Source organism: Leptodactylus fuscus, chromosome 7, assembly GCF_031893055.1.
Source record: "Leptodactylus fuscus isolate aLepFus1 chromosome 7, aLepFus1.hap2, whole genome shotgun sequence".
Lineage (NCBI taxonomy): Eukaryota > Metazoa > Chordata > Amphibia > Anura > Leptodactylidae > Leptodactylus > Leptodactylus fuscus.
Genome location: NC_134271.1, coordinates 100,591,787 through 100,663,875, shown reverse-complemented (window position 1 = coordinate 100,663,875; position 72,089 = coordinate 100,591,787). Strand labels below are relative to the sequence as shown.

General features: G+C 44.8%; 1 protein-coding gene across 1 annotated transcript; it reads left to right on the top strand.

The window, feature by feature from the left end:
- The first annotated feature begins 38,152 nt into the window (after window positions 1–38,152).
- Window positions 38,153–60,986, top strand: LOC142214475 (uncharacterized). Its single transcript, XM_075283422.1, has 8 exons — window positions 38,153–38,562; window positions 47,322–47,418; window positions 48,786–48,887; window positions 50,354–50,454; window positions 54,544–54,639; window positions 60,116–60,242; window positions 60,380–60,481; window positions 60,963–60,986. The coding sequence occupies exons 1-8, from the start codon at window positions 38,153–38,155 to the stop codon at window positions 60,984–60,986; spliced, it is 1,059 nt and encodes a 352-aa protein (XP_075139523.1).
- The last annotated feature ends 11,103 nt before the right edge of the window (window positions 60,987–72,089 follow it).

Below are 72,089 nucleotides of genomic sequence, written 5' to 3'. Positions count from 1 at the left end.
CAGAGTCACCATATTGATACTGAACTTAGTGCGGACACCCGATCAACATAGCACAGAGTAGACCAGAACTCCTGGACTCAAGTGATCCAGCAAACTCAGTCTCCCAAGTAGCTGGGATTACAGACACACACCACTGCAACCGGCGAGAAAGAGAATATACTTTGTAATATAGGAATCTGTGTAATCTGTATGCAAGAAAAATACAGCCATCTAGTGACACCTACTGTCTGTTTTGTATCCCTACATCATAAACTGCTCTGAACCAAACAATCCCTGGATGCTTCTAACTAGAGATGAGCAAACATTGAAATATTCGATATTCGTTTCGAATAGCCCCTCAATATTCGACTATTTGAACGAATATCGAATCCATTATAGTCTATAGGGAAAAAATGCTCGTTTCAGGGGCAACCACTATTTGACTCAGGAGGGTCACCAAGTCTACTATGACACCTCAGCAAATGATGACAACACCTCTGGAATGCAACTGGGACAGCAGGGGAAGCATGTCTGGGGGCATCTAACAAGCCCAAGTCACAGTTTTACCCCAACATCACAGCCTATCAACTAGACACTTTCCACACTCCAAAAAACCTCTATGAAAGTGGAAAAATACCTGGAAACCTTCTTTCCTCCCCAATTGTATGGACTGAAACCCAAATTTTACACTAATGAAACCTTAACAAGCTTCCCTTTAAATCACGTTGCCCATGACAACCACAGATGGAATAGGCAATGGGAAATCCAACAGTACCCACCCTTAACTCTCATTGTGGATATGTGTGTGTGTGAGGAGTTCATCACAAGGCTGACAGACCCAACTCCAAATGCTGCAGCACAAGCAACCAGCAGTCAGCCTAAGATTGTCTCTTCTTCAAGTAAGACACAAGAGTCTTTGGAACCAGAACAGGAAAAGCCAGTGATTGCCATTGCAGCAGTGCCTAGGCCATCTTTCAGAGCAGTTCATTCAGAGATTGAATTGGAGAAAAATAAGAACATTTACTGTGATTGAGTCTTCATGCACATTAGTGGGCATGAACAACCTAACGTACAAGATCCCCATGCTGAGTTGGCCTCGTTACTGGATCAACCAGGATAATCAGGGCTGGAAACAGCCATCAGATCTTACCGAAAGGAATCACCCTCGGTTTGGAAAGAAGCCATCTAAACGTTGCACCTTTAATTGAGTTGAGCATTGCACCAGCAGACTGTTAGGCCCTTTGGGCCCCTGCACACGGAGTTTACGGGGTAAAACTGTGACTTGGGCTTGTTAGTTGCCCCCAGACATGCTTCTCTTGCTGTCCGAGTTGCATTCCAGAGGTGTTGTCATCATTTTCTGAGGTGTCATAGTGGACTTGGTGACCCTCCTGAGTCGAATAGTGGTTTTCCCTGAAAAGAGCATTTTTTCCCCATAGACTTTAATGGAATTCGATATTCGTTCGAATAGTCGACTATTGAGGGGCTATTTGAAACGATTATATCGAATATTTCACTGTTTGCTCATCTCTAGTTAGAAGCATCCAGATTGTTTGGTTCAGAGCCGTTTATGATGTAGGGATACAAAACAGACAGTAGGTGTCACTAGATGGCTGTATTATTCTTGCATACAGATTACACAGATTCCTATATTACAAAGTATATTCTCTTTCTCGCCGGGCGTGGTGGCGTGCGTCTGTAATCCCAGCTACTTGGGAGGCTGAGTTTGCTGGATCACTTGAGTCCAGGAGTTCTGGTCTACTCTGTGCTATGTCGATCGGGTGTCCGCACTAAGTTCGGTATCAATATGGTGACTCTGGGGGAGCTTGGAGCTACCAGGTTGTCTAAGGAGGGGTGAACCGGCCCAGGTCGGAAACGGAGCAGGTCAAAACCCCCATGCTGATCAGTAGTGGGTCCGCGCCTGTGAGTAGCCAGTGTAGAGCAGCCTGGACAACAAAGCGAGACACTGACTTTTTATATCCTATCCTATCCTTCCTACTAATATTATAAATGTGAACGTTTGTGTGTTTGTTACTCTTTGACGCAAAAGCGGCTGAACGGATTTGGATGAAATTTGGCACATAGCTAGTTTGTAATCTCAATTAACACATAGGCTACTTTTTATCCCAGTAAATGACATGGCTTCACGACTGTTATGAATTGATGTTCATATACTATTTTAAACTGCTTTTGCCAGCCAGCAGTTTGCTGATAAATCCTGGTCTGTTATCTCTTGATATAAACATACAGATAACCCTGAGTCTGTTCTGAACAAGTAATTGCATATTATCTGGTCTGCTTCAGGCAGTGCTGACACACTGGATGGAAAATCCCCTTTAATCCAAGCCGGAAGTCAGTGTCTTGCTGTGTTGTCCAGGCTGCTCTACACTGGCTATTCACAGGCACAGACCCACTACTGATCGGCATGGGGGTTTTGACTTGCTCTGTTTCCGACCTGGGCCGGTTCACCCCTCCTTAGACAACCTGGTAGCTCCGAGCTCCCCCAGAGTCACCATATTGATACCGAACTTAGTGCGGACACCTGATCGACATAGCACAGAGTAGACCAGAACTCCTGGACTCAAGTAATCCGACAGCCTCAGCCTCCCAAGTAGCTGGGATTACAGATGCACGCCACTGCAACCGGTGAGAAAGAGAAGAGTCGATAGTGGTTCCCCCTGAAAAGAGCATTTTTTCCCCATAGACTTTAATGGGATTCGATATTCGTTCGAATAGTCGACTATTGAGGGGCTATTCGAAACGAATATCGAATATTTCACTGTTTGCTCATCTCTAGTTAGAAGCATCCAGGGATTGTTTGGTTCAGAGAAGTTTATGATGTAGGTATACAAAGCAGACAGTAGGTGTCACTAGATGGCTGTATTTTTCTTGCATACAGATTACACAAATTCCTATATTACAAAGTATCTTCTCTTTCTCGCTGGTTGCAGTGGCGTGCATCTGTAATCCCAGCTACTTGGGAGGCTGAGTTTGCTGGATCACTTGAGTCCAGGAGTTCTGGTCTACTCTGTGCTATGTCGATCGGGTGTCCACACTAAGTTCGGTATCAATATGGTGACTCTGGAGGAGCTCGGAGTTACCAGGTTGTGTAAGGAGGGGTGAACCGGCCCAGGTCGGAAACGGAGCAGGTCAAAACCCCCATGCTGATCAGTAGTGGGTCCGCGCCTGTGAATAGTCAGTGTAGAGCAGCCTGGACAACACAGCGAGACACTGACTTTTTATATCCTATCCTACTAATCCTATCCTATCCTTCCTACGTCCTACTAATATTATAAATGTTAAAGTTTGTGTGTTTGTTACTCTTTGACGCAAAAGTGGCTGAACGGATTTGGATGAAATTTGGCACATAGATACAGGGCCGCCGATAGGCCAGTACTACTGCTACTGGTGTCAGGGGCCCGGCCAAATTGAAAAATTGGGGGGGGGGGCCCGGTTTTGGCCCACCACCGTGTGCCGGCCCCCTGGCGCCCGTAGCATTGTATGTCCTATTTCAACTCAGATCTGCATCCAGAGGACGCAGATCTGAGTTGAAGACATACACGGCTGAAGCGAGGAGCTGACACAGGTCAGCTCCTTGCTTTGCCGCTGCGCGCCTCTCTCGCTGACACATATGCGGCTGAAGCGAGGAGCTGACCTGTGTCAGCTCCTCGCTTCGCCGCTGCTACCGGCTTGTAGACACGATGTGATGACGTCACATCACATCTACAACTGTGCGCCAGTGAGAGAGAGGCGCGCAGAGAGCTGCGAGGGAACGAAGGAGAAGGTAAGTGTAATGTCGTGTACACTGAGGTGGAACGTGAAACTGGGGGCAGATGAAGGAGAGGACGGCATGACACTGGGGGCAGAGATGGAGAGGACGGCATGACACTGGGGGCAGAGATGAAGAGGACGGCATGACACTGGGGGCAGAGATGGAGAGGACGGCATGACACTGGGGGCAGAGATGGAGAGGACGGCATGACACTGGGGGCAGAGATGGAGAGGATGGCATGACACTGGGGGCAGAGATGGGGGGACATGAATCTGGGGGCAGAGATGTGGAGACATGAATCTGGGGGCAGAGATAGAGAGGACGGCATGACACTGGAGGCAGAGATGGAGGGACATGAATCTGGGGGAAGGGATGGAGGGGACATGAATCTGGGGGCAGAGATGGAGGGGACATGAATCTGGGGGCAGAGAAGGAGGGACATGAATCTGGGGGCAGAGATGGGGGGCATGAATCTGGGGGTAGAGATGGGGGACATGAAACTGGGGACAGAGATGGAGGGGACATGAAACTGGGGGCAGAGATGGAGGGGGGGACATGAAACTGGGGGCAGAAATGGATGGGCGGACATGAATCTGGGGGCAGAAATGGAGGGGGAGACATGAAACTGGGGGCAGATGAAGGGTGTATATGAAGCTGGGGGAGAGATAGAGGGGGGACATATAATTTACGGGTGACTGTAGGAGGATTATACTGTGTGGGAGCACATGAAAAATTAATGAGAATGGGCGGAGTCAACATAACAGTGGGTGGGGCTAAATTTGCCGCGGCGCGCAAAGCACATTTTGTCCCTCTTTTGGTTCTTCAAAAGTTGGGAGGTATGGGTACAGGGGGCAATGGAAAGATGTTAGAAGGTGGACGGGGAGGGGTGGATTGTTGGGGCATCGGGTGTGCGGCACTGCGGAGAGGGAACTGGGGCAATAATATATAATATATAAGTTTTTAGCTGGAGAACTAGGCCAGTTCTTCGTGCAGGGATAAGTTGACAGCTGATTCTGACTAGTTACCAACGTATCCCGGCAAGGGAGGCCAAAAACGCAATGTGAAAAAGCCCTGAGGATTTATTAAGAGGGCTCTTATAAATGGTGTTGGCTCTCTATAGGCGCTTTCACACGTAGTAGATTTTACCTGCAAATAGAATCTGATTAAGCCTTGTAATGCTGCTAAATAAAGGGAACTGTAATACAGAATTGGTATGTAGTAAAATAAGGTAGTTTTAAAATGGCGGCGGGGGGGGGGGGCAGACACAGGCTGTATGGGGCCCCAAAATTCCTGATGGCGGCCCTGCATAGATAGTTTGTAATCCCAATTCACACATAGGCTACTTTTTATCCCAGTAAATGACATGGCTTCACGACTGTTATGAATTTATATTCATATACTATTTTAAACTGCTTTTGCCAGCCAGCAGTTTGCTGATAAATCCTGGTCTGTTATCTCTTGATGTAAACATACAGATAACCCTGAGTCTGTTCTGAACAAGTAATTGCATATTATCTGGTCTGCTTGGCAGTGCTGACACACTGGATGGAAAAACCCCTTTAATCCAAATTGTCAGGTTGCCAATTTTAAACATGCTCAGAAAAAGAAAATCTAATTTGTCATAAAATTCTAAAACCGCAAAAGCTGTGAAGAAAGCCGGAAGTCACAGACTTCTCCTCAAGTGGAGCTCAGAAAGATAGAGCAAGCTAGGCGTCAAGGGCCATTTTAACACATAAGTGTGCCCCCTTATTACCACCAATTAGACATACCTGACCCCCCAAATTATAATGCCCCCTCAGTGGCTCCCACAAAGTATAACTCCACCTTAGTAGCCCCATACAGTATAATGCTCCTCTGTGGTCCATCACACAGTCAAATATCACTGCAGTGGCCCCATACAATATCACACATTAACCTGTTCACCCCCCTTCCCCTGGTGGCCCCTCAGACATTAACCTGTACACCCATGTGACTCTCCCTAGGTGGCGCCTTAGACATTAACCAGTACTGCCTAAGTGGTCCACCAGACATCATATTATATTTAAATCCCCCCCTCTAGTTGTGCCCACAGTATAATGTTCCCTTCAAGTTATCCCCCTCCAGTTACTCAAATATATAATATATATGATTATATAAGGGGTAATTGGTGGGTTGCATGTATTTATATGATATATTTTAAATATTGAATTAAGGTGGCACTTGAGCTTTATTAAAATGGCTTTCCAGATCATTATCAATGATGATAATCTATCCTTGGGATAAACCCCTCAATAAGAGATCAGTTAACCCCCCCCCCCCCCCCCCCGATCAGCTGATTGAAGGGGTCACGGCACCCGTTTACATTGTATTGTAATGTTCATTATAAGTCCGTTACCCATAGACTTTAATGTAAAAAAATAACGGTTGCTTGACATCCGTCGTGAAACCATTATTTTTCACGGACACAAAAAAGTCCTGAATGTCGGATTTTTTGTTTGTGAAAAATATGGCTATGTGATGGACTTGGTGCAACAGACACAAGATAAAATCTCATTGAGATGGGGGCAACGTGGTGGTTCAGTGGTTAGCACTGCAGCCTTGTGATGCTGGAGTCCTGGGTTTAAATCTCGACAGGAACAACATCTGTAAGGCGGTTATATGTTTGTGTGGATTTCCTCCCATATTCCAAAGACCTACTGATAGGGGAAAAAAAGTACATTGTGATCCCTATATGGGGCTCACACTCTACATCAAATAAAATCAAAATCTCATTGCGATAGAAAAATTTAATGGATTTTTTTTTTTAGTGAGCCCCACAATATACACTTTTCTCTATCAGTATCTCTTTGGAGTATGGGAGGAAATCCACGCAAACACAGGGAGAACATACAAACTCCTTACAGATGTTGTACTTGTAAGGATTTGAACCCAAGACGCCAGCTCTACAAGGCTGTAGTGTTAACCACTGAGCCACCATGTTGCCCCAATTTTAACAAATTTGTGACGGTACTACTAGTTTCTGTTGTGCTCCCCGTTGTTTCTGTGAAAAAATGTTTATTTTCAAACTTTCACATTTATAATATTAGTAGGAAGGATAGGATATAAAAAGTCAGTGTCTTGCTGTGTTGTCCAGGCTGCTCTACACTGGCTATTCACAGGCGCGGACCCACTACTTATCAGCATGGGGGTTTTGACCTGCTCTGTTTCTGACCTGGGCCGGTTCACCCCTCCTTAGACAACCTGGTAGCTCCAAGCTCCTCCAGAGTCACCATATTGATACCGAACTTAGTGCAGACACCCGATCGACATAGCACAGAGTAGACCAGAACTCCCGGACTCAAGTGATCCGACAGCCTCAGCCTCCCAAGTAGCTGGGATTACAGACACACACCACTGCAACCGGCAAGAAAGAGAAGATACTTTGTAATATAGGAATCTGTGTAATATGTATGCAAGAATAATACAGCCATCTAGTGACACCTACTGTCTGTTTTGTATCCCTACATCATAAACGGCTCTGAACCAAACAATCCCTGGATGCTTCTAACTAGAGATGAGCAAACATTGAAATATTCGATATTCGTTTCGAATAGCCCCTCAATATTCGACTATTCGAACAAATATCGAATCCCATTATAGTCTATGGGAAAAAATGCTCGTTTCAGGGGCAACCACTATTCGACTCAGGAGGGTCACCAAGTCTACTATGACACCTCAGCAAATGATGACAACACCTCTGCAATGCAACTGGGACAGCAAGAGAAGCATGTCTGGGAGCATCTAAGAAGCCCAAGTCACAGTTTTACCCCAACATCACAGCATATCAACTAGACACTTTCCACACTCCAAAAAAACCACCTAGAAACCTTCTTTCCTCCCCAATTGTATGGACTGAAACCCAAATTTTACACTAATGAAACCTTAAAGAGGACCTTTCATCATATCGGGCACAGGCAGTTCTATATACTGCTGGAAAGCTGACAGTGCGCTGAATTCAGCGCACTGTTGGCTTTCCCGATCTGTGCCCCGGATAAAGCGCTATCGGTCCCGGTACTGTAGTGCTTTACAGTCAGAAGGGCGTTTCTGACACTTAGCCAGGGACGCCCTTCTGCCCAGCAGCGCCAATCGCGCTGTACTGTGAAGCGGGGAGGAACTCCCCCCTCCCGCTCCTGATAATACTCGTCTATGGACGAGCTGTGTGAGTAGAGGAAGGGGGCGTTCCTCCCTGCTCACACTGTACAGCGCGATAGGCACTGCTGGGCAGAAGGGCGTCCCTGGCTAACTGTCAGAAATGCCCTTCTGACTGTAAAGCACTACGGTACCGGGACCGATAGCGCTTTACCCGGGGCACAGATCGGGAAAGCCGACAGTGCGCTGAATTCAGCGCACTGTCAGCTTTCCAGCAGTATATAGAACTGCCTGTGGCCAATCTGATGAAAGGTCCTCTTTAACAAGCTTCCCTTTAAATCACGTTGCCCATGACAACCACAGATGGAATAGGCAATGGGAAATCCAACAGTACCCACCCTGAACTGTCATTGTGTGTGTGTGTGTGTGTGTGTGGAGTTCATCACAAGGCTGACAGACCCAACTCCAAATGCTGCAGCACAAGCAACCAGCAGTCAGCCTAAGATTGTCTCTTCTTCAAGTAAGACACAAGAGTCTTTGGAACCAGAACAGGAAAAGCCAGTGATTGCCATTGCAGCAGTGCCTAGGCCATCTTTCAGAGCAGTTCATTCAGAGATTGAATTGGAGAAAAATAAGAACATTTACTGTGATTGAGTCTTCATGCACATTAGTGGGCATGAACAACCTAACGTACAAGATCCCCATGCTGAGTTGGCCTCATTACTGAACACGATCAACCAGGATAATCAGGGCTGGAAACAGCCATCAGATCTTACCGAAAGGAATCACCCTCGGTTTGGAAAGAAGCCATCTAAACGTTGCACCTTTAATTGAGTTGAGCATTGCACCAGCAGACTGTTAGGCCCTTTGGGCCCCTTCACACAGAGTTTACGGGGTAAAACTTTGACTTGGGCTTGTTAGATGCCCCCAGACATGCTTCTCTTGCTGTCCCAGTTGCATTCCAGAGGTGTTGTCATCATTTGCTGAGGTGTCGTAGTGGACTTGGTGACCCTCCTGAGTCGAATAGTGGTTCCCCCTGAAACGAGCATTTTTTTCCCCATAGACTTTAATGGGATTCGATATTCGTTCGAATATTGAGGGGCTATTTGAAACGATTATATCGAATATTTCACTGTTTGCTCATCTCTAGTTAGAAGCATCCAGGGTTTGTTTGGTTCAGAGCAGTTTATGATGTAGGGATACAAAACAGACAGTAGGTGTCACTAGATGGCTGTATTATTCTTGCATACAGATTACACAGATTCCTATATTACAAAGTATCTTCTCTTTCTTGCTGGTTGCAGTGGCGTGCGTCTGTAATCCCAGCTACTTGGGAGGCTGAGTTTGCTGGATCACTTGAGTCCGGGAGTTCTGGTCTACTCTGTGCTATGTTGATCGGGTGTCCGCACTAAGTTCGGTATCAATATGTTGACTCTGGGGGAGCTTGGAGTTACCAGGTTGTCTAAGGAGGGATGAACCGGCCCAGGTCGGAAACGGAGCAGGTCAAAACCCCCATGCTGATCAGTAGTGGGTCCGCGCCTGTGAGTAGCCAGTGTAGAGCAGCCTGGACAACACAGCGAGACACTGACTTTTTATATCCGATCCTTCCTACTAATATTATAAATGTGAAAGTTTGTGTGTTTGTTAGTCTTTGACGCAAAAGCGGTTGAACGGATTTGGATGAAATTTGGCACATAGCTAGTTTGTAATCTCAATGAACACATAGGCTACTTTTTATCCCAGTAAATGACATGGCTTCACGACTGTTATGAATTGATGTTCATATACTATTTTAAACTGCTTTTGCCAGCCAGCAGTTTGCTGATAAATCCTGGTCTGTTATCTCTTGATATAAACATACAGATAACCCTGAGTCTGTTCTGAACAAGTAATTGCATATTATCTGGTCTGCTTCAGGCAGTGCTGACACACTGGATGGAAAAACCCCTTTAATCCAAATTGGCAGTTTGCCAATTTTAAACATCCTCGGAAAAAGAAAATCTAATTTGTCACAAAATTCTAAAACCATGAAAGCTATGAAGAAAGCCGGAAGTCACAGACTTCTCCTCAAGTGGAGCTCAGAAAGATAGAGCAAGCAAGGCGTGTGCCCCCTTATTACCACCAATTAGACATACCTGACCCCCCAAATATAATGCCCCCTCAATGGCTCCCACATAGTATAACTCCTCCTTAGTGGCCCCATAGGGGGCATTCACACTACGTTTACTGAAGCTTATTCTGAACGTAAAACACGTTCAGAATAAGCGGCGTATAAAGCAGCTCCATTAATTTCTATGGGAGCGGGGATACGAGCGCTCCCCATAGAAATGAATGGACTGCTTCTTTCACTGCGAGCAGTCCCATTGAAGTGAATGGGAAGTGCCGGCGTGTACGGCTCGGCATGAGCAGAGCTTGCCATATACGCCAGCACTTCCCATTCACTTCAATGGGACTGCTCGCAGTGAAAGAAGCAGTCCATTCATTTCTATGGGGAGCGCTGGTATGCCGGCTCCCATAGAAATTAATGGAGCTGCTTTAGACGCCGCTTATTCTGAACGTGTTTTACGTTCAGAATAAGCTTCAGTAAACGTAGTGTGAATGCCCCCATACAGTATAATACCCCTCTGTGGTCCATCACACAGTTAAATATCACTGCAGTGGCCCCATACAATATCACACATTAACCTGTTCACCCCCCTTCCCCCGGTGGCCCCTCAGACATTAACCTGTACACCCATGTGACTCTCCCTAGGTGGCGCCTTAGACATTAACCAGTACTGCCTAAGTGGTCCACCAGACATCATATTATATTAAAATGCCCCCCTCTAGTTGTGCCCACAGTGTAATGTTCCCTTCAAGTTATTCCCCTCCAGTTACTCAAATATATAATATATATGATTATATAAGGGGTCATTGGTGGGTTGCATGTATTTATATGAAGGGTCATTATATAACGGATCAATTAATTGAATTAAGGTGGCACTTGAGCTTTATTAAAATGGATTTCCAGATCATTATCAATGATGATAATCTATCCTTGGGATAAACCCCTCAATAAGAGATCAGTTAACCCCCACCTCCCTGACAGCTTATTGAAGGGGTCATGGCACCCGTTTACATTGTATTGTAATGTCCATTATAAGTCCGACTTGGTGGACTTGGTGCAACAGACACAAGACAAAATCTCATTGAGATGGGGGCAACGTGGTGGCTCAGTGGTTAGCACTGCGACCTTGTGGTGCTGGAGTCCTCGGTTTGAATCTTGACAGGAACAACATCTGCAGGAAGTTTATATGTTCTCCTCATGTTTGTGTGGATTTCCTCCCATATTCCAAAGACCTACTGATAGGAAGAAAAAATGGATTTTTTTAAAGTGAGCCCCACAATATACATTTTTCCCTATCAGTATGTCTTTGGAGTATGGATGGAAATCCAACGCAAACACAGGGAGAACATACAAACTCCTTACAGATGTTGTACTTGGAGGGTTTTGAACCCAGGACTCCAGCTCTACAAGGCTGCAGTGTTAACCACTGAGCCACCACGATGCCCCAATTTTAGCAAGTTTGTGACGGTACTACTAGTTTCTGTTGTGCGCCCCGTTGTTTCTGTGAAAAAAATGTTTATTTTCATATCAAATTAAGCTCATGGAGTACAGGGCGTGTTTCCCCTGTACTCCGAGCACGTTATCTTCACCCCCCTGCTCCATTGGCCATTGTGCGGCGGCACAGTACGCTTGTGTAGTTCTATGCTTAGTACTTCATAGAACTACATGAGACACAATACGCTCCTATAAGAGACCACCACAAAATGACGATGGAGCATGCGCAGTCGGCAGTTGTGTAACTAAAGTGTTGTGGACCCCGATGCAATCTTTTGTCCGGGGCCTCCTACCTCATCCCTACAGTGAATTCTTGATAGTGATGGTTACAGGTGCTAAGATGTTTGATCAACCTTAGTGTGGTTAGGATAATCTGTGGGTCTCCTTGGTTTATGGGCCAGATGGAAGCTGCAATCTCAATACTGATGCCAGACTTTTGGCCCCCTAAGGTTCCTGGGCCTCGGTGCAACTGCACCCTCTGCACCCCTTCAAGTTATGCCCCTGGCAGTCGGGTCCAAACCCGAAGTGGCAGAGCTGACTGTGCATGTGCAGGATTTCAGTCTCAAACAGAAAGAACGAGCGTAGCAGGCTCGTCCTGCGGAGGGAACATGACAGGGGCGGGCAGCAGGGGGGGGGGGAGCCAATGGCAGCGTTTGGCGCGAAGCGGCGGGGGGCGGGGCTTAGCGGAGCCAGTTTTGATTAGGCCGCGCGTCCCGGGATGTTCTCACTCGTGGGCCGCGCGGCAAGGAGACAGGTTGTCTGCCCCCACCTCCGTCAGCTCCTGCCTGGACCGCGTCAGACACAGCCATGGCCTCCATAGCCCGCATCTTGGAGCAGCTCAGCGCTGCTGCCGACGTCAGAGGTGAGGCCTGGCTTCAGGAGCAGGTTGCCGGCATATTGCGGCCTGCGGCCGATCACCCCCCTTCAGCACCTCCTCCTCCCCCTCCTGCTGAGCCGTTGGGGAGGCCGGCGCGTAGGACCCGCCCACCGGCTAGATTGAGCCCGGACTCCAGGTCACCGCAGGCTAGGAGGCGCAGGAGTCCCTCCAGGGCCCCTCCAGGCCGGGCTCCTCGCTCCAATGCACAGGGGCGCAGGTCCAGGCCTGGGAGGAATCCGTCCAGCCTCTTGGCCTGCACGGAGGCGAGAGTCACTGACACAGGCCCTGTTGTCATGACGCCCGCCCCCAGTCTGCAGACGTCTTCACAACTTTCCTCTGCGGTCCCTTCCTGTGATGTTCCGGCGGGAGGTGGACCTGTGCTTCCTGGATCGTCTTCCCAAGATGCCGGGTGGCAGGCGATCAGCAACTTCGGCGGTGGTCGGCAGAGTGCCGGCCCGGCCACCACATCTGTGCAGCTCAGGTCAGAAGTGCATTCGGTTCCGGTGGGGCATCACGCAGGTGCAAATCTACAGTCCCAGTCGTGTCGTTCATGCTGCAGCTGCCGGCGTGAGGATTCCCAGCCTTCTTCAGAAGCAAGCCTTCTCCTCTTCAGTGATTCGGGTCATCAGGATGCCGGAGCAGCGACTGGTGGGCACACAGCACCTGCGCAGTCTGGTGAGTACCCTTCTTTGTCATGTCCGTTTCCCCCCATTCTTATGTCCCAAGGGGTTAGTGGTGAGGGTTCCGGTTTACTCACGGGTGGTTCTGGTAGTAGTGAGATTAGGGAGCTTTTGGGGAGTGTCAGGGATTTATTGGCGCGTTGCGAACAGAGTGTTTCCGGTTCCCCGGGGGTGGGTGTCTGCGGTTCCTCCGTGGTGGGTGTTTCGGGTTCCCCAGGGACGGGTGTTGTGGGTTCCCCGGTGATGGCATGGGTCCCCTCCGGTGAGTCAGGGCCAGTAGCGGTGGCTGGGGCTGTAGCGAGTCAGCAGGGGGTTACCGTGTCAGTGCAAACGGAGAAGGAGAAGGTAGATTCGGTGCGGTTAGACGATAGGGCTCACGGTGAGGTGTATGTGTGTTTTGAAGGGCCTTTGGGTGCACACCTTAAAAAGGAAGTTAGGGAAAGGATTTGGAAGGACGAATACGTCGAAATCTTTTCTTTGCTTCCTTTAGCGAAATTTAATTTGGATAAGAGCAAAAAAGAGGACAGCAAAAAGGAGGAGGAAGAGAAGCGTCGGTGGCGCCTGATTCCTCAGACTTTTAGCAATTGGGTCCAGGCATTTTATATCTTGGCCAGTGTTGTCGGCGAGAAGGCGCCTGACAACTGTTCTGCCCTTTTTTGCTACGTGGATTCCATTAGTGAGGCCTATAGAGTGTATGGCGGGCAGGCTTGGCTCCGTTACGACGAGCAGTTCCGCCAGCGGAAAGCAGTTCGGCCTAGCATTAGATGGGACCAAAAAGACATTGGTTTGTGGTTGCGGGTGATGGGGCAGTCCAAGTTTGGTCACTCCTTTCCAGGGTCGGCCGGTGGAACCGGCCACAGTGGAAACAGTTTTGGTGCGTCGGGATCTGGGGACCAGCCTCAGCAGAAATTCGGGTTATGCTGGCAATTTAATGAAGGGCGGTGTAAGTTCGGACTTACCTGTAAGTTCAAGCATTCCTGTTCTTTCTGCGGAGGGTCGTCTCACGGTGCTTCCCGTTGCCTGCGCAAGCAGAAGGGAAAAGCCTTGTCCGGCGGTGGGCAAGGGGCTGACTCCAGTGAGACTGGAAGCAATGCTTCCGTATCTAAGTAGGCATCCTGATGGTGATAGGGCGCGTTTTTTGTTAGAGGGTTTTAGGGATGGTTTTCGTATCCCCCCCCCTCCCCATGTGGTCCCTTTTTCCACTAAAAATCTTCGGTCGGCACTGGAACATAGGGAGGTTGTGTCCAAAAAGTTACAAAAAGAGGTTGCGCTAGGTAGGATGTCGGGCCCTTTTGATTGCCCCCCTATGGACGACTTGATCGTGTCGCCGTTGGGTGTGGTGCCTAAGAAGGAGCCGAACCAGTTTCGGCTGATACACCATCTGTCTTATCCCAAAGGGGCGTCGGTCAATGATGGGATTGCTCCCGAACTTTGTTCGGTGGTGTACACGTCCTTTGATGCGGCTGTTCATTGGGTTCGGCGGTGTGGACCCGGGGCGCTGTTGGCCAAAACTGACGTGGAGGCAGCGTTCCGGCTCTTGCCTGTGCACCCTGAGAGCGTTCGTTTGTTGGGCTGTTTTTGGGAGGGCGGGTTTTATGTTGATAGGTGCCTCCCCATGGGTTGCTCAATCTCCTGCGCGTACTTTGAGGCCTTTAGCACTTTTTTGGAGTTTGTGATTAAGGAGGTGTCGGGGATTGAATCCGTGATTCATTACCTCGATGACTTCTTGTGTGTTGGCCCGGCAAGCACCGATGCGTGTGCGGCTTTGCTGGCTACCACGAAGTGGGTTGCGGATAAGTTCGGGGTGCCTTTGGCCCCGGACAAGACGGAAGGCCCTCGCACTAGTTTGAGCTTCCTGGGTATTGAGTTAGACACTGTGGCGATGGAGTTTAGGTTGCCTGCCGATAAGCTTGCGGACCTGAGGCAGGTTGTACGACAGGCGTGTCGTCATCGCAAACTTATGCTTCGCGATCTGCAGTCATTGTTGGGCAAATTAAATTTTGCCTGCCGCATCATGCCTATGGGCAGGGTCTTTAGCCGCCGGCTGGCGGCCGCGACTAAAGGGGTGTCTAATCCTCGCCATTTTGTTAGATTGGGTAGGGCACAGCGGGATGACTTGTTGGTGTGGGATTCGTTTTTGGATCAGTATAATGGTCGTTCCTTGATGCAGTCCCCCGTGGTGGATGTTTTTGACTGTGAGCTTTTTACAGATGCTGCGGGTGGACAAGGTTTCGGGGCTTTTTACGGGGGGCAGTGGTGTGCCGCCCCTTGGCCGCGAGCTTGGCGGGAGTTAGGTCTGACTAGGAACTTGACATTGTTGGAACTTTTCCCCATTGTCGTCGCGGTGTCTATCTGGGGCGCTGCGTTTCAGGATAGGAAGGTTAGGTTCCATTGCGATAACATGTCAGTGGTGTCGGCCATTAACAACACCTCTGGTTCCTCCCCTCCTGTTATTAGGCTGCTACAGCGATTGGTGCTTCGCTGCTTATGCTTGAATGCGTGGGTTGTGGCGGTGCATGTACCGGGTGTTCAGAATGACATTGCCGATGCTTTATCTCGTTTCCAGTGGGAGAGGTTCCGAACTTTGGCGCCTGGGTCGGAGCCGGAGGGGATCCCGTGTCCTCCGGACTTGTGGGAGCTGGTCTCCGAGAAGCAGGGCGATTGATCCGTGCATCGTTGGCCCCGAGCACTTGGGCTAAGTATTCGTCAGCATGGGGGATATGGGAGCAACGCTCGAGGGAGCTTGGGCCGGTTCGTGGTGATTTGGATAGGGTCGGGGTGTTGTTGTTACTTTTGAGTCAGTGGGAGGCGGAGGGGTGGTCGGTAGCTAAGGTTAATGGCTTTGTAGCTGCTATTTCGTTTGGTTTGAAAGTTAGGGGTTATGGGGATGTGACCAAACATTTTCTCGTGCGTCGGGTTTTGAAGGGTTTTCGTAGAGGCAAGGTTAGCATTGATACTAGGCGCCCTGTTACCTTTTCGTTGTTGGGGCGTATTGGGGTTCAGCTGGTGGAATATTGTAGTTCTTCCTATGAGAGCGTGCTGTTTCGCTTTGCGTTTTCCTTAGCGTTTTTTGGTGCCTTTCGGGTAGGCGAAATTGTCTCTCCGTCTTGCAGTAGGCCAGGCGGGTTGTGTTGTGGGGATGTCGAGTTGGTTGATGGGCAATTGGTAGTCAACCTCCGTCGGTCTAAGACGGACCAGTTGGGGGTGGGTAGGCTGGTGCATCTAGGGTCGGTCTGTGGTTCGGATATGTGTCCTATTCGGTGTTGGCGGGCGTTCTCTGCCGTCTTACCCGACGGTGTCTACGGCCCTTTGTTTCGTCATTTAGATGGTTCTTTTGTGTCGCGATATCAGTTTACTGCAGTGTTTAGGGGGTGCCTGGATTTGTTGGGGATTGATAGTTCACAATACGCCCCGCACTCCTTCCGCATAGGCGCGGCTACGGAGGCGGTTGGCTGGGGTTTGAGCCCGGAGATGGTTCAGCGTATCGGCAGATGGCGGTCTGATCGTTATAGGTCGTACGTACGCCCACACTTGGTTCAGGTGTAATGTTTGTCTGCTTATGCCTCCCTTCCCCCCCCCCTTACGGTTACAACACCCCCCCCCCCCTTTTTGTTTTTTTTTCTGTTTATTTCCTCACAGGTGTTTCGGGTCGGCTGGTGTGGATCTTTGGACATTCGTTCGTGTTTTGGGGTGCTGAGAGGGCGGATGTGAGACCGAATGGGCGTCAGTTGGGCTTCTCCAGGGACGTCGCTGTGGTGAGATGGATCGGTGTACGTGGTATGTTGTGGAAGAGAGTGTTGCCTGAGATCCACCGGTATGCCAGGTTGGACCGGTCCCCTGATATCATCGTGTTCCACGTCGGCGGTAATGACATGGGGATTCGCCCCTTTAGAGACCTCATTAGGGATATCAAATACGATTTGCTGCGATTGTGGACTTTGTTCCCGGGTCTTGTTGTTGTCTGGTCTGACATAGTCCCTAGGAAAGTATGGCGGGCGGCGCGGTCTGTTGACCGCCTTAACAAGGCCCGCATAAAAGTAAATCGGGCGGTTTCCGCGTTTGTGTCTAGGAATGGGGGGGTTTGTGTGCGGCATACTGAGCTTGAGTCAGGGGAGGGCGAATTTTGGTTGCGGGATGGGGTTCACCTGAACGCGGTGGGAATTGATATTTGGGCGTTGGGTATCCAGGAAGGAATTGAGAGGGCCCTGGAAGTGTGGCGGGTCTCTCACGCTTAAGGTGTTTAAGGCGTGTTCGCTTTGGCGGGTGGAGTCCTGGGGAGTTTGGGGGGTAAATTCCTAACAAAGGGTGGAGTCAGTATTAGGCTCCACCTTATATAGTCAGTGTTATGGTCAGTTGTTGGATGGCCTGGCGCTCGGTGAACGGTTACAGGGTCTTAGCCCTGTGAGCTGGTGCGTGAAGTACGTGTCATCTTTACTCTTGGTGCCGCTGAGCCGGTGGTAGCGGCTGGCGGTAAGTATATATATATATACTTATATATATACATAGCTACAGTTGTATATGCTCATGGTAGCGCCAGGTCATTCATGTTGTTTAATCTTCGTAACTCCAAGGACTCTTACCCATTGGTTGTTTACTTGAAAATGTTATTTATTTGTTTGTGTAGTTTGTTAATAAACACGGCTGCTGTGGCCGATTATATCCATCCCTGAGTTGTGGTGTGTTTATTGGGGTGGGGGGCTGCGGGGGTGGTATTGATCGATCACAGGTCAAGGGGTTGGGGGAAAAGGTAGTGTTGGGGTGGGTAGTAGAATTTCAGGGGGGAGTATAAGGCAGTAACTAGTGGCCTGCATTAGGGGGATTGGGAGGGGGGGTGCCCCCCCCCGGTAATCTGCCATGCCTAGTCATGGTGTTGGATGCTACGCAAGACTGAGAGGAGGAGGAGATGCAGGGGGAAGTAAATAGGATGTAACAAGGGGCAAGAGAAAGAAAGGTATGAGTAGAATAGCCGTTATAAAGGCAAATCTGAACCAAATCTGAAAAACTCACATCTGTTCTACAGTTTAGCATAGTTTTACAAATCAGTTAATCACTATGTGTTTCTTACTGTCAAAAACCACTATGGGGGTTATTTATCATCTGCTCCTTTTTTTGGCCATACTTTTTTCAAATGCATCTTTTTTTTCGTCTAGTTTTACTGTGGTGTTTATTAATGATGTTGGCGCACCTCCTTGTTAAATGTTGTGGACATGTTAGTTAGTTTGCCCCTTTCTGGTGCACAAAATGTGCACTTTGCCCCTTTTTGGTCAAAAGGGAGGAAAAAAGTGCAATTGCCCCTTTCTAATGCATTCTATCATGAGGGGCTCCGAAGAGGATATTCATTTAGGCCATGCCCCTTTCCTTAACAAAAAGCAAAAGTGGCGAGAGCTGCATTATGGCATGAAAAAAAGACCTCTAAAAATTTATGCCAAAAAGAGGCACAAGTAGCTTAAATAAATGTTCCCATTTGGGTGAATTCTTCCTTGTGAATGTGCAGTAGATGGAAATAAGCAAATCAGTTACCAAAGTGAGGCCCATTAGGGTTACTTTAGTGACACGAATACTGGGGATGGCGTGTGTCTGTAATCTAGCTTCCTGAGATTGGATACTTGAGTCCAAGAGTTCTGGTTTACTGTGTACTAAGGGCTCGTTCACATCTGTGCCTGGTCTCCATTCTGCAGGTTTCCGTTTCCTGCACGAAACAGAGGCAGGATACGGAAACCTGCAGGACTCATTCATATGAATGGGTTTGAAAGATGTTCGGCGGTGAGCGTTTTATGCTCTCCGCCGCGAAACCGTTTTTTTAAAATTGGACACAGAATCGGACATGCAGTACTCTGTGTCCGGTTTAAAAAAAAAGGTTTCGCGGCGGAGAGCATAAAACGCTCACCGCCACTCACGGCCGGACTCGCTCTGACAGCTTTCCGTCTTCTGCCAGCAGAAGACGGAAAGCTCAGAACGGAGACCCGAACGCTAGTGTGAACCTAGCGTAAGTCGATTAGGTGTCAATACTAGGTTTGGTATCAACATGGTCACTCTGAGGGAGCCTGAATCCTCCAAGTGGAGGGGAACAGAGGTCAAAACCCATTGTAGAGCAGCCTGGACAACAGAACAAGAATAAGAGTTACCACCTGATTTTGGTACTGGTAGAGCAGGAAGCCATATGTTGCTTATGACCTCTGCAGACAAATATATTTCATTAATGAGCCAGGTTGTATAGGACCAGGACTGAGAATACACATCCATAACAAAGTAAATGGATCATTGTGCTAGCCATTTAAAACACGCTAACAAAGCACACAGTCCTGTGCACGGGGGATTAGTTTGCTTTTGGTGATCCCATCCTTAGGGAAACAGACAGTTTCCCAGTGTACCCCTTAATTCCAGGCCTTGTTTGGGCCCTTACAATATAGCTCTGGTACACAAAAAGGATATAAAACCCTTCTATGCCTAGTACTATGTGCTCAGTTACCATATGTCATTTTTTTACATATTTGGAAGCTGAATGACTTTCATATTCCACCCACACACTGTCTTGCCTCCATAGATCTTGTCTGACCCGTGCCCATAGTACAAGTTAGTAACCCTGTGTATCCCTCCTATAACACTCACTATGCTATTTTACAAAAGCTTGAACTGCTGCAGACATATCCTTTACTGTATCTGATGTTACCTTGTTGAACTGGTTTTATGTCTTCAGGCAATTTTATGTCCTAGTTTAAGTTTAACTAAGGGGAAACCCAAGTGACACAATAATGGCATGACTAGGAATACTAGTAATGATAAATAAAATTATTCTAAAAACAACGAAACGAGAATGCACATATGAATAAAACATTACAACAGGGAATCCCCTGGTTAAAAAAAAATGTACCAAAAAGTATTTGTTTAACTTTACTACATCCCCTTTGTGAACAATAGAATCATCATTCCTTAATTTTGCCTAGGAGTAGATGGTAAGTGGGCTTTCCATAGCAGGGCTTTTATAATACAACAGAGATTTTACAAGGCATTGTATACGCAGATATCATAGGATTGTCAGGAATCTCAGTTTAGCTAATATTGCTGTAAGATTACCGTGGCCACCTGGAAATTTTCTGCAGAGTGTCAGAGTTCTCTTAGGTTTATCCATTTAGCAGCTGAAGGGGACTATCTAAGCCCTCTTCCTCCTCACGTTTTTGGCTATTTGTTTGTACCTAGTTTGACTTTCAGAACCTGATTGTCTTCACTGTACTGCTTTATTCTGACTGCTGGCTTGATACTGTGGAAATCCATTTGTCTCCTGATTTTGGCTTTGATGTAACCTCTAAGAACTGACCCTTCGCTTGACACACGAAAACTTCTTGTCTCTTGATTTTGGCTCTGATGTTATCTCCTCACGTAATATTGGCCTGGGCATTCACTCTTCTGATTTATCCTCCTCATTCTGATCTGCCTGGTACATTTTTTAGGAGATTCTGTAGATTTTTTGTAGATTCTGGTTTGACTTCTGATTGTGCAGTGCTGATTTCTTGTATTGTTTTCTGTGGTGATAACTTAGACCATAAATTCAGCACCCTCTGGCCTTGTGCTTGGTGCTAGTGAAGACATTTGGGATCTACCGCTCAGCGCTTTATAGGTTTTAAACAGATAGTTCTACTGGTCTCTGTTGTCAGCCAGATCCTGCAATTTCTGATATTTGCTTCAGAGACTCTAACAAAACGGAATAGCAGGCCCATAATATTTTCCATATACAGAAAATATGCAGAAACTTGTTGACCAGATCCAAGCAATTACACAGTTGGTTCAGGATTTGGCTGAGAGGGATGGATTGGGGTCTCCTTTTGTGGGGCCAGGTGTACTTTTTAGTTATATCGTTATATCAATTGCTACAGTTTAAAAAAAAAAAAAAAAAAGAGACAGGGGGTTATTTGAACTTTTATTTTTTTTAATTACAATTTTTTTTTTCTTTTACTAGTTTCTCTAGGTGGCTTGAACTTACAGTCATTTGATTGCAATTTCCATAGACTGCAACATAATTTTATTGCAATCTATAGGAGATTTGCTACTTTACTATTGAGGCAGTACATAGACTTTCCTCAATAGTTATATTGCTATGACAAGCCTAGGAGCCTTCATAAGCCACCCGGCTGTCATTGGAACAGGTTGGCTCCCATGATCTTCCTGTGTAAAAGGCCCAAAATGGCAAACATACGGGCCTGATCGGTTTTAATATGTTGTGGGGACTCACACTCAGCAATGCCCACGAGTAGAATAGACTTTGATCGTGGGCATTAGTTCCAGGTCTCTTTTATACATTAGTGTTCGCAAAGGTCATATCAATTCTACAGCTTTGGTGGATGCTGGATTTTTCTTTGTCAAGAAAAGAGATGGAGGATTCAGACCATGTATTACCGTAACTTAACCAAAATTAAAGTTGAAAACCAAGTACCGTCTTCCTCTCTTCACCGACATACTAAATCAGATCTCTTGAACAAAGTGGTTTTCCAAGCTTGATCTATGGGGAGCTTCTAATCTTATATGTATTTGTAAGGTGGATGAGTAGAAGACAGCCTTTAATACCCACTAGGTTACTATCTATATATGGTCTGGCCTCTTGAGTTGAGTTATGCTCCTGCTGTTTTTCCTTGTTGATTTGGTTAATGATATTTTTTGGAATTTTATTGTACATTTTGTTATTGTGTATCTTAACGATATGCTTTTGTTTTTTACCTACTGAGACTCTCATGTCAAACATTTAAGGTTGGTTATCCGAGAACTCAGGGAAAACCACTAATTTTTTTTGGTGCAAAGGATCTTACTTTTTGAGGTTATATTCTGTCTCCTGCTCTCTGTATGGATCCATCTAAGGTCCAGGCTGTTGTAGATTGGATGTGCTCTACCTCTCTTAAAGTCTTAAAGCAGAGATTTTTGAGTTTTGCTAATTACTATAGGAAATTTATTCATAATTTTTCTTCCATAGGAAAACCACTCACTGACCTCACTAGAAAGGAGGTGACTTAGTTCATTGGAATCCAAAGGCTGTCATCCTTTGAGTCAGTAATGTTTTTTTAAAAAAATAAATAAATAAAAATAAATAAATAAATAATACTGACCTATCCTTGGTGCTCAGGTGCCTCTCAGTATGGTCCGGTCCGTTGTCTTCTGGAGGAAGTCCCCACTGTATGTGACCACTGAGGCCAATCAGTGGCCTCAGCGAAGGAAATGTGATGTCACTACCTGTGACATTCCAAGATGATTTCCTGATTGGCCAGCAGGGGAGTTAAAAAAAAATAAAAAAAAAATTGCCCTACAGCTAGACTTCCAGCAATCACCTGTAATGTGTGGGTAACAAGTCAGTAAGTGTTTCCCTATAGCGCTACCACAGCCTAAATTAATTATTACACAGTTCCCATTCTAATCAATGGGTTACCTGTTTATTACAGGCTCTTTGTAGCCACACTCACTTTGGTCAATAGTTGATAATCCTGTACATAAAACGTAACTGGACAATAGTAAGTTCTGTGTTCTCTATCACATGGGTTGATGGTCAACTAGAAAAGAGACCTTCTTACTTCCCTGTGATGCTGAAATTGCTACTGATCATGACATCACAAGGGTTAAACAGCTAGATTTGGACTTTTCTCTGACCATGGCCATTGCCATGAACTGGCGGCTAACAACCACAGCTTCTCCTACAGGTAATTCTGTTGTACACCTGATTTCACAGTGCTATTTATGTACAACACTGGGTGCTATCAGCGTTCAGTGCTGTACATTTACATACTTTTCTTCTTTTGGTTCAATCCCTCATTCTGTATGCTACATTCATAAAGATTGGATCTTATGTTCACATGTGTCATATGGAAATTCTCAGCACTAAGCTAAACATCTCTTATCTGAATATCACAGGTCATTCTACATCAAACAAATGTAATGGTCAGGTTTCACTGTACAAGTCCCCAAACCATTGTTGCAATAGATAATACAGATAACTGTAATACCTAATATATGCAAGGAACTAATACAGGCAGCCAATAGAAACCTGAGCTAGGAGGAATTTCCCTCGTGCACCACATAGCATTACTCTAACACATGTCCTTAAGTAGCAGGTAAAGAATGAAGTCAGACATTGTCTTCTGGAGCACACCTAAACACATAATTGTTCTCCAAATCCAAGCAAAAAGGGAAGCAGAATTCTCAGTAGTATCGTGTCAGGTGAATTCCACAGACCAGAATAGAGGATTCATTCATTCTCAATTCAACACACCCAGTCATGTCTTCTCTTTTTGAGGACAGTGGGAACTAAGCAGATGGAGCAAATAAAAATCTTTCAAGCGGGCTTAGTCTTAAAAGGTCTGTTCATGAGAATAACATACTCACCTAGTAAACCCATCATTCTTCATTCTTGCTTTTTAAAGGGGCTCTATCAGCAAAATCATGCTGATAGAGCCCCACATATGCGTGAATAACCTTTAAAAAGGCTATTCAGGCACCGTAAAAGTAATATTAAACTACCCCCCCGTTTTAAAATAATAACCTAAAAAAGAATGTGCTCTACTTACCGAACGTGCACGCTGGGCGGGCATTCAGGGTGTGTCTTCATCTTCATCCACGCCTCTTCTTCCTCCGATGTCCTCCGGTCCCGTCCTCCTCTGGTGCTCGCTCGCGGACACTGATAAAAAAAAATAGCCTGGGCGCCTGCGCAGTAGCTGTAGTAGAAGCCGCATGCTACAGCGCATGCGCCTAAGCTATTTTTTTTTTATCAGTGTCCGCGAGCGAGCGCCGGAGGAGGATGGGACCGGAGGACATTGGAGGAAGAAGAGGCGTGGATGAAGATGAAGACACACCCTGAATGCCCGCCCAGCGTGCATGTTCGGTAAGTACAGGGGTGAACCTGGGTTTTCTGCTGCCTGAAGTGGATGTCAGAAAGCCGCCCCCCCCCCCCCCCGGAGGAGGAGGGGGTGTGTTACAAGAAAGGGGCGGGGCCAAGCTGAAGGGGGCAGTCGATCCAAAAGGGGGCGGGGCCGAGTGGAGCGAGCGGCGTTCGCAGGCAGAGAGCAGGCAGGGAGAGGACCTGCTCTCTGCCTGAGTGTGGGGGGCGGCCGCTGGAGCAGCGCTGCCTCCAGCAGGGCCACCCCAATACACCGCTCGCTTCCCGTGTCGGGCTGCAGACACGGTGACGCTAAGCCAGTCCAGGACAGCTTGTCCTGGACTGGCTTAGGTCAGCAAAAATGCCGCCCTCCCGAGGCCCTGGCATAGCGCCGCCTGAAGCGGTTGCTTCAGGTTGCCTCATGGGAGGTGCGGCGCTGGGTAAGTAGATCACATTCTTTTTTAGGTTATTATTTTAAAACGGGGGGTAGTTTAATATAACATTTACGGTGCCTGAATAGCCTTTTTAAAGCCTATTCACACATATATGGGGCTCTATCAGCATGATTTTGCTGATAGAGCCCCTTTAACTTCACTGAAGGCATATCATACATGTACTCATTACCGTTGAAGTCAGTCATTGTCAGAGGTCTTGCTTCACTGCTGAGGCTTGTAATCGAGTGCAGCAGTCTTAGGGTCCATTCACATGGAGTAAACGCACACTCATTTTGGCAAAATACACGTGTAAAAAATACATGTGTAAAAATAAGACTCCCATTGACTTCAATTACATTTTTTTACACGTGTAAAAAAACACATCAAAATACACGTCAAAATACACGTGTAAAATGTCATTGAAGTCAATGGGAGTTTTATTTATACACGTGTATTTTTTAAACATGTGTTTTGCCAAAATAAGCGCGCGTTTACTCCGAGTGAATGGACCCTTAGGGTCCTTTCACATCTGCACTTTTTAGCCGGACACAAAGTCGGACATGCAGGACTTTGTGTCTGGCTAAAAAAAAAACCCTGTTTCTCTGTGGACAGGCAGAGGGGCACATAGGTTGTCACCTTTAAAAACCCATTCAAGTGAATGGGTTTTGAAACTGACCACCGGGTTTCCGTCCCCTGTCCAGTTTCGCCGGTGCTGAAGACAGAAACTCGGCGGAATGCACAAACTTGGAGAACGAGCACTCGTGTTAAAGGACCCTTAGTTGTATGCATGCCTTATCATCACTGCTATGGTATGGCAATGTTAATACAATGGGCAATGTTAATCTTGACAATCCATTTAATATACTTTTATAGCATTTATAGCATTTTCATACGCCTGGTTCACATTTGCATTCAGTATTACATTTGTGGAGTCCGCTTGGGGTCCCCCCAAATGGAATAATGAACGCATTAACAAGTGGTTAGCTAAGAAACCACATGGACTCCATAGGCTATAATGGGGTCCATGTGTTTTCCATGCGGTATCCACACGAATCATGTGGAGAGAAAAGTACTGCTCCCTAAGCAGACTCCCCGAATGGAATATCAAACGCAGATGAACCAGGCCTTATGCAGCGCTCCAGGTTCCCCACCAGGACATTAACAGTGTAAACAGTATGCAGGCAATTAGAATGTCATCATATTTAACTTCCCCCCTACCGTGTTTCACCAAAAATAAGACAGCATCTTATATTAAATTTTGGTCCTAAAGATATGCTATGTCTTATTTTCAGGGGATGTCTTATTTTATTTTTGTGCTGCTGCCACCACTGCACTATGCTGAGACGTGCTTGCTGCGCAAAGACTGTATGAAGAAAAACATCGCAGCCGGCTGAGTGCTGTGTGCGGTGCTCCGTGTGCACAGGTATGCCGTCTGCTGCCGCTGCTGTGATAATGTACGTTGTATCCACTGTTCCTGCTGCTGTGGGATGAACAGGAAGAGTGGACCCCCACTGCATACGATGCTTAGTGTATGCACAGTGGGCATCTCCCAGCTCATCCTACAGCAGTGGGAACAGTGGATACGACGTATCGCAGCGGCATCAGCAGCAGGCATAGCTGTGCACACGGAACATCGCGCACAGTGTTCAGCCAGCGGCAATGTTTTTCTTTATACAATCTTTGCACAGAAAGATTATTATTACTGGGGGATGTCATACTTTTGGGGGATGCCTTATTTTCGGGGAAACTGGGTATTTCTCACCCCTTTGCCTCTGTCACTTTTTTTTTTAACTAGTATTTCAAACCTAGTTCATTGGATTGTAAAGACAGCTTGTAGGAGAGCTGCGGCTGCATTACTCTGATCCTTGGAGATGTGAAAATCGTGAGCTCTACTGATCACATTGTTTTGCTCCTTTGTCATTTACTTACATAGTTGCTGATAATTTGATATTGCACAAGCGACTCAGGCCTGGTTCACATCTGCATTTGATATTGCATTCGGGGAGTCCGCTTGGGGACACCCCGAAAGGAACACGGAACGCATTAACAAGTGGCGAGCTTATGAAAGCACATGGACCCCATAGACCAGTGATGGCGAACCTATGGCACGCGTGCCAGAGAGGGCACGCAGAGCCCTCCATGCTGGCACGCGTGCGGTCGCCCGGATCGCTCACCAACAGGGAATCCGGTACAGGATTCCCCGTTGATGAGCGATCACTGCCTTCAGTTGTATGTGCAAATGCACATACAGCTGAAAGCTGTCAGGGTAGGCCGTGGACCGCGCGACCGCGGCCTACACTGGCTGCAGAGTTTGACCTCTGCCCCGACGCGGGCGCGATGACGTCATCAGCGCCGCCAGTGACAAGAAGGTGGATGCCGGCGGCTCTTCAGGGGTGAGTATGAGAGTGGCTCACTGTGTATATGATGTTGGGGGGAGCGCTTATAATACTTGGTGGGGTGTATGATACTGGGGGGAGTGTATAATACTGGGGGGCTTATAATACTGGGTGGGGTGTATAATACTGGGGGGAGTGTATAATACTGAGGGGGCTTATAATACTGGGGGGAGTGTATAATACTGGGGGGGCTTATAATACTGGGTGGGGTGTATAATACTGGGGGGAGTGTATAATACTGGGGGGAGTGTATAATACTGAGGGGGCTTATAATACTGGGGGGAGTGTATAATACTGGGGGGGCTTATAATACTGGGGTGGCTTATAATACTGGGGGGTGTACTAAAGAGCATATAATACTGGGGGGGGGGGGGCCTATTTATAAGCACACAATACTGTGTGTGGATGCCACTGTGGAGCATATAATTATGTGGGGGGGGACACCTACTGCGGAGCATATAACGCTGGGGGGCTACTGTGGTACTGTGGAGAATATAATATTGTGTGGTGGGCCCACTGCAGAGCATATAATACTGTCTGGGGTCCCCTCACTATTTATATCACACAGTATCTGTTTTATAGCAGACGTGATATTAGTACAGGATGTAAGAATATTACACGGTAACTATAAAACAGATCCTGTGCGATGTAAATAGTGAAAATTAATTGTTCAAAGTACCAAATGCCGAGACCTTTACATTTCAGTACAACGTTGTTTGTATTATTGAAAGCTCTGTAAAGCCCCACATGACTGTAATTTTTGGTCAGTAACTGTCCGCAATTGTGGATCCGCATAGTATTAAGTCTATATTGTCGTGTTGGCACTCCGCGAAAATTTTGTGGGTTTTGGGTTGCAGTTTGGGCACTCGGTCTCTAAAAGGTTCGCCATCACTGCCATAGACTATAATGGGGTCCGTGTGTTTTCCATGCGGTCTCCGCATGAGTCATCTGGAGAGGAAAGCAGTTTATGAAGTACGTTTCTCTCTGCATTACTCATGCAGACAGTACACGGACCCCATTATTCCAGATTTAAGACAAATTTTTCTTCATCTTCAGAACACAAAACTGAAAACTTTATGGTACGACAGTAAAAGGAAGCTCTGAAAACACAATATACAGAACAAAAAAGTTGCATCATTGAAATATCACACTTGTGTAAATAACCTTGTATGTTTTAATCACAGTGATCGGTACTCTTTAAATGATTTATATATTGTCCTAACAAATCCCCTGTCCCATTATCTGTGTATATGTATAATGTTTACCATTTATGTTGTCATATAAAGTTCCACTTTTGATTTGTATTCTAATTTTTTTTTAAAGAAGATTGGACAACCCCAATCTGCACTTTGAAGAAGTTTATAGATGAGAAGAAATATTTCTCAGGATTCACCAAATTGTGCAACTTGACTTACATCAGCTTGGAACAATTTCTTCAGCTAAACCACTAAACCACATAAGTTCAAGTTTTGACCTGTCACAATTCAGAACTGAGAGTTTTGTTAAAAATACAATTTCCTCTTAGCCAGCTTTAGATATATATTATGCATCCAGAAATGTCCAACCTGTATAGTTTGGATCTTAGTTACTCACATGCATCATTTGTGCAGTTTGTGTCCCTACCACATTTCTCTTCCTCCTTCTGCTCCCTCTCCCCTCTCACAGCATGAGTCTTACAAATAAGTTAAAACAAAAAGACTGCAGCATCATCCCCACCTCCTCCCACTCCTCTCCATCTTCACTTAGGCTAGGTTCACACTTGCTTGGGGCTCTCCTTGTCGGAGGAAACAGTTGTTACCCACGGACTCTCCCCCTGCATAATCTGTTGCTAAGTATTATAATAGGAGAATCGCTAAAACAATAAAATTCCTCTGACTGTTTCTGTGATCTGTGTATGCTGCGCACAGAATTTCCAACGTAGGCAGCATGATGGCTCAGTGGTTAGCACTGCAGAGAGAGTCCTGGTTTTGAATCCTGCCACGGACAAAACATCTGCAAGGAGTTTGTATATTCTCCCTATGTTTGCGTGGGTTTCCTCCTACACTCCAAAGATATACTGATAGGACAAAAAACTCCAGTGTATCTTATGAGATGCAGCTTCACATTGCTTTTCTGAAATGGGCTGACAGAGAGAAGCCTATCGCCATCTATGATAAACATTTTAATTGCAGACAGTTAAAGGGGTTTTCCAAACAAAGGACAGGGGATAACTTGGAGATCGATGGGATTCTAACTGCTCAGACTACCATCAGAAAATCAGGGATTTTTTTCTCCCATTCTAAATGGAGTAGTCATTGACAAGTATGCACACCAATCCATTAATTTTAATGAGAGTACTATAAATAGTTGAAGTACAGTGTTCAGGTATCTCCGGTCCAGTCACTGCAGTTCTGCTCCCATTGACTTCCTGTATAGTGACTGGCTCCAATAACAAGAACCAAAATGCCACCAACTCTATGCTGTGTATAGTACAGGCATCAAAGCAGCTGATCAGTGCAGGGTCTGGTTGTTAGTCCCCCTACCAATCACATATTTAGGACCTATCAAAAGGATAGGCGATGAATACAAAAGGATCATAAGTCTAGGCCATAAATAAAAATATTCATAAATAACCCCTTTAATGTTTTTGTTTCTCAATGCCTCCCTTGGGAACTTGAGTATTGCTCGATTGTTTGTACAATACACCACTTCACTTATGTATTGCATTATTTATTCAGTTTTGTTAAGGGTGTGTACAGAGACTCAGTGCTCCTGGTATCTCCTGGATTTGTTTATGTGGTTCAGCTTCCTGCTATGTAACTTCCACCCTAACTCCTCTCACCTCACTCCCCATCTCCTTCCTCTCTCCCTCCCTCCCATACACCCCCTTCCTGTCTCTCTAGCTATCCCACCCACTACTACTAGCACTTTTTTTACCTACTCAGCCCAACCCCTGACCCTATTATATACTTACCTCTCTTCCTTCCAAGCTTCTTCCTGCGGGACGGCCCCTCCTTCTTTACTGATTCTGCAGGTGCGCGCTCTTGCAGGCGCGCGTTTGCATCTTAAATTTTTCCCTATTTAAAATTGATGGTAATGCAATAGTACTGGTTGATTATGTACAGTAGTGGGGGTATTATCATGGCTGCCATGATTGTAATCTAATAGAAGACTCAATTGATGAATATCAGCTATTCAGGAGAAGGCACAGTTGGGTTTGACATCAGAATTATAACTTGAAGTTCCAAAGTAGAAATTCTATTATTATTGTCACGTATGGTCAGTCCTAACACATGACGTGAGTACCGCTGTCAGGGGTCAACTCACTCCATTTACTCAATCTTGTGCTCACCTTTCGCTCAGGCTGCAAAATGAGTATTAATCTGATCCCAAAACAGTCCATGCACCCCAAATACATGCTGCCATCACCAGCAGAAAGGCTCCATTCTCACGGAGTAACGCGCCGCTCATTTAGACACGTATAAACATGTCAGAGTGAGGCGCTTCAAAACAGATCCCATTGACTTGAATGTATGCCAGCTTACACACGCTACACATTGAAATCAATGGGTTACAAAGCCTCCCATTGATTTCAATGTGTAGCGCGCGTAAGCCGGCACCCATTTAAGTCAATGGGATCTGTTTTGAAGCGCCTCACTCTGATATGTGTATACGTGTCTAAATGAGCGGCGCGTTACTCCGTGAGAACGGAGCTAAAGTGCTAACATATACAGGCATCTGTCCAACAGTCAGACACAAACACACCTCAAAAAAGTAATAGGTTCAAAGAGCAACACAAAGTAATCTTTAATTGAACAATTTAATACCCAAAGGGTTCAGTTCTATGAATCTAAGAAAATATAACAAATGACAAAAAGCTGCAAGCAGCCTTAAAGGGATCCTATCATTAAAACTCTTTTTTTTGTCCCTAACATGTAGGAATAACCTTAAGAAAGGCTATTCTTCTTCTACCTTTAGATGTCCTCTCTGGGTTGCCGTTCGGTATAAATCCCGGTTTTCGTCGATATGCAAATGAGTTCTCTCACAGCACTGTGGGCGGTCCTCAGCGCTCAAACAGCACTGGGGGCATCCCCAATGCTGCGAGAGAACTCTCTAGCACCGCCTCCTTCTTCTTCAGGAACGGGCTCTCTTTGCATCTCTTCTCCTCAGGCCTAGGGCAAAGCCGACTGCGCATGCCTGCTGGCCACAAGAAAATGGCCACTTACACAGTATTGTAAGCGGCCATTGTCTTGTGGCCGGCAGGCATACGCAGTCGGCTGCCCGAGGCCTAGAAGTTTGAAACCTCCGCCGGAGAAGACGCGAAGAGAGCCCATTCCTGAAGAAGATGGAGGCGGCGCTGGAGAGTTCTCTCGCAGCACTGGGTGGCGACCAGAATTAATTTGCATACTGACAAAAACCGGGATTTATATCGAACAGCAGCCCGGAGAAGACATCTAAAAGTAGGAGAAGAATAGCCTTTCTTAAGGCTATTCCTACGTGTTAGGGACAAAAAATTGAGTTTTAATGATAGGATCCCTTTAAAATAAATGGGAGGAAAACAGAATAATATTTAAAAGTCTTTGGTCCAGGAGCGTGAGGAATCTTCAGATGGAAATGCACATACCCAGCTCTCTTAGCGGACTCCATAGATGTGACATCAATTGCAAGGAATCGTAGTCTCTTAAGGCTTTAGCCACGCTATCAGAGTGCCCCTCTCCCCCTTACTCCCTGAGGTATGAAATCTAGGACTTTTCTTTATCTGGGAAAGAGGGATTTCTTTCTTTACTTAGGAAAGCTGTGTCTCTATTGGGCTCTTAGGTTAGTTCAGGGTCACTATACACCCTTCTTCTGTCCGCTCAAATAAGACATTAAAAAAACATAAACTGGATATTTCTTGCCAGGCCGAGAGCACTCCACTTCTGACCTGCTTCTCTTGGTATACACACATACCACTGAGGTAGGTTGAACAAAGATGCTCGGATGAAGAGAGGTGATGTTATTTAAGTATCAGTGTTTATAATTTTTCCCCACCCCCCTACGTCTCCACTTATTACACTCGGACTTTGAAGAGACCCCAGTTTATAATAATAAATTGTGGGTAGCGAACCTCAAAAATATTGTGTTTGGTCAAACTTAAGCTTTTAAGGAATTATTTATAATGAACCTGGCTTGTTACTAGAGATGGTCGAATTTCTGAAGATTAATTTAATTTCAGGTTCGGGTAGTTTGGCTTAAAGATTTGCTTTGGGTCGAATAAGTTTGTCACAAACCGGAAGTAAAATTATTACAGTCTGGAGTGAGTATAACTGTTTGTTATTTTTTCACCTATTATACTCTGGGTTCTGAAAAGACTCCTGAATATAATCATTTCAGTTCTGGTTCGCCGGTGATGATCCTAAACCCAAAACCATTGAAAAATTCTAGTCAAAGATGATTCGACCAAACTGGTTCCCTCATCTCTAATTGTTACAAATTGGTTCGCTCATCTCTATCCCTGGTTTTGTGACTTGTGCTGGATTGTGGAATTGACTTCCATTTTCATATGTTAATAAAGCATCTGCTTTATGTGTTTTTCTGATCCTCTGGATCAAAACAACAGAAAGGCAATGACAATGGATACATAGCTTTAAATAGACAGACCAATATCTGATTAGGACTAGTGTTACAATAATATAAATACCTAAACTTCACTTATCATTAGGGTTGAGCAATTGGGATCAGAAAAGATCGTATTCCAATTGGCGATCTAGTAAATTTCACGATCGCGATTGGAATTCTGATCCCGATCTTTTTCGGCGGGATCGAGGTCTCACATTAGTTCCCACAATGCTTGACTACTGGCCAATCATAGTGGGAAAAGCTAACATTAGGGTTGAGTGATTGGGATCGAGAAAGATCGGATCCCGATCGGCAATCGAGCAAATTTCATGATCATGATCAGCTGGAAAATTATTGAAAATTGGGCTTTAAAAACGATCCTGAAATCTCGAGATCGGCTCAGCCCTACTTATCATACAGTTATCCATTTAGTGTACTATAGGAAAACATGATAGACACAGATAACAAAATATATGGCATTACATTACACCTATGTAACACTATATGTCTATAGAAATATAATTGGTAATGATAGAAAATGTCATGTATATTATTAAGAGAAAAAAATTAGACAGAAGTTGGAAGTTTAACTATATTTAGTCTTAAATATTCTGCTCTGTAGTGAAAGTCATGCAACAGACTATAAATTTCCTAGGCGTGGCTAATGATTTTGGATTACCTTCAAGGTTACAAAAGCAAATAGAGGTGGAGCAGAGACTGCTGCTGAGCAAACCGTGCTGTAGCAAGAGGCACACGAGCAGAAACACAGCTTCTGTGTGCGCGGGACAGCATAAATGCCACATTCAGCTGTTCAGATGGGCACGAAGAAAAACCCATTCAAGAAAGTACTGAATAAACTGAAGAATATTCATGGGTCTCATCCTGAAAATGGCCCTCTCCTGCCTAATAAAGGCCAGCCCAAGGAAAATCCATGCCTCAAAAAATTCAAGGAAAGTTTAAAATTTGAAGTTCCAATCAAAAATAGTATAAAACTAAAAAACAAAGTGAATCTCGTTTGTGAACCTCAAGACAACTTCAAATCTAAAGGTAAGTCTTTTTTTACTAAATATAAAAAACTTTGTACAATTCCAAAAAAATTTGGATGATGTATAAAATGCAAAGAAAACAAGAATGCAATGATTTGGACATCTGATATAACCATATTGTATTCACAATATCATATCAGGAGGTGAAAGTTAGACATTTTTCCATTTTACTTCAAGGGTCAAGTGCAGCATCCCCTCTTTTTACAACAGTCTATAAACATCAACTAAATTTTAGGAGAAGAATGGTATCCCACTCTTGTCTGAAATAGGGTCCTAGGTTTTCAATGGTAAAGTAACCTAGGGAGACTTGAAAAAGATGTAAGAAAAAAATAAATGTTCAAATTCTCCCTATTAAAAATAATAGGGCAGATAATAATACATTTTCACTAGCATTCTGGCAAACTGTGTGCCAAAAAAGTGGTTTTGGAAATCGCAAAAATCCCCCCAAAAAACATTACAACATTGCATTTTTTCCATTCTCCACAAGAAGAGTGCCACACCTAATAAAATGTAAGCAATAATTATATGTAATTATGTGTATAAAAGTATGTCATTGAAAAATACTCATCCCACAAAAAACAAGCCCACAAAATGCCACATCAATGGAAAAATAAAAATGTTATGGTTCTAGGAAGGCAATAATGAAACAAAATAAAGAAATATAATACCTACACAGTGTGGCATAGTTTATTATTAAAGAATAACATAGAGGCTCTTCTGTATGCCTTGTATATTCCTGTTATTGATGACATGGAATTCATGGGTTGTCTGGTTATCTTTATTTTGTCTGCTTCACATGAGTATCTTCAGTCCTAACCGTGGGACTATTGTCTCCTCATGTAATTGTGCTATCAGGATGGGAAAGTAATCCTGTAGTAAGGCAACGACTCACATCATCATAGATGACTAAGATAGGTTTTTCCAAGTCAGCTCTTACAAGTAGGAGGCAGGGAAACCATGTAAACCTACATCTCATAGAAATACACTGAGGATTCACACAGATAGTACAGATAATCAGTGTAAGTCAAGAGATTCTTTTTTAACGCAGCAGCAAGGGCGCATCTTCACCTGTTCACAGTCCTGTCCTGGCTGCCCTCCGCTGCAGCCTCTAGGTGGTGCTACAGTTACACCACAACGCTACAGCGCAGCCTGGATGTGGCAGCAGAGGGTGACAGGACAGGAGTGTGGACAGGTTAGAAAAAATATTGGTCGCTACACTGGTGGGGTGGAAAAAGTGTGGGGGTGGTGGTAAAAGGGGTTTCTAAAATTAGTGGTGGTGGGTTGTGTATAAGAAAAAGGGGTCATACACTGCATGTGGACTTTAAAAAAAAGGGGGTGATAAACTGTGTGGGGTAGTCATATGTTGTAGTGGGGTTAAAAAAAGGCCATCAAATAATGTGTGGGGGTCATAAAAAGGGGTCAGACACTGTGTGGGGCCAGAAAAAATGGGGTCACATACTGTGGGGACAAAAAAAAGGGTTATATACTATATGGGGGGGGGGGGGGCAAAAAAGGTGGTCATATACTGTGTGGAGGGCTAAAAATAAATGGGGTCGTATACCATGTGGTTGGCAAGAAAAATGGGGTCGTGTATCGTTGTGGCTCAAAAAAAAGGGTCATGTATCATGTGGGAGCCAAAAAAGGGGGTGTTATACTATGTGGGGGCCAAATAAGGGGATTTTTATTTTATGTAGATGGTGATCCCTATATAGCAGGGGTCCTCAAACTGTGGCCCGAGGGCCACATGCGGCCCGCCAAGCACTTCTGTCTGGCCCCGCCGACAACGCTGGCAGGCGTGCATTTATAATGAAGCTCCTGGGGAGCACGGGCCAGGCCATGGAGAGCACTTCACTTTACTTATTGGAGGGCACCACTCCCGATGTCTGTGCGACCTGCTCTGCCTCCGGCCCACTGTTTGAAACGTTTGAGGACCCCTGCCTATATAGGGTTCACAATGTACATTTTTTTTTATTACCTATCAGTATGTCTTTGGAGCATGGGAGGAAATCCATGCAAACACAGGGGGAGCATACAAACTCCTTACAGATGTTGTCCTTGGCAGGATTTGAACCCAGGACTCCAGTGTTGCAAGGCTGCAGTGCTAAGCACTGAACCACTGTGTTGCCCCTAAAGAAAAAGATTTTTTGATCTGCCAATGAATATAATAAAACTTATCCTGGACCTTTTCTAACAAATCTATATATCAATATGCTCTATAACATGCTGTCTGCAGATTGTCTATAATTTTGAGTGACAGATTCACTTAAGGGGTTAAACGTGTTGGCAATTTGCTTCTGTGTTTCTCCATTGCAGTCTGGAATAAAGAAAGTGTGGGTCTTTACTAAAAAATTAATTGTTCTCCTTTTTGTTGATACTGTATTATAATACTACAACACCGACATATTTGACTAATTAGTGTAGAGCAAGTGAGACTGATTTATCATTTACTATGCGTCAGAAAACTGCAATTTTTGTTCAAGTTGAAATTTTTGAAGAAAAATTGTGACTTTAAGTTCTGGGTTTCTCACACCATGTTTCTCAAAGGGAGCATAGCGAGGGAAGGTAGAGACGGAGGGGAGCCATCATCCGCATAAAATTTTGTCATTATTTATGCCATTTTTCTGGTATGAATTATGCCAGAAAGCTGCACCAGCATGGAGCTATCGTAGATTTCTGGATAAAAAGCCTAGACCCCAGATGGATGCACCTATGAAGAGACCGGGGGCAGGGATTATCAAAACTAATATCTGTTCTCCGTTTTCTTCCTGACTCCTCTAGCTTCACTGGTGACTGGCACTGCAACTAAGGCCCGGTTCACACCTGCGTTTTTCTCTCTGCATAATTCATGCAGACACCACATGGAAAACAGACGAACCCCTTTATAATTTATGGGGTCCATGTGGTTTCTTAGCTAACTTAATATGTATAGCTTTCCATTTGGGGAATCCTCAAGCGGACTCCCGAACGGAATACTGAATGCAGTTGTGAACCAGGCCTAAGTTCATTCAGTTGTTCTGGGCTATGGCCCTAAGGGTTTTCTTTTTGATTAATTTTTTTTGGCTGGATAGCCACTTTGTGGGAAAAATTGTCCATATGACTATTCCAAGCAGCTGGGGGAAGCTCCCTGCCTATCTAGCCCTCCCATAGAACCATGTAAGCATGCACGACTGACCAATAGAAGTGCTGTTAGTGAGTCGAACTGAATAAATGTTGAAGATAAAGCACAGGAGGGTCAGGCAAATGTACCAAAGAGTGAGGAGGAAGGTGCACTACTAGCTGGGAGCCACTTCTGGGGCCATAGCTTTCAAGTAAGGGGGTCAGCAATAAGTACTGGATTTTCTTAATGTTAGGGCCAGTTCACACGGAGTTAACGGGCGCGCATTCTGGCACGTATACACGTGGGGCAAATCTCTCTTGAAAGCCTTGTGTTTCCACTATGCAGCCTACAATAAAGAACACATGGATCTTCTCTTCACTCATATCTAAGCAAATTTTGTTTCTTTTTTGTTGATACTATATAATACACCGATACTGACAGAATTGACTATACAGACTTCGAGTCTGTTCTCAGTTTTCCTTCTGAGTCACATACGCAGTGTCAGACACCTGCAACTAACTGCAAACTGAAAACCCCGTATATTGTGGGACCTGGGGTAAAACATATGTGGGTATCTAAATCTCGAAGTATTGCTATAAAACTATAAATTGCTACTAAATAATAGTATTATAGAAATACTGTATATACTCGAGTATAAACCGGCCCGAATATAAGCTGAGGCCCCTAATTTTACCAGAAAAAACTGGGAAAATTTATTGACTCGAGTATAAGCCGAGGGGAGGGAATGCAGCAGCTACTGGAAATTTTAAAAAATTAAAATGGTCTGAATTTTTGGGGTGCAGTAGTTTCTGGGTGCTGGGAAAGGGGAGGGGGTGTTTTGGTTGTCTTTCTGCCCCTTCCCTGAGCTTGAGGACTGCGATTTTTTTCCCCCATTTGGAATTCAGCCTGGCTGAATATAGGGTATCTGCAGTGCTCCTTCCTGACAGAACAGGAGCACTGCAGATCCCCTATATTCAGTAGACCGGGCACTCTCAGACACAGGGATACCTAATGTGCATGTGTTTCACAGTAATTTTCTACTTTTATATGTATTCTAGGGAAAGGAGTGATGTAAAACTTTTATTTATTTTATTTTTTTATTATATATTTTTTTAAGATTCTTTTTTTTCACCATTTAATGGGAGATTCTATACATTTCTATTGCGGCTGGTCATACCCCCCCCCCCCCCCCCCAAAAAAAAAAAAATAAAAAATAAAAAAAATAATAATAATTATTATTTTGCTTGACTCAAGTATAAGCCGAGGGGGATTTTTCAGCACAAAATCTGTGCTGAAAAAAATTCGGCTTATACTCGAGTATATATGGTAACTGTAATTCTGTGTTTACTTTTAGTGCCATACAATAAATGCATAACACTATCTTAGGCTAAAGCCACACAGAGTGAAAACACTGCTGAATGTCCACAAGGAAATTCAGATGCATTTTCTTCTGTAAAATTACTGCTTCAAAAACACCCTGTATGCCCTAATGTATTGTCCATTACCAATCGCTATATGTCTAGAATAACCACAAATACACAAAACTGATTTTCTATGCACTGATGATACAAAATACAATGCAGGGGTTAATCTATTTTTTGTTAATTACATTTTACAGAAGAACAGTTCAGAAGTCTGATGAACAATAATGAATACTACAATGCTTGTTTATTCATCCATGATGTAGAACAAACTGGAAAGCTAGATGCCAGTGAATTGTATGACGTTGTAGCCCAAGCAATGTGGAAATCCTTGACCTTGGCCCTTGATGATGATCACAATCAGACTGTAAGCCTTCAGCCCCTCTCTGAATGTATACAATGGGTAAAGCAGCAAAGATGCAACAAGGGTCCAGAATGGAGCCCAGGAGATTGGGGCAACGAGATAGAGAGTCTTTTTGAAAATCATATCAAGAAGCACAATCCAAAGTTTGACCTCAAGAAAGGTCTAAACCAGTGTCTGGTGGAACTGCACGAGAACATTTCAGAGTCTTTAAGGAGACGTGAGCAGTTTCCAGAGATCCTGACTGCTGTCTATCTGAAGTGCCTACATAATGAATTATTCAACCATCTCAAATCCTTAGTCAATGAGAATCTGCAATATGAAGATCATGTGCTACTGTATAAATGGGCTCATAAAGAACACAGCAGGTGGGGTATATAATGTTAATTCATATATGTTTATTAATATAATATGATATGATAAAGGCATTGTCTAGGGTTAGAAAAACATGCCTGCTTTCTTTCAAAAACAATGCCATACCTGTCCTCAGGTTGTGTTATTGTAAACCAGCTTCAGCCGGGCTGCAATCTCAGATATAAGCAATGGACTGATGTGGTACTGTTTGTAAAGAAAGGTACTTTCCACCTAAGTCTAAGGCCACACATTTCGGAAACTCAGCTTTTTTTGTTGCAGATTTTGCTGCGCTTTTTTTAGTCAAAAAAAGTCGGCAGAAGGTAGAAGTATGAGAACTTCCCATAAATTTCCCAACGTTAGGCCTCAGCCAAATGTTGCATTCACAAATTTTTTCCAGTTTAAAAATACATGCATTTTATAAGCGTTTTTAATAAGTGCACATCTGGCTTTTCCTTTTCAGTCAATTAAAACTGATTACAAAAGGCAAAGCACGTGCCTATTTCCATGAATTTTCTCAATGTATTTATTAATGCATGTGATGCAGCCTTGGCAATTCTAGCTATACTGTACAGACCTTTTGTTCATAGGCATGGTGGAGGTCCCAGTGGTAGAAGAAGGAAAGTTTAACACAGAATTAAACCCTTTGCACATGATCGTGTGATAGGTCAGTGTGCTATCTGGGTTTTTCCTGGATGGCCCAGTGACCCATTCATTTCCGTGGGCCCATACACATGACTGTCAATTACATGGTCCCGTGTGGGGGACAACAGTCTGGGCTGCAAAATATGGAGCAGATCCTATCCCTTTCAGATTTTTTCAGCTGTGCTTCCATGGCTCCTATTCATTGAATGAATTGGACTGTGGAATCACGGCGGTTGCATTCACAGGCGAGGGCTAGCACAAACTAGCTAGCAAAGAAGAGATTAAGGCAGGTTGCACTTTCTGCTTCTATAAAACACATGTCAGAGTGAGCGCTTCAAAACAGATCCCATTGACTTCAATGGGTGCTGTCTTATGCACGCTACACATTGAAATCAATGGGTTAAAAAACCTCCCATTGATTTCAATGTGTAGCATGTGTAACACGCGTAAAACGGAACCCATTGAAGTCATCTGTTTTGAAGTGCTCATTCTGACATGTGTTTACGTGCAGCGTGTTACATCGTGGGAACGGGCCCTTATACCTATAGTGAAACTGCCAGCATAGATATAATTGACATGCTGCAAGTTTCAAAACCACGTTGGTTTTGTAAATAGCAGTATATCTGCTGCACGTATTTTTCCACAATGTGTGGTTCGGAATCACTAGAATCCCATCCACTTTGCAGGGACTGTAAAATGCAGAAGATTTTGCTGTGGCCATACTGCGGTGTTTACGGCACATGGGGCCCTGGCCTTTCATAGGAGGCTCCTCTGAGAGGTGTGACTGTAAAGTGGTGGTAAGGCACATTGTACAGGGATAGATTAAAAGGGTTGTGCCGTTATGGACAGGACAGGTGCTCCATTCACAAGGAAGATTTAGGGGAACTTTCAGTCCCCCATCCTCCTGATCACTGGAAGACCCAGCATTTAGGACCCAAGTGATATCGGATACCTCTTTAAAATGTGACTAACTATACCTGGAGTGTTGCAAAATCTCAGTGTTAGTAAAGTTAATTGGTTACAATAGGGTTCATTTCTTGCGTTATATCATGTGTTGTGATGTGCTTGTAACATGTTGTATGATGTGTCATGTTACTTTAGTGGTACAGGTCATCATGGGGTTAGTGTTCTGATGTTCTTTCAGATAGATGCATCTTCCAATGATCCCAGTGAGGCAAATGAAATTGCCCTCAGCAGAACTTGTTTGTTGCTTCCCCATTGTGTGACTCATTAATATCAGGTGTACCCCAGCTACCCATGTGGAAAATGGCTCAGTCTTTAACCCCTTAGCGATCCTTGACGTAACTGTACGTCATGGGTCGCATGGGGATGTATGGAGCGAGCTCACACGCTGAGCTCGCTCTATACACGGCAGATGCCGGCTGTATAATACAGCCAGGACCTGCCACTAACAGCAGCGGTCGGTGCCCGAGCCGATCGCTGCTGTTAACCCTTTACACACTGCGGTCAAACGTGACCGCAGTGTGTAAACGGCGCCGGCGGCATGGGCGCCGCCATGTTTCGCCGATCGCCGCCCTCCTGAACGTCACATGAGGGCGGTGATCGGTTGCTATGACAGCCGGAAGCCTATTGAAGGCTTCCAGACTTGTCTCTGCATGAGATCTATTAGACGATGCCAGAGGCATCGTCTAATAGAAGTGCTGCGATTTTCCTATTCACTGCAATACTGTAGTATTGCAGTGAATAGTATGAGCGATCAGACCCCCTAGGTTTCAAGGTACCTAAGGGGTCTGATCATAAATGTAACAGAAGAAAAAAAAAAGTTTTTAAAAGTATTAAAAAAATAAAAAAAATATAAAAGTTCAAATCACCCCCCTTTCCCTAGATTAGCTATAAAAGTAATTAAAGAACATTAAACATAAACATATTAGGTATCCCCGCGCTCCAAAATGCCCGAACTATTAGAATATTAAAACATTTATCCCGTACTGTGAACGGCGTAGCGGCAAAAAAAATAAAAACAGCCAAAAAGCGTTTTTTTCAACACTTTGCCTCCTATAAAAAATTGAATAAAAAGTGATCAAACCATCAGATCTTTCCCCAAATGGTATCAATAGAAACGTCATCTTGTCCCGCATAAAAAGACACCACAACCAGCTCCATACATGGAAATATGAAAAAGTTACAGGTGTTAGAACATGATGACACAAAATTTTTTTTCTACTTTGCAAAGTTTATCATTTTTTTAAAAGTATCAAAACATTTCAAATACTATATAAATTTGGTATCACCGCGTTCGTACTGACACGTAGAACACAGGTAACATGTCATTTGTACCAAACAGTGAACGCTGTAAAAATTAAACCCATAAGAAAATGGCGCAAATGCATTTTTTCTCCAATTGCACCTCATTCTGAATTTTTTTCCAGCTTCCCAGTACATTGCACAGCATATTGAATGATGCCATTACAAAGTACAGTTTGTCCCGCAAACAATAAGCCATCATGTGACTCTGTGAACTGAAAAATGAAAAAGTTATGGCTCTTGAAATGTGAGGAGGGAAAAACGAAAATGCGAAACCAAAAAATGGCCTGGTCCTTAAGGGGTTAAAGGGGTTGTCCACTTTCAGACCAATATTTAGAGACAAATGTTATTGTTTTAATAATAAAAAGTTCTACAATTTTCCAATATACTTTCTGTATCAATTCCTCACGGTTTTCTAGATCTCTGCTTGCTGTCATTCATTCTGTTAATCCTGACCATGGTCATGTGATTTACAGTCCATGGTCATGTGATGAGCACACAGGTGCTGCTCTTTACAATCACAGCACAACAATCAGGCATCTGCCCAGTAACAAGCTGTGCACCTGTGTCTACATCACATGACCATGGTCAGAATTTTATCCACTAGAAGTAACAGAATGAATGACAGAGATCTAGAAAACTATGAGGAATTGATACAGAAAGTATATTGGTAAATTGTACAACTTTTTATTCTTCAAACAGTAACATTTGCATCTCAATATTTGTCTGAAAGTGGCCAACCCCTTTAAGGGCCATTCTCTCACTTTAGCAACATGAAGACAGAGAGACAGTTCTCTGCTGGATGGCAGCTTATGGGGGCAGAGGCGTAACAAGTAGCCATAGGGTCCCATTGAAAAATGATTATTTTGGCCTCCTTTGAACACAGGGAAATCACACATAGTGATTTTACAGTACAAATAGTGGCCACAGTGATGTTGCAGCCCAGTACACACATCATCATGTAACAATTGCAGATATCCAGTGTAATTTAGGTTTCCATTGATGAAGTGGAATCCAAAATGGTGGCTTTGCAGATGGCCGCCATGGGCGTCACCCAGCTTCAAATTTTTCCCCCCTCCCATGTGCTAATATGCCAAAATCAGTAAGGTGATATCAGCAACCATTTTATCTGGGTGTATCCATACTTATGCCCAACGATGAATCCAGCAAACACCTTCTTTGTATAAAACTTAGCCTTTAATGTGTAACATCCAGGATAAAACAAACATCGATACTGGTATATCAGGATTTGACCATGATGGCAGATGGAAAAGATAAGCGTCTGGCTGACGCGTTTCGAAGCCCTACAATGGCTTCTTACTCATAGCCTTTTGTACTTACCTCGAGCTGAGAGGCTGACTTCCGAGCAATCACATAAAGCCTAGAGGATCACAACGTGGGATAATTTTCAGTGGACTTTTGCATCTGACTACATATCGGGGACACGTGAGTGAGCTGACACAATTGCATATTTTTTCTTTATCCATACTTATGGCCTACCCTGTATAATATACCACATGCAGGTATTATTATGTACTAGTAATGTATTTGAGATTCATTCAGTCTTCCACATCCCCTTCCATTACCTATAGTGAACACTAACTGCACTCTACAACTGTGTCAAGGGGTGGATTGACACCTGAAAGTGGCCCTGGAAAAAAATTTTACGTGGCCCCATTTTATAGGTAGGTTCAATGCAGTAGGTGGAGTCAATACAAGTAGGCAGGGCCAGCACAAGTAGTTCCTCCATGTAAAACAGTCCTGTGTAAAGTAATTTATTGAATTATTGCAATAAGTAGCAGCCGATACTTTTTACTTACCTTTCCTTGCTCTTGTGCAGGCTCCGCTGCTGACTCTAGGATGTGCTGTAGCTGACGTTGAAAAATGTCTCTTTAAGAATACTCTCCCATAGTGCACATAGAATAATGTTCCACATTGACTCTCACACAGGATAATGTCTCATAGTGGCCACTCCACACATTATAATGCTATATAGTGGCCCCTCCACGCAGTATAGTGTCTTGCAGTGGCCCATGAGGTTTTCTTTATGAATTTTCCAAAAATATTGGGTTCGGAAGAACCTGAAATTTATTGGGGTGCGACTCCCCCAAGTATAATGATTGGAAGCCCAGAGTAGGTGATTAAACATAAAAAAACAATGTTATTCAATTTTGTGGGGAACCGCTACAGGTCTTCTGGTCTCTCCTGGTCTTAGAGATGTCATAAATGAAGTCAGAGATCGCTGAGGCCTATGAATTGATGTTGAGTCATGATGCAAAATGATGCCGGCGTTATGTTATATGGGTTACATCAGCATCATTTTGTGTCATGAAGCCAAGATGATTACTGAAGCCCAATCACAGTCTCTGATGTCATTCATGACGTCTCTAAGACCAGAAGAGGCTGGACGGCCCACACCTCCCCTCGACCTCAGTATATTATACAATGCAGTCTGAAGGTGAATATCGCGAGGTTCATCCAACACATACTCTCAGTGCCGCTCGGCACACTCTGCAGCAATAGTAACAGTAAGGGGCCTCACGGCAGGTAGCTTGCAGGCCGAGCGGCCCATATTCCAGTCAGCGCACCTGGAATTTCTTGGTGGTATACATGGCCAATATGCCCCTGGTTGTGGCCAAAGGTTTTTAGACTGAAACCAAGTTTGGTTTTCACAAAGTTTACAGTTTCAGTGTTTCTAGATCTTTCAGGCCTCCTGCAGTTTTTATCTGCAGTTGTCGATAAAACTACAGACGCATTCATTTCTATGGACACAATTTTTGCAGATTATTCACATTATGAAGCATGTCCTTTTTTGGGCTGCATTTGCAGAACAGACCAGTTTAGAGAATCATACAAGTTTTTTTGTGAATCCATGATTGTAGATGACAAGCGAACATGTTTTTTTGAGAATTGCGGATCAGTATTTGCAGACAGTAAAAACCACTATGATCATGTGAAAGAGTCAGATGTTTCTGTCGTATACTATACCTCCCAACCATACCAGATTCCTGGTGCTGTCCCGCTCTCCTAGGCAGGGAAACGGAGCATGGTGATTATTGGTTTGTTTTGTTTGGCCACAGGTTCTCAACGGGATTGAGATCTGGGGATTGTCTGGTCATGGACCCAAAATTTCAGTGTTCCTCACCCACTTAGTTATTACATTTGTTATGTGACATGGTGCTCCATCATGCTGGAAAAAACATTGTTCATCACCAAATTGTTTATAGTCGCATGCAGTCAACTAGCATGCTCTCAAGGAGTATACAGTAGCTGTTATTGTTGGTATTCACAGATCAGTAGCCACCATTGTACAGGCTGGAAGAATATACACTCTGAATCTGTGTTCTGACTAAATAAAAACTTGTTGTTATTGGAGCCTGGATTGCCTTTGAGGATCACTGGGAGGTATAAGGAAGTGCTTACATTCAATATTTTGAAGGTGCATGGGTACCACTAGATAACCATCTTCAGTAAACTACTCGTGGATGGTTGGGATAAGATGCTATTAGAAGATGTGAAGATGTTATCCTTTATGCATGGCAGTGTTCTTAGGCAAAACTGTGAGTGAGACCAGTCCCTTGGATAATTTTGCAACCCCACATCTGAGTGGTCTTAGGATACTTACATTACTGTTACTGGCATTACACAGAACTTATGTTAGTGCTTACTGTTTCTTCTCTGGACAGTCATTTTTTCCAGATGTGTCAATCTGAAGTGATCTTCATCAGAAAAAATAACTTTACTCTAGCCCTTTGCAGTCCAATCCTTGTACTCTCTGCAGACTGGCAGCATGTCCTTGATGCTTAACTTGGAGAAAGTGGTTTATTTGCTGCTCTTCTTCACCCCAGACTAGCCTCCAAAAGCCTTGGCCTCACTGGGTGCACAGACCTACTGTCACCTGCCTAATGCCTTTCCCAAGAAAGTTCTGCAATGGTGTTGAACAGATCCCACAGCTGAATCCACCTTAGGATATGGTCCTGAAACCTGCTGGTATCTAAACATCCTCCAAGAACAATTTCTCCCAACAATTGATCAAAAAACAATTTGGTGACGCAATAACAGCTAATGTATACTGCTTGAGAGCAGGTTGGCTGGCTGCATGTGACTAAAAACAATGTGGTGATGAACAATGCTTTTTCCAGCATGATGGAGCACTGTGTCATAAGGCAAAAGTGAACTACTGAACACATTGGCAAGCAGTGTGCAGTGAAAGCATATGGACCCCATAGACTATAATGGGGTCCGTGTGCTCTCCGCATGGTCTCCGCACGAGTCACGCGGTCAGGAAAGTAGATCATTAACTACTTTTCTGTCGCATGTTCCGTGCGGGCACTGTGCAGAAAGCACACGAACCCCATTATAGTCTGTGGGGTCTGTGTGCTTTCACAGCACACTGCTTGCCAATGCATTTGGTAGTCCGTTCGGGGGTCCCCATGTGGACTCTCCTGAACGGATTACCGACGCAGATGTGAACATGGCCTAAGAGGCATGGTGAACAAAACATTGTCGGCCAGGGAACTTACCAGATCTCAATCCCATTGAGAACCCAGGATCAATCCTCAAAAAGTGTTTGATAAATTTCAAGCACTGAATAGTAAAGAATATCTTAAAAACTATTCAAACTATCAGTGTCACCTGTCAGCATAATGTGGAGATAAATAGCCCAAGCATCCTCCTGACCTGTCTTACCATAATAGTGCATTACAGTGAGTGCAATTGATAGTTAAATATTTAATGCCTGACCTCAAACACATTCACATATGGAGAACACTGCTAACAGAAAGTGAAACTTCCTTCTGACTGGGAGTTTCCCGTCTCTGGCGGGCCTGGAATTTCCCAGTCTAAAGACTATATTTATATTATGTTAATAGCAAACCTTGGAAACATGGAATTGTATCCAGAGTAGGATGCCAAATGATTTCATCAGCAAGAAAAAATGTATAATGTACGTGTTTATTCACTTCAATGAATATTAACACTGTGTGTCTTTAGATCCACCATTCTGTGCTGGTTAAACCCTTATAATCCGTGCTGAAATTAAGGGCCTAGGGCCCACCAGAGGATCTTGGGGTCCCAACTAACAGCTTCCTGCTAATACCCTGCACCCCGGGTTCTTCACTAGAATCTTCCATATGTGCCAACTATCTGGCATTACTGAGTATTTTCCCAGTATTATCATCCCCTATATCACTGTGCATGCCCCAATAAGCATCCCACACATGTGCAAGATTATAGTGACGGAGCTGTGTTGTAGGCAAAACACACAAAGCTGCCGGCAGGAATTGTGGAGCCCCATGCTGGGAAAACTTGTGGACTCATCTCCCCCCAATGTATCTTAGAGTTTCCATTCCCGTGGCACCCACATATATGTATAGAATAAAAATTATAAACAATTATACTCAACTTGCCTCATCTCTCCGGGGCAAGTTTGGCAGTTCCCAGCCTCCTCTTCAGGCCTCTTCTAGCCTCTGGCTGATGTCACATGCCCCGGAATCCCCTTTCAGGCCCAATCACAGGCCTCAACAGTAAACCAGGGGTGCATGACATCAACCAGAGGCCTGAAGGCTGTAGGATGCCCAAGAGTGGTGAGTATACATGTATATTATTTTTGTTCACATCCCTTGTGCAGGCTTCTATTGGAAAGGGCAGCTGGGCCCCTTGCCATTATCAATATATCTGGGCCAGGGCCGACCACAGGATCCTCTAGTCTTCTATTGGGCCCGTCCGACACTGCATATAATTTCTTGATAGCAGACAAAGTTCTTTTATTTTGATATAGAACTTCAAAAACCCTTCAGACTTAGGAGGCTTTGGAACTGCTATGCTGTTGTATAAATGATATAATCCTATCTACATCCACTTACAGGCTGTGTGTACACCGGGTTGGATCAGAGGACTTTGATCATTTGCAATATGGAAACTGGTTCTTGGACAGTGGGAACAAGATAGCATCTACTGGACGTGTAAGTTAGCTTCACATTCTCACATGTCAGTGAGAATACTGTATGTGCGAGACAACCTGTATTATTGACTGCTACATTGCCTTTATTAGTGCCCCCCATAGCATCTTCTAACTGGGGGTTCCCTGGTACTGTTGTGGCTAAAGTGCATGTATTGCACTAGTCGACACCATTGATAATATTGATACTGTCTTAATATGCTGAATGGCTTATAGGATATACCTATGTATAATGCCTTCAGGTCACCTGCTTGCTATAGTGAAGTACTGCTACTACACTTGCATTGTTCATCTGCTATTATTAATAGGGGGCTAATCCAGGACCATTATCTGGACATCTGACTGAGGAAGTCTATGCCTACTTGTGTCAGTTAGACAGATTCAAGATTATCTTGGGGAGCCACTTACATCTCTATGTCCTAATAGGGTATTTGCACATAAAGCTGCCTGAGAATCTGTAGGGGAAAAAAAGCATTATACAGTGCCCATTGAAATCAATGGGCATTTACGTAGTGCAATGCTCCATCAGAGGGAATATAGGTAGGAGTTGTTTAAGACAGTGAAGCTGGATAGTTGATAGTTTAGTCTCTGCACTGGTTTCAAGCTTTAGATATACTGTCATACAGAGAATACAAAGGACATCTAACTCTATATTATCAAAAGTGAAAAACACGACATGTGACTTACATCAAATTGTGACAGACACTGCTCAAATGCTATTGTGAAAACATCTAATACAATTATAGTACACAGCTCTTACAAGAAGAAAGCCCAAGTAATGCAAACAAAGAAGCCATCCCTGTAGTCTGCCACTTACAGGAATTCAGGGTTGTATGCAGCACCGCACCTCCCATGAGGGGACCTGAAGCGACCGCTTCAGGCGGCGCTATGCCAGGGCCCCGGGGAGGGCGGCATTTTTGCTTACCTAAGCCAGTCCAGGACAAGCTGAGCAGTGCTCCTCCAGCGGCCTCCTCTCACGCTCAGGCAGAGAGCAGGTCCTCTCCCTGCCTGCTAAAGCCGCTCCGCCACGCCCCACTTCGCTCCGCCCCCTTCTCCCGGTGGGGTGGGGTGGGGCGACTTTCTGTCGTCCGCCTCGGGCGGCAAAAAAGGCAGGTTCACCCCTGGTTGTATGAGATAAAAAAGAGTCTTTATTAAACTACAGAACAGCGTCACTCCGATGACTGTCTGGTATTGAGTCAGTGACTTGAATGTGAGTAATCGACAATACCAAACACAGCCTATATACAAAAGTAGCGTTGTTTCCATTGTTATACAAGCCTTCAATCATTGTGTGCCATAGTATTGATCATGAAATGCATCTGTAGTATTATTTACATTGCAGTGATGAAACCTGTCCTGTTTCCTATGTAGAATGCTATGTACAAGACATTGGTTGAAATTCTTCAGAGTGAAATTGTGTGGAATTCATATCCGAAAGAAAAAGTTCCATATTATTTTTCTGATGTTTTAGAGGTAACATATGACTTAGATATTTTAATGTTTCTATGCTGAATTGTAACATCTCTGCCTGTTCGGGTCTCTGCACCGCCTTCTACTCGCGTGCTGCGGCGCAGGAGGCGGGTGCAGTTTGGTTCATGGCTTAAAGTTTTTGGTCGCACTGTGTGAACACGGCTCTACTGCTGTGATTGTATTTGCACCACACCCCTCTTCTGTCCTTGTTTGTCTCTGCTCCTCTAATGGTTAATCTGGCCTTGCCCTGTGATTGGCAGCTGCCTTCCTGTCAACTCCATGGGCGGGTTCTTCCTCCCTATTTAACCTTGGCTCTCATTCACACCTATGCTTGCTATTGCCTTGTGCATACTCGCTCCGTACTGTCACTATTTTGCTTGCTTTCTTATCCTTGACCTTTGGCTTTCTTCACTGACTATTCTTTGGACTCCGATTCGCTCGACTATTACTGACCCTTGGCTAGCTGACCTCTCTTTTTTGTTGTCCGTCTTGTCTGCGTTTTGTGTCTCACCTATACAGGAAGGGACTGTCTTTGTGGTTGCCGCCTATTACGTAGGATAGGGCCTGGCAATAGGAATGGAAAGTTGGGGGCTTCAGCTTAGGGCTCACTGTCTGTTGTGTCCCGTCCCAGGGTTCAAACAGTTACTGGGGAATTGCGGTCCTAGCAATTCCATAACATGAATATTGTTTATATATGATATTGTATAAAGAGGTGTGTGACTCCACAGGACACCCCCACCTATCAGGAAAATGAGTCACTCAAACTCCATTTATCAAATGTAGCTGAACTATGTAGGTATGTATCTAATAGGTGGGGGCCCAGAGGTGAGCAATCTACTATCAGATATTTATGCCATAAATATCTATACACAGGACACGTCTTTAATAAAAGACTCCCCACTATATAGTTATTATTGTAAATGTTCCTATTACAAGCAGGAACCATCTTGATAATTACCCTGTAGGGCCTGATTGGCACTTCCCTGTAGGGGGGGCATTAGCAAAAAACAAAATCAAGCTCTCAAAACATGACAGTCTTTGTAAATGTCCATTGAAAGAATACAACCTCAGACAGTAACAGCATACATATTGCCCTAATATAATATTGTCTCCAAACCCCAACCACCAAGAGGACACTTACTGAGTTATTAGCATATGGCCCGAGGATGAATAAAATGTCATATCTTAGGTGTCATTGCTCTATTATTGGGATGCTTAAACTTGTCTCTCTTACACCTATAGTACAGTACTTAGTAGTGTCAACAGTTTATTGGGGAAGTCCGTCGGCAAATTCTCTTTTAACGAAAACCACTAACCCATAAAGAAAAGAAAACATTGTGAAGCAGAACACGTGTCTTAACCCTGGAATTAAATAAAATGAGTCATAGATTTAGCAACTTCCCTAATAAGAAATATGTGAAATTTATGTCATATATTAAACCTCAACCATGTCTTGTGTTCAAATATAGGAAGGAACTAAGATATGCAAGGCAGTTGAAGACCTGGGGCACTCCCTAGTATGTAGACTACAGTCCTTATTTTGGGAAGAATTTTTGCATTTCGTGACCAGGTAATAATCAGTTTATGGTTTATTGAATTATATGTCCCTGATTTTATAATGTTCCTAAGGCTGATTGCACACTTACATTTTTTGCATTTTAGCCACATTATTAGCAGCATTTTTCAAGGCATTTTTCTGGAAAATTTGAATTGGCCAGAAGTCACAGGTTTTGCCCTTTTTAAAACATTTTCTGGTGTATACGCTTCTTTGGCTTTGGCAGCATGCTCTGGATCAGGTGTCTTTTTTAGGTGCTTTTCTTTGGATTTTATTATAGGTAAAAAAAAATGCAGAAAAACTAAATGCACCAAAAAAAAATGCAAAGTTTAAAATACACCCAAGTGCCCCAAAACAACTATAAGGGAGCCTTCACACGGAGTATGAACAACTAATACACGTGTCAGAGTGTGAGCGCTCAAAACAGATCCCATTCACTTCAATGTGTGCCGGCTTACGCGTGCTACACATTGAAATCAATGGGAGTCTTTCTAACCGATTGATTTAATGTGTAGCGCGCGTAAGCCAGCACACATTGAAGTGAATGGGATCTGTTTTGAGCGCTCACACTCTGACACGTGTATACGTGTCTGAATGAGCGAGCGTTTACATCGTGTGTTGGGTTATTTCTTTCCATTGTGAATGTGTAGGGAAATGCTCCCAATTCTCCAAATAAAATTAACATGCTGTGTTTTTCAAAAGCTTTTTTTTCCCACATTGTGTCGATGACATTAACCAAAATCTTATTCACTTTTCTTGTACTCTGCGTTTCCGCATCAACCAAAAATGCCGTGTTCCTGGAAAATGGGGCCTTAGCCAAATACTGACTATCAAGTGCTCCTGGGTTGGGTTTTTTTGCATAAAATGTCATGACAGAAACTAAGTGTGACCCTTGTTGCATTTCTGCCCCACGTTGCAGAAATGCAGCTTTTTTGTTGTACATGTTGCTACGTTTTGGGGGTTTTTTTTAGACAAAGCCTGGAGTGGATTGGGCAGGACAAAAAACCATAAGAGCTTCCTTTACATTTCCCATTCCTTTTGTAGCTACTCCTGTGTTTGGCTCAAAAAAAGCAAATCTACAACACATAAGCAATGTTATTACAGCCTGTTCTAATATCACATGTCTGCTATCAAACCGATACTGTATGATATAAATAATGAGTACAATCTGCTCCACAGTGGCCCCCACACAGTACAATCTGCTCCACAGTGGCCCCCACACAGTACAATCTGCTCCACAGTAGCCCCCACACAGTACAATCTGTTCCACAGTGGTCCCCACACAGTACAATCTGCTCCACAGTGGCCCCCAAACAGTACAATATGCTCCGCAGTAATCCGCACACAGTACAATCTGTTCCACAGTGGTCCCCACACAGTACAATCTGCTGCAAAGTGGACTCCAGAGATGGGTGCCCACAGAGAGGGCTCTACCACCTCTGGCACGCATACCATAGGTTCTCCACCATGATTATAGAACATAGGTCTGGCTTATGGACTGTAACAACCATGCACTCATCACGCAACCATTACAGCTATTACTTACTGGAATTAAACATTTTTTCTTGAATATCATGAAGCACTGATATAGGAAACATATTGAAAAATCGTTAGGGAGAATTCTTAAGTTTAGTAAATGTTCTTCTGATGTTTTCTTGTAATTTATGAAAATGCTGTCTGTAATATATATGTTGTGGTTTTCAAGTATTTTATGGCAGACTAAAATCATGAACTGAAAGTGGAGTCTGTGCACATGTGGACTGTCAATAGATAATGTGGGTGTGAATACTGAGTAGGATTGTTTCATCACACATCCCCTTTCTAGCTTTTCATGATCTAAATATAAGTGTGTTTCCATGTCCTTTGTGTATTTTCCTCTAATTTTGAATACGTCTCCTCCACATACGTCTCAGGTCTTGTGCACTCAGATGACCAACATATATACAGTATGATCCAATATAATCTAAGTGGTGAAACATGTCTTTACCTATGGTTCCTGTATGTTTTTTTATTCCTCATTTGTGAATGTAGTATGGAACTATGCAACCACAATGACTGGTAAACTATGGCCTCACGTACATGAACCAGCGTGCAGGGCATGTGCAGCCTTATCTGTGTTCCAATACCATGCAGGTCCTATGAAATATTGGAACAAAACAAAGCATCGAAAGGGCCTAAGCTTCACACTCCAGTCCAATTGCCCTTCTTTCCCTTAAGAGGATATCCTAATTTTTATAGACACTTCATAGTTGTGATGTCACATTACAGATTTTACACTGGGGTCCTTACACTTTAGATTATGCCTCTGGGGTGATTATTATGGAGCCTGCTGAGAGCCAACAAACAGAATTTCTTCCAGTTTTTGCCTAAATTCTCCTAAGGATCTCTGTGGCTATGTTGTAAAAGGACTGCATCTGTTTAACTCTGCAAGACTCTTGTTTGGCTAAAATCCTTAGTCAAGATTCTATTTCAAGAATTGTATTGGGTTTTAAACTTATGGTACACTAGCTGGTACCCGCGACTTCGTCTGCGGTGATTGTAGCAGTGGGTATATACAGGCGCGGGTAAGGTTTTCGTAGTGTGTATAAGGTATGGGATATGAAATGTAACTTTGTATCTTGTTTTTGCTGTAATTCAGACAATACATGAGACTTTTGTGTTGAATGTAATTTGTATTTGAACTGCTATATATACGGTGTTGTGAGAAACTTTACATAGTGACTTTGGGACAGAAGTATTTGAAGTTCCCGCCGATGGCATTTTTTGATTTTCGTTTTTGACTCCCCTCCCTCTAAACCCCATAACTTTTTTATTTCTCCGCTCCCAGAGCCATATGAGGTCTTAATTTTTCCTGGGACAAATTTTTCTTCATGATGTCTCCATTATTTATTCTATATAATGTACTGGGAAGCAGGGAAAAAATTCAGAATGGGGTGGATTTGAAGAAAAAATGCATTTCTGCGACTTTCTTACGGGCTTTGGTTTTACGGCGTTCACCGTGCAGCCAAAATGACATGTCCCCTGTATTCTGTGTTTCCTTACAATTCTGGGGATACCAAATTTATATGGTTTTATTTACATTTTGACCCCTTAAAAAAAATCCAAAACTGTGTTTAAATTTTTTTTTTGAAAAGTCGCCATATTCCGACAGCCGTAACTTTTTTATACGTGCGTGTACGGGGATGTATAGGGCGTCTTTTTTTGCGGGACTGGGTGTACTTTGTAGTTCTACCATTTTTGGGAAATGTTATTGCTTTGATCAGTTTTTATTCAAATTTTTATCAGAATCAAAACAGTGAAAAAACAGCGGATTGGCACTTTTGACCATTTTTACTGCGAACAGGAAAAATATTTGTATAGCTTTGCAGAGCGGGCGATTTTGGACGTGGGGATACCTAATATGTATGTGTTTCACAGTTTTTAAGTACTTTTATATGTGTTCTAGAGAAAAGGGGGTGATTTGAATTTTTAATCCTTTTTATTTTTTTTTATATTTTTTTTACTTTTTTTTAAAAAAATATTTTTGCATTTTTTAGACCGCCTAGGGGTATTGACATGGGTGGGGGGTGTCGCAGATTGTCAGAGCGGTGGGGGTCGGCAAACATGGCTGCTCCGGAGCGTTAAAGAGAACCTCCTGGAGTATCGTTGAGGTGAGGGGCAAAGTGGTAAAGTATATGTATATGTGATTGTGTGGGGTTAGGGGCGAGGCTGTAGAGGGCAATATGAATTTTGTGGCTTGCTATGGTCCAAAGTGTGTGAGATTGCAGAGATGGTGGTGTGAGTTTGGGTTTTGTGGGGGTCCTGGCACAAACGTATGTTCGCTATTGTGACGAAAAGTAGCCTATTGTTTAATCGGGTGTATTAACTATGTTTGTGGAAAATTTCAGCCAAATCGGTGGAGCGGTTTTTCCGTGATTGAGGAACAAACATCTGAACATGCAAACATCCAAACCCACAAACCCACAAACTCACAAACTTTCACATTTATAATATTAATAGGATTTTTATGGGTTGGACATAGATTTACAGGGTAGCTACCTATAAGTGACATCAGACAAAGCCCAGAAGTGACCTAATAAATATATATATATTTTTTCAATTTAGGTATGAAGCATTCCTAACAGAGAAACTAGCAGGACTGATAACTGAGAATGGGATTTGCATTGGGATAAGAATTGTTAAAAATTGCTGCATTTTAAGGTAATTACAATTTATGTTTACAAGACTCTGCTTCCAGTTATTCTGTCTAATCTATCTATCTATCTATCTATCTATCTATCTATCTATCTATCTATCTATCTATCTATCTATCTATCTATCTATCTGTCTGTCTGTCTGTCTGTCTGTCTGTCTGTCTGTCTGTCTGTCTGTCTGTCTGTTTGTCTGTCTGTCTGTCTGTCTGTCTTTCTGTCTGTCTGTTTTAGTCATTAGACTAGAAACCTGGCAGGGGTACCCTGACACTACAGTGGGAAGATGACCACGTCTTCATTCAACTCTGTTTGCATCCTTAGGACGCAGATAAGTTGAATGCAGTGGTGAACAAGGAGCCTTTAGCTTCCTGTTTCACAATTCAGGTAACTGCTAGTGATTTCTGTAGCTTGATACAGGCCTACAGCATAGAGCTGGTAACAAGAGGAGAGCAGCAGTGATCTTCATGGGAAAGGGGCTTGGTAAGAATTCCTTTTTTTTTATATGGCACTACAATGTGGGGCCACTGGAGAGCATGCTTAAGTGCCTGGGAGCCTGTTTTCAGAGTCTGGGGTTGCTTGGTGGGGTGGCATAGACACAAAAGTCCAGATTCTTTAGTCCAAAAACAAAGGTAGAGTTTATTTTCACTCAAAAAGGTAGTGCAGCAGCAAAAGGAAACAATACAAAAATAAATACCTGCCCAGCTAGGCTCTAACTAAACATAGAATAGGTTACCTCACCTAGAGTTACAGAAATCAAAAGCCAGTAGAAACATTCAGGACACAGCTCCAACCATATGACCTCTCTGTCAGGTCTCCAGCAAAGCTCTGCTGCCCCCAGTTTGCTGCTGGAGCTGACTTCTTAAGCCTCCTTGATGAGGATACTCTCTGTAGCTGAGTCGCTGCTGGAACATCCCCAAAGTGTGGATTGGAGGGGGGTGGAATGACAGGTCCCACTACCAACCTACCTGTCATTCCTAAAAATCCAACCCAATACTGAGCATTTACCAAAATGCTCAGCAGACGAAATTTGTCTGCTGAGAACAAACATTCCTGGAGTTTTCTCATCTCACCCACCTGAGTAGTCTGGGTGAGATGTACACCCCCTCCATTACCTGACCAGCCATCGGCTTACACTGTGGAGTGCATTATTAAGGTTGTAAGGCCCAAGGGAGCATTATACTGTGCTGTGTAATGGACACTTATGGGAGCATTATAATTTGCGTGCCACTAGGAGCCATATATTGTTTATTGGGCATCTAGGTAGCATATTACTAAGTGGGGGCGTGTGGGGGAGAATAGTTATGGTAAAGGATGAATCTTTGAATGTGATGGGTGAGGGTGGCTGGGTTTTCTGCCGCCTGAAGCGGACGTCAGAAAGCCGCTCCCCCCCTTCTCCGGAGGAGGGGGGGTGTCACAAGAAAGGGGCGGGGCCGAGCTGAAGGGGGCGGGTCGATCGGAAAGGGGGCGGGGCTGAGCGGAGCGAGCAGCGTTCGCAGGCAGAGAGCAGGCAGGGAGAGGACCTGCTGTCTGCCTGAGTGTGAGGGGCGGTCGCTGGAGCAGCGCTGCGTCCAGTAGGGCCGCCCCAATACACCGCTCGCTTCCCGTGTCGGGCTGCAGACACGGTGACGCTAAGCCAGTCCAGGACAGCTTGTCCTGGACTGGCTTAGGTCAGCAAAAATGCCGCCCTCCCAAGGCCCTGGCATAGCGCCGCCTGAAGTGGTTGCTTCAGGTCGCCTCATGGGAGGTGCGGCGCTGGGTGGCTGGATGGGAAATATAGGCTAGTATAGCTGTGAGGGTGCATTCACACGCTGCAGTTAAAATTGTTAAAAAAAAATGAAACAAAGCAAAGTTTTAAAAATCGCTAAACGTGAAGCTAAATTATTTAACATATTTTAACTGTATATTCAAATACTGTGATAAAACTACATCACTGCCGCTGAAACTTGTGTTATAGTAAAAATTAGGGGTAGGTAGGGGTAGGGGTGTCCCAAGGAAATTATATTTTTCCATGGGTGTACCAAGCCTGAAAAGGTTATTAGATCCATCTAGCTGGATTCTTTGGGTTTGCCTCTGCACTGTTTGTCCGTATACACTAATGTTCTGGAGTCTTTTGTATTTTTAGAATGAAAAAAGGTGGATGGATGAGAAAGAAAGATATAGATAGATAGATAGATAGATAGATAGATAGATAGATAGATAGATAGATATGTCCTGTGTTTTATAAATTGCATAATTATAGAATACAGTAATGTAGAGTTATTGCTTTCATTGTTTCTATATCCTGATATAAACAGTGATCATGAAAAATTATTGTTTGTGTGAACCTACTGATCCTTCTCTGTTCTAACTATAGAAGGAAACTGTTTATACCAATAGATGTCTACTTTCAAAGCACAGCAAGGATGAGGGCATTCAATATGCATTTCATTGTGCATGGCTAGATATAGGGTGTAAGTCGAAGCTTCTGGGCCCCAATGCAAAATATGTGGCAGGACCCCCACTTACCATGTGCTATCAATAATATTGGCATCTTTTTATATAGATCGGCCTACCTCTGTGCATCCTATAGCTTCACTACTGCATATGCCACATTCATATGTGTTCAAGTTGTAGATTCATAAAGATTTCAGTGATCTACCGTACTTACCTCTGGTCTACCCTCTGCACACTCTTTCCCTCCTGCCAGAGATAGACAAGTTCTGTACTTAACTATCTCTGGAAATGCTATATAGCACAGGTGCTAAACAGAAGGCCTCAGGTGGTGCCCCATGGCATAAACTGGGGGTGGAAGTTTTTTCTTAATTGGATGATACTTATTGAAATAGGCCAATAATTTACTTACCTATCCATGCTCCTGTCTAGGCTGACCTCTGCTACTACCTCTAGGTAGTGGCGCTGCCAGTGGCGTAACTAGGAATGGCTGGGCCCCAAGGCGAACATTGGACATGGGGCCCTTACTTACCGGCCCCCGCTCCTGATCACAGCCACCTGCTCACAGCCACCTCCTCACAGCGCAGGTGGCTGTGAGCAGGAGAGGGAGACGGTAAGTAATTAAGGGCCATTATCTTCTGGGGTTACTCCAGCAGGAAATGGTCTATTAAAAAAAAAAAAAATAAATAAATCAGGAGTCTGCGGGCCCCCTAATGTCCCGGGCCCTGTGGCAGCCACTACTGCTGCTACCCCGGTATTTACACCACTGGGTGCTGCACATTATGTACTTCAGTGTTTGATACAGAGCATCCTGGTGGTGACAGCATAGGCCAGCCTAGACAAAAACTGTGATAAGTGAGTAAATTATTGGCCGCTACCTATTGCAATAATCCAATGGGTAATGGCCTAACATATCACTGTGTAGGGGCCAAGAAAAAAAGGGGGTAATATAGTGTGTGGGGGTAAAAAAAAGTGGTGTCATTTACTGTGTGTGGGCCAAAATAGGGGTACTGTGGTGCGACCAAAAAAAGGAAGCCATATACTGTGTGGGGGGCCATATTATGTGTTGGGGCCTAATAAGCCACATCATGTGACATCACTTTGTTCTGTCCTTAGCCGGAGGTTCCAGGTACTCTATAGCTGAGGCCAGGGGTGAACTATGGGTTTCTGCCGCCTGAGGCGGACGTCAGAAACCCCCCTTCCCCCCGGAGGAGGGGGCGGGGCCGAGTGGAGGGGGCGGAGCGAGTGTCTTTAGAGGACCTGCTCTCTGCGTGAGGGGCGGCCTCCCAATCCACCGCTCAGTGACGGTGACCCTAAGCCAGTCCAGGACAGCGGCAAAAATGCCGCCCTCCCCGGGGCCCTGGCATAGCGCCGCCTGAAGCGGTCGCTTCAGGTCGCCTCATGGGAGGTGCGGCGCTGGCTGAGGCCTACTGTGGACTTTCCTGGCTGTGCACCTCTTTTAATGTCCTTCCAGCTTGTGGTACCATAGTGAAGGTGACAGGGTAGCCAGGAGGACAATAAATAATTCGCACAGCCAGGTACCATATCGGTGATGTGCAGGAAGAAGAGGTAAGTATGACTTCCACCAGAGTTGTGTGGCCTGGCCTGTATGTGATGTGATTTGAGGAGGGATGGGGAGAACTGTTATCTGTGAATGTCACTAATATCTATGTGGGGGGAAAAATAGGACACAATGGGGAATCTGTTTCCTGTAGGGGGAGATAATTAGGACACTATTACCTGTGTGTATTAATAGTGTGTTAACATTAGCCTTATTGTTGCCTTCAACAGTCTATAAATGTAACAACACCTAACTGCCATAGCTACATTTATACGTCACAGAATTATTAATGGCCCTTTGAAAACAATAATATGGATGATGTAGCCCTCGGTGAAAATGAGTTTGACACCTCTGCTATAGAGAGTGAATGGAGCAACAACATGCATGCTCAACCTAATGCTTTATTCAGACATGGTTGGTAGGAGTTACATAGGTAAAAACCCCCATTAACAAATTATCCCCTAACTTGTGGATAGGGGTAACAAGAAGTAACCAGAATACCACTGTACTGCTTTATAAAACAGTTACCCGCTACAAGGAGGTTATTTAATATGTCTGCTAGAGAGGACCCAATATCAGTAGAGCAGTATATTCTAACAAAGTAGAACATTAGTATGTCAGATATCACACCGTAACATATGGAAAATGGTAATAAATGAAAGTGTGGGGGAGTTCATGTGATACTTAGTTTATACAAAACATGAAACCTATTTTAGGAGCGTGAGAGTGACTTAAATTGTAAAATAAATAGTGTGGGAGGTAATAGAAAAGAAAATTCTAAACATCCACACCCGAAATGACAGCTATGGAGATGGGCAGCATGGGGTTTACTCATCTAACCATTATAATCATTAGTAAGAATGGACATTAATATTAGGCCAAAAGGCTTGGCTTGCATTTTAGGTTTCATTCCGTACCAAATGTGGTCAATAGGGTTGAGGGGAGGATTTAGTGCAAAAACAGTCACCATCATTAAAGGGGATATCCATGACTTAGATATTTCTGGGCTTTTCTTAAGATAAGCAATTATTATGAAGTTGGTGGGGCCCAACTCCTGGCATCACTGACACCTCATTGTTTACCAGGGATTGCTCCAGGGGGTGCAGAGATAACAATCAATACCAGGCCCTGTAAATACAGGGGGCCCTAAGGACCCTCTATAACATAAGAAAACCCACATATTATAGATCGGACACGGCAAGCAGGGACACACTACAAGTTTAGCATTGGGGCCCAGGAGTTTCATGTTACGACTTTGCATTGCTCTTTATCAAGTTATTGGTGGCCGTACCTGGCATTGAATTTCACTGCAGCTCAGTCCCATTTAGGTCTCTTCAGTCAGCTTATCCACAGGGTTGCCTAGAGTCAGGCCATCACTAACATGATTTCAATGGTCTATTCTAAGCCTTAAATATTATAGTTCTGGTTACTCCAGGATAGTTCTAGATACATCTTCAGATGATAACCCATGTGTTCCACGTTATCTTCCATGTAGAAATACAATTCAGAATTTGGGTGCGGAACCACAGAATCTAGAAATACAAGGAATTAGGAGCCTTCTTGGGCAGTGTGAGAAGGAAGGGGTTGACCTTATACTGAGCAGTTTGAAACCCTCACTGAAGGTAATATTTCCATTCTACAGTATTATGGTGATTGTTATACAAAAAGTAATATTGAACAATAAATACAGTATAAACCACATTGTGTCAATACAAACATAAAGAACATACACAGAAAATTGTGTTTTTTTTTATTTCAGGAAACTTTTCAAAATTACTTTAAGAATAATTGCATTGAATATGAAAATGTTCTTAAAAATATAAAAACCATGTTGATAAAGGAAGGCATTCACAATGACCAGGTAAGTAAAAGCTGCTGTTTCCTACATGACAAGTCAGATCGTAAAACAACTACAAAGAGCATCTCTCACTGTGGAGGACCTGTCATGTCTGTATGTCTGTGTGTTACACATATAGGCCATTGACGGTTTTTAATGGAAAATGTGCAATACTTGATTTCTAAAGGCCAATTTAACGTCATTGATTATAGATGATCAGTGATGGATCCTGTAGAAGTATAAACTACAGTGTCAGCTTATCATTCATACAGAAAAGGACAAAAAAGTGATCCGCATAGGCATCAGTGAGAATAGATCTGCACCAGAAACATGGCCTTTGTTCCATCAGCATCCCCTGGACTTACCATGATTTGGCTGAGCTGAACTCACAGCATCACAGATCTCTATTGGATCTTATGGATCACAAAATGTGACAATGCATAGACCATGTTCCCTGGCCCAGTTATCTGTAATATCCCTTACTGGACCCCTTTGATTTTTGTAGAATAAGTTGACAATTTCAGAATAGAAAGCTGCCATGTGAATAAGCCCCAAGACCGCTTAAACCCAGAGCTGACTCCGAAAGCAAGAGTGGAAAACTGCTGCATGGTCAAGTGTCACTTGGTTTTACCACATGGCCACCAATCATGCAATACTATATTTGCCCTGCAGTGGCCTCTGGAATGTGTGATCCCACATACTTTAGGTTCCCACAGTGATATCACCTGTATGCTGGAGGATTCAGCAACATTGAGGTAGTGTGCATTTAGAGTGGGTTACTATAAAACAGAATGGTGTAATAATACTAATACCTCTCTTTCTTACAGTCATTGGTAACACTTATTCACCATCGACTAGTTGTCCAGTTCATTCAGTCATTTTTTAAATGTGCAAAAAAATTATTCCACCAAAACGCGGGAGAGATATTTTCAAACGGAAGTAAAAAATTGCTGAATGTATTTGTGGATATGGTAAGCAACAAGAAATATTTTAACAAATAAAAAGGTGGTCAATTTTAATATTTTTATTGTGCCTATGTAGAAAGGGTTATGTCACTTTCTAATATACCGTACTTTGTGATTTCATTGCGTTTACTCATCATGTTAAAGGGAGTTTGTCAGCAGTAAATTGGGTATAAATCCAGTCACAATAGAGGTGATTCTATCATTTCCATATATGCCTCTGTTATTCAAACTGGATACCAAAACCCTGCCAAGTTAAGACCAGAAACACCACGATTCGCCTGTGGCGTAAACGCCGTGGAAAAAATTGCAGCCTTATACAGTAACAGCAAAGTGAATGGATTCATGCAAATCCCATGCCCACTTTGTGTTTAAAACTGAAGCGTGAACACGCTGCGATTTCCAAAATCGGGTTTTTGGAAATTGTAGCATGTCAATTATATCTACGGAAACGTCAACGGCTTTCCCATAGATATAATGGTAACAGAAAGTCCGTGGAGGAAAACTCTGTGAAGTTTCTGTTCAAAGTGCTGCGGGAAGAACCGCGATGCGCTCCCAACACGGTTGTCCCCACAGTGCTTTAGCATGGCGTTTCCGGGCTGTGGGGCCTTAGCCTATGGGTTAATGGATGTACAGCTAACCTTCATCTAAGAAATGTAAGATTTGTAAGGTTTTCAGCCTCTTCATATAAACTAAATGCATTTGCTGACAGCATACAGAGTTCAGCAAAGTGATGACACACAAATGCACTATTCTTAAAGTAGTAACTCTTCTCTTACCAAGGTTGCAGATGATCTCCTACCTAATAGTCCGCTGGATTTTATAACAGAAATTCTGACTGCAAATGACACCAAATCTCTACATACCACAACCGTCTTCTTTATAGATAAACACCAGGACTTAAGGTGAGGGAAATGTATTTCTTCTTCATTTGTCAATTACTCGACACATTATTGGGGTTTCATATGAATTTCACAAGGAAATTTCTTCTATTAACCAGAGCATAAAGTTGTCAGAAGAAGAAGTCTTATGTTGGAAGACTCGGTACAGTCATATATTACAGTGATCACTTACAGCAAGGGTTTCGGCAGCTCAGACTGCACTAAGACTGGGAACCTTATATAGCATTATGATATTAATCATATTAGTCACTGAACCCTCACTGGCACTATAATAGCTACTTTCATATCTCAGTTTTCACAAACCAGTTTTTACATTTTTTTTTTCTGTTACATGTTGGTAATGGTAATGCTGGATATGCCATATAACAGAAACAAAGACACCTGATTGACTTAAATGGGGATTATGTTTCCCATACAATGTGTATGATGTTATCAAAGTGGTGCTGTATACTGCACTAGTATACCCTTGATTTTTGAGAGAATTTGCAACAGAGACTCCTAACAGAACATGTGATGCAGATGTGAACCTAACTTGAGAGATGAGACATTGTGGCTGCAAGAATATAGGGGATAATATGGCTGCAACAAATACAGGGAGATTTATGTCTGCCACTAATATAGGGGGCCGTGTAATTGAATATTGACTATCAGTGGCACTGTGGTTGTCACTATTCAAGGGTGCACCATAGCTGGGGGGACACTAGTTATAATATGCTATCGATATCTGATCGAGGGGGGAGAGCAGCACTCTTTTCAGTATTTGCCACGGCACAGTACTGACTCTATGACTCTACATGCTCCTATAATTTACAGCAGCTCAGTCCCTTTGTTATGAATAGGACCCGTGGTGCAGTACCAGGCATAGCTACTGCTGTATGAATATGTTCTGCCTGGATAAAGCTACTATCAGATACTATCCTAAGGATAACCCTCCACACTTAGGGAACATATGTAAGAAAGATCTGTGTCAGGCTAAGGCTCCACATAGCCAAAGGCAGAAAAAAAGCACTGTGGAAAAAAACACGACGCATCACTTTTTTTTTTGTAGCATTTTTCATTGTGTTTTTGCAGCGTTTTCCCCTATGAATTTTCTGGCCATTATTATACCTATATGGAAAACACCAGTGTTTCCATAGGTATAATTGACATGCTGCGATTTTCAGCATTTCCACTAAGGATTTTTCCTGCAATGTTTGGACGGGATTAGCCAGAATCCCATCGACTTTGCAGGTACTGTAAAACAGAGTTTTTCTTCCCACAGTGTTTCCACAGTGGCAAAAATGCTGCGTTTTCGCAATGTGGGGCTTCAGCCTGAAGTGTGTTTCCCAAGGTGTCATCTTATAACCAGGTATAATATACAGGTATTTGTTACATTACTGTTTTAGTATCATTTAGTCATTGACTACATTGACGTTGTATTACTGTGTTTACAAGGGAGGAACATCTCAAACTCATTCTGAATATTAAAGGGAACCTCAGCAGAACAGAGAAAGAAGATCTTTTATATTACATACGCAACAGGAAGATGGACTGCAACCAAAACAAACTGTGTTTCTTTGAAGGTATCCAGGTGGACAACAGTAAATTTAATTATTTATTGTGCTGCCTAGGTTAGTCTGTCTGAACCCTGAATCAGTCTAAATATATAAATTATTTTATATTTAATGTAAATTAAACCTGAGTGCACTATGTACAGATATGGAAATATTGTATTATGTAATGGATTGTGAGGCAGATATGAAAAATAAAATAATATTTTTGTATAGTTTCTTTTTTCTATTTTCCTGATTCATTAAGGCTGGTCTTACACAATCATATTGGTTTTATGGTCCGCAAGTTGCTGATCAGCAACACTACTATTTTACTTCAAATAGACATTCCACAGACGTCTGTGTCCTGTCGCATGCGCCCATAGAGTTCTATGGGCGAGTCTGTGCAGTGCCATGAATTCACGGCCTTTGCAGACCTGCGGTATTCAGTGCGGACCTCAGCCACGGTACACCACGGATAAAATATCTGGTAGTGTAAGAAGCCGCACTGAATACAATGTGACCACTAATGGTCCGCAATTGAAAACCCATAATTGCAGACCATTTGCGAACTTAAATTACGGTTGTGTAAGACCAGCCTTGCTTGTTCATTTGCAGACATTATGTGAGCGGCATCTACGTGTTTACAAACCCTACACACACACACTAGAGATGAGCGAACACTAAAATGTTCGAGGTTCGAAATTCGATTCGAACAGCCGCTCAATGTTCGTGTGTTCGAACGGGTTTCGAACCCCATTATAGTCTATGGGGAACAGATACTCGTTAAGGGGGAAACCCAAATCCGTGTCTGGAGGGTCACCAAGTCCACTATGACACCCCAGGAAATGATGCCAACACCTCTGGAATGACACTGGGACAGCAGGGGAAGCATGTCTGGGGGCATCTAACACACCAAAGACCCTCTATTACCCCAACATCACAGCCTAACAACTACACACTTTACACACTCAATACCACCTCTCTGACAGTAGGAAAACACCTTGAAACATGTGTATTTGGCACTTGCAGTGAGGAGAGCTTGTCACCAGCAGTGAATTTGGCCCTTGTAGTAAGTTGAGGTTGGCACCAACATTTGTTTTGAAAATCAGGGTGGATTGAGCCTCTAACCAGCAGAGTTTGGGCAAATTCATGGTGGAGGGAGCCTCTAAAAACCCCAGTTTGGACCAATTCATGGTGGAGGGAGCCTCTAACCAGCCCAGTTTGGGCAAATTCATGGTGGAGGGAGCCTCTAAAAAACCCAGTTTGGACCAATTCATGGTGGAGGGAGCCTCTAACCAGCCCAGTTTGGGCAAATTCATGGTGGAGGGAGCCTATAACCAGCCCAGTTTGGACCAATTAATGGTGGAGGGAGCCTCTAACCAGCCCAGTTTGGACCAATTAATGGTGGAGGGAGCCTCTAACCACCCCAGTTTGGACCAATTCATGGTGGAGGGAGCCTCTAAACAGCCCAGTTTGGGCAAATTCATGGTGGAGGGAGCCTCTAAAAAACCCAGTTTGGACCAATTCATGGTGGAGGGAGCCTCTAACCAGCCCAGTTTGGACCAATTAATGGTGGAGGGAGCCTCTAAACAGCCAAGTTTGGACCAATTCATGGTGGAGGGAGCCTCTAAAAACCCCAGTTTGGACCAATTCATGGTGGAGGGAGCCTCTAACCAGCCCAGTTTGGGCAAATTCATGGTGGAGGGAGCCTCTAAACAGCCCAGTTTGGGCAAATTCATGGTGGAGGGAGCCTCTAACCAGCCCAGTTTGGACCAATTAATGGTGGAGGGAGCCTCTAACCAGCCCAGTTTGGACCAATTAATGGTGGAGGGAGCCTCTAACCAGCCCAGTTTGGACCAATTAATGGTGGAGGGAGCCTCTAACCACCCCAGTTTGGACCAATTCATGGTGGAGGGAGCCTCTAACCAGCCCAGTTTGGACCAATTCATGGTGGAGGGAGCCTCTAAAAAACCCAGTTTGGACCAATTCATGGTGGAGGGAGCCTCTAAACAGCCCAGTTTGGGCAAATTCATGGTGGAGGGAGCCTCTAAACAGCCCAGTTTGGGCAAATTCATGGTGGAGGGAGCCTCTAACCAGCCCAGTTTGGACCAATTAATGGTGGAGGGAGCCTCTAACCAGCCCAGTTTGGACCAATTAATGGTGGAGGGAGCCTCTAACCACCCCAGTTTGGACCAATTCATGGTGGAGGGAGCCTCTAAACAGCCAAGTTTGGACCAATTCATGGTGGAGGGAGCCTCTAAAAACCCCAGTTTGGACCAATTCATGGTGGAGGGAGCCTCTAACCAGCCCAGTTTGGGCAAATTCATGGTGGAGGGAGCCTCTAAACAGCCCAGTTTGGGCAAATTCATGGTGGAGGGAGCCTCTAAAAAACCCAGTTTGGACCAATTCATGGTGGAGGGAGCCTCTAAACAGCCAAGTTTGGACCAATTCATGGTGGAGGGAGCCTCTAAACAGCCAAGTTTGGACCAATTCATGGTGAAGGGAGCCTCTAAAAACCCGTTTGGACCAATTCATGGTGGAGGGAGCCTCTAACCAGCCCAGTTTGGGCAAATTCATGGTGGAGGGAGCCTCTAAACAGCCCAGTTTGGGCAAATTCATGGTGGAGGGAGCCTCTAACCAGCCCAGTTTGGACCAATTAATGGTGGAGGGAGCCTCTAACCACCCCAGTTTGGACCAATTCATGGTGGAGGGAGCCTCTAAACAGCCAAGTTTGGACCAATTCATGGTGGAGGGAGCCTCTAAACAGCCAAGTTTGGACCAATTCATGGTGAAGGGAGCCTCTAAAAACCCGTTTGGACCAATTCATGGTGGAGGGAGCCTCTAAACAGCCAAGTTTGGACCAATTCATGGTGGAGGGAGCCTCTAAACAGCCAAGTTTGGACCAATTCATGGTGAAGGGAGCCTCTAAAAACCCGTTTGGACCAATTCATGGTGGAGGGAGCCTCTAACCAGCCCAGTTTGGGCAAATTCATGGTGGAGGGAGCCTCTAAACAGCCCAGTTTGGGCAAATTCATGGTGGAGGGAGCCTCTAACCAGCCCAGTTTGGACCAATTAATGGTGGAGGGAGCCTCTAACCAGCCCAGTTTGGACCAATTAATGGTGGAGGGAGCCTCTAACCAGCCCAGTTTGGACCAATTAATGGTGGAGGGAGCCTCTAACCACCCCAGTTTGGACCAATTCATGGTGGAGGGAGCCTCTAACCAGCCCAGTTTGGGCAAATTCATGGTGGAGGGAGCCTCTAACCAGCCCAGTTTGGACCAATTAATGGTGGAGGGAGCCTCTAACCAGCCCAGTTTGGACCAATTAATGGTGGAGGGAGCCTCTAACCACCCCAGTTTGGACCAATTCATGGTGGAGGGAGCCTCTAAACAGCCAAGTTTGGACCAATTCATGGTGGAGGGAGCCTCTAAAAACCCCAGTTTGGACCAATTCATGGTGGAGGGAGCCTCTAACCAGCCCAGTTTGGGCAAATTCATGGTGGAGGGAGCCTCTAAACAGCCCAGTTTGGGCAAATTCATGGTGGAGGGAGCCTCTAACCAGCCCAGTTTGGACCAATTAATGGTGGAGGGAGCCTCTAACCAGCCCAGTTTGGACCAATTAATGGTGGAGGGAGCCTCTAACCACCCCAGTTTGGACCAATTCATGGTGGAGGGAGCCTCTAACCAGCCCAGTTTGGACCAATTCATGGTGGAGGGAGCCTCTAAAAAACCCAGTTTGGACCAATTCATGGTGGAGGGATCCTCTAAACAGCCCAGTTTGGGCAAATTCATGGTGGAGGGAGCCTCTAAACAGCCCAGTTTGGGCAAATTCATGGTGGAGGGAGCCTCTAACCAGCCCAGTTTGGACCAATTAATGGTGGAGGGAGCCTCTAACCAGCCCAGTTTGGACCAATTAATGGTGGAGGGAGCCTCTAACCACCCCAGTTTGGACCAATTCATGGTGGAGGGAGCCTCTAAACAGCCAAGTTTGGACCAATTCATGGTGGAGGGAGCCTCTAAAAACCCCAGTTTGGACCAATTCATGGTGGAGGGAGCCTCTAACCAGCCCAGTTTGGGCAAATTCATGGTGGAGGGAGCCTCTAAACAGCCCAGTTTGGGCAAATTCATGGTGGAGGGAGCCTCTAAACAGCCCAGTTTGGGCAAATTCATGGTGGAGGGAGCCTCTAACCAGCCCAGTTTGGACCAATTAATGGTGGAGGGAGCCTCTAACCAGCCCAGTTTGGACCAATTAATGGTGGAGGGAGCCTCTAACCACCCCAGTTTGGACCAATTCATGGTGGAGGGAGCCTCTAACCAGCCCAGTTTGGGCAAATTCATGGTGGAGGGAGCCTCTAACCAGCCCAGTTTGGACCAATTAATGGTGGAGGGAGCCTCTAACCAGCCCAGTTTGGACCAATTAATGGTGGAGGGAGCCTCTAACCACCCCAGTTTGGACCAATTCATGGTGGAGGGAGCCTCTAAACAGCCAAGTTTGGACCAATTCATGGTGGAGGGAGCCTCTAAAAACCCCAGTTTGGACCAATTCATGGTGGAGGGAGCCTCTAACCAGCCCAGTTTGGGCAAATTCATGGTGGAGGGAGCCTCTAAACAGCCCAGTTTGGGCAAATTCATGGTGGAGGGAGCCTCTAACCAGCCCAGTTTGGACCAATTAATGGTGGAGGGAGCCTCTAACCAGCCCAGTTTGGACCAATTAATGGTGGAGGGAGCCTCTAACCACCCCAGTTTGGACCAATTCATGGTGGAGGGAGCCTCTAACCAGCCCAGTTTGGACCAATTCATGGTGGAGGGAGCCTCTAAAAAACCCAGTTTGGACCAATTCATGGTGGAGGGAGCCTCTAAACAGCCCAGTTTGGGCAAATTCATGGTGGAGGGAGCCTCTAAACAGCCCAGTTTGGGCAAATTCATGGTGGAGGGAGCCTCTAACCAGCCCAGTTTGGACCAATTAATGGTGGAGGGAGCCTCTAACCAGCCCAGTTTGGACCAATTAATGGTGGAGGGAGCCTCTAACCACCCCAGTTTGGACCAATTCATGGTGGAGGGAGCCTCTAAACAGCCAAGTTTGGACCAATTCATGGTGGAGGGAGCCTCTAAAAACCCCAGTTTGGACCAATTCATGGTGGAGGGAGCCTCTAACCAGCCCAGTTTGGGCAAATTCATGGTGGAGGGAGCCTCTAAACAGCCCAGTTTGGGCAAATTCATGGTGGAGGGAGCCTCTAAAAAACCCAGTTTGGACCAATTCATGGTGGAGGGAGCCTCTAAACAGCCAAGTTTGGACCAATTCATGGTGGAGGGAGCCTCTAAACAGCCAAGTTTGGACCAATTCATGGTGAAGGGAGCCTCTAAAAACCCGTTTGGACCAATTCATGGTGGAGGGAGCCTCTAACCAGCCCAGTTTGGGCAAATTCATGGTGGAGGGAGCCTCTAAACAGCCCAGTTTGGGCAAATTCATGGTGGAGGGAGCCTCTAACCAGCCCAGTTTGGACCAATTAATGGTGGAGGGAGCCTCTAAAAAACCCAGTTTGGACCAATTCATGGTGGAGGGAGCCTCTAACCAGCCCAGTTTGGGCAAATTCATGGTGGAGGGAGCCTCTAAACAGCCCAGTTTGGGCAAATTCATGGTGGAGGGAGCCTCTAACCAGCCCAGTTTGGACCAATTAATGGTGGAGGGAGCCTCTAAAAAACCCAGTTTGGACCAATTCATGGTGGAGGGAGCCTCTAAACAGCCCAGTTTGGGCAAATTCATGGTGGAGGGAGCCTCTAAACAGCCCAGTTTGGACCAATTCATGGTGGAGGGAGCCTCTAAACAGCCCAGTTTGGGCAAATTCATGGTGGAAGGAGCCTCTAACCAGCAGAGTTGTGGGAAAGCAGGGTGGAGGGAGCCTCTAACCAGCAGAGTTGGTGGAAATCAGGGTGGAGGGAGCCTCTAACCAGCAGAGTTGGGGGAAATCATGTTGGAGGGAGCCTAGTATTAGCAGAATTGTGCAACGCTTATGGTGGATGAGTATGAGGATGCGGAGGAATTGGAGAGGTTGAGTACAGACATGGAGTTTCATGTTGGGGTGCTTTACACAGGTGGGCACAAAAATGACGGCTCTACCCAGTGGTGGTTCATTTTTATCAAAGTGAGCCGGTCGGCACTCTCAGCTGACAGACGGGTGCGCTTGTCAGTGATGATGCCACCGGCTGCACTGAACACCCTCTCAGATAGGACGCTGGCGGCAGGACAGGACAGCACCTCCAAGGCATATAGGGCAAGTTCAAGCCACAGGTCCAACTTCGACACCCAATACGTGTAGGGCGCAGAGGGGTCGGAGAGGACAGGGCTGTGGTCGGAAAGGTATTCCCGCAACATGCGCCTATACTTCTCACGCCTGGTGACACTAGGACCCTCCGTGGCGGCACTTTGGCGAGGGGGTGCCATCAAGGTGTCCCAGACCTTAGACAGTGTGCCCCTCGTTTGTGTGGACCGGTGAGAACTTGGTTGCCTACTGGAGGAACTGCCCTCCCTGCCGCCAACGTCACATGCTGGAAACATCTCCATCATATTCTGCACCAATTGCCTGTGGCAAGCATTGATGCGATTGGCCCTCCCCTCTACCGGAATAAAAGACGAGATGTTGTTTTTATACCGGGGGTCAAGGATAGCAAAGATCCAGTACTGGTTGTCCTCCATGATTTTGACAATACGCTTGTCGGTTGTAAAGCACCCCAACATGAACTCAGCCATGTCTGCCACAGTGTTAGTTGGCATGACTCCTCTGGCCCCACCGGAAAGTTCAATCTCCATTTCCTCCTCATCCTCCATGTCTACCCATCCGCGCTGCAACAATGGGACGATTCGAAGTTGCCCGGAAGCCTCCTGTATCACCATCACATCATCGGACAACTCTTCTTCCTCCTCCTCCTCCTCCTCCTCCTCCATTAAACGCAGTGAAGCGGACAGATGTGTGGACCTACTCTCCAGCTGTGACGGATCGGATGCTATCCCTAACTCCTCTGTGTGATCTGAGTTATCCCTGATGTCAATCAGGGATTCTCTCAGAACACACAAGAGCGGGATTGTAAGGCTCACCATCGCATCCTCAGAGCTCACCCTCCTTGTGGACTCCTCAAAGACCCGTAGGATGTCACAAAGGTCTCTCATCCATGGCCACTCATGGATGTGAAACTGAGGCAGCTGACTTTGTGGCACCCTAGGGTTTTGTAGCTGGTATTCCATCAAAGGTCTCTGCTGCTCAACCACTCTATTCAACATCTGAAACGTTGAGTTCCAGCGTGTGGGGACGTCGCACAAAAGCCGGTGTTGTGGCACATGCAGGCGTTGCTGGAGAGATTTTAAGCTAGCAGCGGCTACTGTCGACTTGCGAAAGTGGGCGCACATGCGCCGCACTTTCACCAGTAGCTCTGGAACATTGGGGTAGCTCTTTAGGAAACGTTGCACCACTAGGTTGAAGACGTGGGCCAGGCATGGAACATGTTGGAGTCCGGCAAGCTCCAGAGCTGCTACCAGGTTCCGGCCGTTATCACAAACGACCATGCCTGGGCCCAGGTGCAGCGGCTCAAACCATATTGCCGTCTCATCGAGGAGGGCATCCCTCACCTCGGAGGCAGTGTGCTGTCTGTCCCCCAAGCTGATCAGCTTCAGCACAGCCTGCTGACGTCTACCAACGCCAGTGCTGCAACGTTTCCAACTCGTAGCTGGGGTCAATCTAACAGCGGAGGAGGAGGCGGTGGCGGAGGAGGAGGCGGTGGCGGAGGAGGAGGCGGTAGAGGAGGAGGAGGGGGGTGTTCTTCTCGTGTCCCTGCCAGGAATGTTAGGCGGGGAGACGAGGTACACCGGGCCAGTTTGGGAAGCAGTCCCAGCCTCAACTACATTCACCCAGTGTGCCGTCAGTGAAATGTAGCGTCCCTGTCCGCATGCACTTGTCCACGCGTCGGTGGTCAAGTGGACCTTTGTGCAAAGCGCGGAACTAAGGGCCCGCCTGATGTTGAGTGACACGTGCTGGTGCAAGGCGGGGACGGCACACCGGGAGAAGTAGTGACGGCTAGGGACGGCATAGCGAGGTGCCGCAGTTGCCATCAGGTCCAGGAAGGCGGGAGTTTCAACAAGCCGGAACGCCAACATCTCCTGGGCCAGCAGTTTAGCGATGTTGGCGTTCAAGGCTTGCGCGTGTGGGTGGTTAGCAGTGTATTTCTGCCGCCGCTCCAATGTCTGA

Coding starts and splice junctions, on each gene's coding strand:
- LOC142214475 (XM_075283422.1), top strand. CDS start 38,153: ATGTGGAAATCCTTGACCTTGGCCCTTGATGATGATCACAATCAGACT. Junction 38,563..47,321: donor GCTCATAAAGAACACAGCAG/GTGGGGTATATA, acceptor ATCCACTTACAG/GCTGTGTGTACACCGGGTTG. Junction 50,455..54,543: donor TTTTTGCATTTCGTGACCAG/GTAATAATCAGT, acceptor TTTTCAATTTAG/GTATGAAGCATTCCTAACAG.